We start from the raw sequence: 72,089 nt of genomic DNA, 5'->3' as shown, positions 1-72,089 counted from the left end.
ATAACTACTTATCTCTGCAACATTTCAATGCGATTTTCGTATTCAGCATAGTCGAAAACTTATAAATGTCGTCATTTTAAAGAAAATTGTGGAGGTGGACCTAAACGAAACATTTACCTATTTTTCTTATTGGAAAGCAACAAAATTAAACTTATTTTAGAATTAATTAAATTTATTTTTTTTTAGTGTAAAAAATCTTACCTGTCATTTCGGGGTGGGGTTGAATTCGCTTTTCTTTTCTTAAATAAAATAAAATAAAATAAACTTACCTTTCATTCCAGGAATTCAATTAAAAAAAAAATAACCGGATGAAATTCGTTTTTTTCCTTTGTGTTTAAAACAGAAAAATTATTTTGTTCGTTAGGATTTCTTTAGTAAATTGATACAACTTTTGTTTTGTGTGTTCAATTCATTAAGAAATAAAATATATGAACATATAAAAGAATCAAAATTAAAAGATTGAAAAACACGATTTAAAGGTTAAGTTATTTGAAGAGAAAATCAATTGCGACTATAATGACTAAAATCAACTGCGACTACAATGACTAAAAGTCATTCGGGAGAAGATCAAAGTGTAGTATCTGTTCTTCAGATGCTGCTGCACTTCTATTTCTTGTTCTCTTTCGGTGGGGGAGAAATCCTTCACGACTGAGACAATTTTTATTTTTGTACCTTTTCTCCGCGTTAAAAAACGACCCTGGTGTCTAACTCTGTCCCGTGGGGAGGCATAGTAAATAGGTACAATGACTAAAAGTCACCGTAACGCGGTGTAATCATTATTTCGTTCCTCTTGTAAAAATGTCCGTTCATGAGTTAAATGTGCCGAATTGTTTAGATTTGTATTGGTTAATTAAGTCTTTTTTTTTTTTTTTTTTCTGTTGTTTTTTTTTTAGTTTCTCGCTTTGTGTCCAATTCATTAAATAATGAAATACATGAAAATATAAAAGTGAGGCTTGTTTTTGTAAAACTGTAAAGATTCTTTTATTAATTGGATTAGTCGAACTACGGTTAAAATCATTAAAATAAAATATTAACAGGTTTCTTATCGGCTTCAGCGACGAAAAATAATTCGTCTTAAAGTTGTTTCAAGAAACTGAACTGGATGTAAGAATGAAAACATATAATCTTGTCCCAATTTTTCCGTTTTTTTATTTCTTAATTTAATTTTTTTTATTTTTTAATCAGTGCAATACATTTTTATTTTAGTTTTTAATCAGTGCAATACATTTTAAATTTAATTTTCTAATCAGTGCAATACTTTTTTAAATTTTATTTTTTGCAATAATTTTTTAAATTTTATTTTTTAATCAGTGCCATACTTTTTTAAATTTATTTTTTAATCAGTGCTATACTTTTTAAAAAATTTTTTTTCATCAGTGCAATACTTTTTTTTATTTTTTAATCAGTGCAATACTTTTTTTTTATTTTTTAATCAGTGCAACTGCAATACTTTTTTTATTTTTTAATCAGTGCAATACTTTTTATTTTATTTTTAAATCAGTGCAATACTTTTTTATTTTATTTTTTAATCAGTGCAATACTTTTTTATTTTATTTTTTAATCAGTGCAAAACTTTTTAAATTTTATATTTTAATCAGTGCAATACTTTTTTAAATATTATATTTTAATCAGTGCAAAACTTTTTAAATTTTATTTTTTAATCAGTGCAATACTTTATTTAAAAATTTTATTTTTTAATTAGTGCAGTACTTGTTTTTATGAAATTTTTAAATCAGTGCAATACTTTTTTTGATTTTATGTTTTAATCAGTGCAATACTTATTTTAATTTTATTTTTTAACCAGTGCAATACTTTTTTAAATTTTATTTTTTAATCAGTGCAATACTTTTTTATTTTATTTTTAAATCAGTGCAATATTCTTTTATTTTATTTTTTAATCATTGCACTGCTTTTTTTTTAATTTTATTTTTTAATCAGTGCAATACTTTTTTATTTTATTTTTAAATCAGTGCAATATTCTTTTATTTTAATTTTATATTTTAATCAGTGCAATACTTTTTTTTTATTTTTTAATCAGTGCAATACTTTTTTTATTTTATTTTTTAACAGTGCAATACTTTTTTATTTTATTTTTTAATCAGTGCAATACTTTTTTATTTTATTTTTTAATCAATGCAATACTTTTTTTAATTTTATTTTTTAATAAATGCAATATTCTTGTTTTTATTTTATTTTTTAATAAGTGCAATACTTTTTTATTTTATTTTTTAATCAGTGCAATATTCTTTCTTTTATTTTTTAATCAGTGCAATACGTTTTTTATTTTATTTTTTAATAAGTGCAGCACGTTTTTTAAATTTTTCTTTAATCAGTGCAATAATACTTTTTTTATTTTATTTTTTAATCAGTGCAATACTTTTTTATTTTATTTTTTAATCAGTGCAATACTTTTTTTATTTTATTTTTTAATCAGTGCAATACTTTTTTATTTTATTTTTAATCAATGCAATATTCTTGTTTTTATTTTATTTTTTAATCAGTGCAATACTTTTTTATTTTATTTTTTAATCAGTGCAATCCTTTTTTATTTTATTTTTTTCTCAGTGCAATACTTTTTTTATTTTATTTTTTAATCAGTGCAATATTTTTTTTTTAAATGTTATTTGTTAATCAATGCAATACTTGTTTATTTTCTTTTTTAATCAGTGCAATACTTTATTTTAAAATTTTATATTTTAATTAGTGCAGTACTTGTTTTATTTAATTTTTAAATCAGTGCAATACTTATTTGAATTTTATAATTTAATCAGTGCAATAGTTTTTTTTATTTTATTTTTTTATCAGTACAATACTTTTATTTAAATTTTATTTTTTAATCAGTGCAATACTTTTTTAAATTTTTGTTTTTAATCAGTGCAATACTTTTTTGTAATTTAATTTTTTAATCAGTGCAATATTTTTTATTTTATTTTTTAACCAGTGCAATATTTTTTATTTTATTTTTTAACCAGTGCAATACTTTTTTTATTTTTTAATACGTGCAATGCATTTTTCTTTTTTTTTAATTAGTGCAATACTTTTTTATCTTATTGTTTAATCAGTGCAATATTTTTTTTTTATCAGTGCAATACTATTTTTTTATTTTTTAATACGTGCAATATTTTTTTATTTTATTTTTTAATCAGTGCAATAGTTTTTTAATTTTATTATTTAATCAGTGCAATACTTTTTGTAATTTCATTTTTTAATCACTGCAATACTATTTTTTTATTTGTTAATCACTGCAATATTTTTCATTTAATTATTTAATCAGTGCAATAACTTTTTTATTTAATTTTTTAATCAGTGCAATACTTTTTTTTAATCAGTGCAATACTTTTTTTATTGTATTTAATACTTTTTTATTTTAGTTTTTAATCAGTGCAATACTTTTTTTTAATTTTATTTTTTAATCAGTGCAATACTTTCCTTAAATTTTATTTTGTAATCAGTGCAATACTTTCCTTAAATTTTATTTTTTAATCAGTGCAATACTTTTTTTAATTTTATTTTTTATCAGAACAATACTTTTATTTAAATTTTATTTTTTTATTCAGTGCAATACTTTGTTTTAAACTTAAGTTTTTAATCAGTGCAATACTTTATTTTAAAATTTTATTTTTTAATTAATGCAGTACTTGATTTTATTAAATTTTTAAATCAGTGAAATACTTATTTTAATTTAATTTTTTAATCAGTGCTATACTTTTTTTATTTTATTTTTAATCAGTGCAATACTTTTTTTATTGTATTTTTTAATCAGTGCAATACTTTTTTTATTTTTATTTTTTATCAGTACAATATTTTTTTAAATTTTATTTGCTTAATCAGTGCAATACTTTTTTAATTTTATTTTTAATCAGTGCAATACATTTTTTTAAATTTTATTTTTTAATCAGTGCAATACTTTTTATTAAATTTTAGTTTTTAATCAGTGCAATACTTTTTTGCTTTTATTTTTTAATCAGTGCAATACTTTGTTTTAAATTTTATTTTTTAATTAGTGCAATATATTTTTATTTTATTTTTTATCAGTGCAATGCTTTTTTAAAACTTTATTTTTTAATCAGTGCAATACTTGTTTTTTAATTTTTTTTTAGACAGTGCAATACTTTTTTATTTTATTTTTTTATCAGTACAATACATTTTTTTAATTTGTTTTTAATCAGTGCAATATTTTTTAAATTTTATTTTTTAATATTGCAATACTTTTTTAATTTTATTTTTTGATCGGTGCAATAGTTTTTTAATTTTATTTTTTAATCAGTGCAATACTTTTTTTTAATTTTATTTTTTAATCAGTGCGATACTTTTTCATTTTATTTTTTAATTAGTGCAATATTGTTTTAATTTTATTTTTTACTCAGTGCAATACTTTTTTTAAATTTTATTTTTTACTCAGTGCAATACTTTTTTTTAATTTTATTTTTTACTCAGTGCAATACTTTTTTTTAAATTTTATTTTTTACTCAGTGCAATACTTTTTTAAAATTTTATTTTTTAATCAGTGCGATACTTTTTCATTTTATTTTTTAATCAGTGCAATATTTTTTAGATTTTATTTTTTAATCAGTGCAATACTTTTTTAAAATTTTATTTTTTAATCAGTGCAATACTTATTTTTAATTTAATTTTTTCATCAGTGCAATACTTGTTTTTAATTTTGTTTTTACATCAATGCAATACTTTTTCTTTATTTTATTTATTAATCAGTTCAACATTTTTTTATTTTATTTTTTCATCATTGCAATACTTTTTTTTATTTTATTTTTTAATCAGTGCAATATTTTTTTATTTATTTTTTAATCAGTGCAATATTTTCTTTTAATTTTATTTTTTAATCAGTGCAATATTTTTTTTAATTTAATTTTTAAATCAGGGTAAGGGTTAGGGTTAGGGTTGCAGTTAGGGTAAGGTCAGGGTAAGGGTTAGGGTTAGCATTAGGGTAAGGGTAAGGGTTAGGGTAATATTAAGGGTTAGCATTAAGGTAAAGGTTAGGGTAAGGGTTAGGGTAAGGGTTGGGGTTAGGGTTAAGGTTAGTCTTAGGCTTGGGGTTAGGGTAAGGGATAGGGTTAAGGTAAGGGATAGTGTAAGGTTTAGGGTTAGGGTTAGGGTTAGGGTCAGGTAAGGGTTAGGGTTAGGTTAGGGTTAGGGTTTAGGTTAGACTTCGGGTCATGGTAAGAGTAAGGGTTAATGTAAGTGTAAGGTTAGGGTAAGTTTTCGGTTAAGTGTTAGGGCTAGGGTAAGGGTTAGAGTTATGGTTGGGGTTACGGTTACGGTGAAGTTAGGGTAAGGTTTAGCGTAAGGGTTAGCATTATGGTTAGGGTTAGGGTTAGGGTTAGGATCAAGGTTGGGTTTAGGGTTAGGGTAAGGGTTTGGGTATGGATTAGGGTTAGTGTTAGGGTAAGGGTTAGGATTAGGGTTAGGGTTAGGGTTAGGGTAAGGTAAGAGTAAGGTTTAGGGTAAGGGTCAGCATTAGGGTTACAGTTAGGTTAAGGGTTAGGATTAAGGTTGGGTTTAGGGTTAGGGCTAGGGTAAGGGTGGTGGTAATGATTAGGGTTAGGGTAAGGGTTAGGGTTAGGATTAGGGTTAGGGTTAGGTTGGGTTAGGGTTAGGTTAGTGTTGTGGTTAGGGTTATGCATAGGGTTAGGGCAATACTTAGGGTTAGGATTTGGGTTGGAGTTAGGGTAATATTAGGGTTAGGGTTAGTCTTAGTGTTAGGGTAATGGTTAGGTTTTTTGTTAGCGTTAGGGTAAGGGTTAGGGTTTGGGTTGGAGTTAGGGGTAGGGTTAATGTAAGTGTTAGGGTTAGGATAAGGGTAAGGGTAATGGTGAGGGTTAGGGTTATGGTTAGGGTTAGGGTTAGGTTTATGTTAATACTTAGGGTAAGGTTTAGGGTTGGGGTAAGCATTAGGGTTAGAGTAAGGGTTAGGGTTAGGATTAAGTTAGGGTCAGTTAGGGTAAGGGTTAGGGTGATACTTAGGGTTAGGTTTAAGGTAAGTGTTAGGGTGTGGATTAGGGTTAGGGTTGGGGTTAGGGTAAGAGTTAGGGTTAGGATTAGGTTTAGGGTTAGGATTAGGGTTAAGTGTAGGGTTAGGGTAAGGGTTAGGGTAAAGGTAAGGGTTAGGGTGAGCGTTAGTCTAAGGTTTGGGGTTAGGGTAAGGCTTAGGGCTAGGGTAAGGGGTAGGGTAAGGTTTGGGTTACTGTTAGTCTTAGGGTTGGGGTTAGGTAAGGGTTTGGATAAGGGTTAGGTTAGCATGAGCGTAAGGGTAAGGGTTAGTGTTAGGGTGAGGGTAAGGGTTACGGTTAGAGTAAAGGCAAGTGTTAGGGTTAGGGTTAGTGTAAGGGTTAGAGCCAGGGTTAGGTTAAGTGTTTGGATTAGGGTAAGTGTAAGGTTAACGTTTAGGTTAAGGTTGGGGTTAGTCTTAGGGTTGGGGTTTGAGTTAGTGTAAGTGTTAGGGTTAGGGTAAGGGTTAGGGTTAGGGGTAGGGTAAGGTTGGAGTTTTGGTTAGAGTAAGGGAAAGGGTCAAGGTTAGGGTAAGGGTAATGGTTAGGGTTAGGGTAGGGCTAAGGTTTAGGATAAGGGTTTGGGTTAGGGTAAGTGTTAGTGTTAAGGTAAGTGTTAGGATAAGGGTTAGGGTTACAGTTAGGGTAAGGGCACGGGTTGGGGTTAGGGTTAGGGTTAGAGTAAGGGAAAGGGTTAGGGTTAGGGTAAAGGCAAGGGTTTGGGTTAGGGTTAGGGGTAGGGCAAGTGTTAGGGTTAGCTTTTTTTTTAGAATTCATTATTATTGCTGATATTCATGAACAACACATGATAAAATTGTCTCTAAGATTGGTAAGGGGTACGGTTAGGGTAAGGGTTAGGGTATGGGTTAGGGTACGAGTAAAGGCTTGGGTTAGGGTTAGGGGTAGGGCAAGGGTTAGGGTTAGAGTAAGGGAAAGGGTTAGGGTTAGGGTAAAGGCAAAGGTTTGGGTTAGGGTTAGGGGTAGGGCAAGTGTTACACATGAATAAATTGTCCCTAGGATGGGTTAGGGTTAGAGTTAGGGTTAGGGTTAGGGTAAGGGTTAGGCTTAGGGTAAGGGTAAGGACAACTGTAAGGGTAAGGTCAAGGGTAAGGGTAAGGTCAAGTTAAATTCATTATTATTGCTGATATTCATGAACAACAACACATGAATAAATTGTCTCTAGGATTGGTTAGGGTTATGGTTAGTGTTAGGGTAAGGGTTAGGATTAGCTTTTTTTTTAAATTCATTATTTTTGCTGATATTCATGAACAACAACACATGAATAAATTCTCTCTAGGAGCAGTTAGGATAGGGGTTAGGGTCAGGGTATGGGTTAGCGTAAGGGCAAGTGTAAGGGTTAGCTTTTTTTTTAAATTCATTATTTGTGCTGATATTCATGAACAACAACACATGAATAAATTGTCTCTAGGATAGGGTTAGGGTAAGGGTAGGGGTTAGGGCAAGTGTTAAGGTTAGCTTTTTTTTTTAAATTCATTATTTTTGCTGATATTCATGAACAACAACACATGAATAAATTGTATCTCGGATGAGTTAGGGTTAGTGTAACGGTCAGGGTTAGGGTACGGGCAAGTGTTAGGGTTAACTTTTTTTTTTTAAATTCATTATTATTGCTGACATTCATGAACAACAACACATGAATAAATTGTCTCTAGGATGGGTTAGGGTTAGGGGTAGGGTAACGGTTAGGGTTATGGTAAGGGCCAGTCTTAGGGTTTCCTTTTTTTTTTTAAAGTAATTATTATGGCTGATATTCATGAACAACAACACATGAATAAATTGTCTCTAGGATGGGTTAGGGTTAGGATTAGGGTAAGGGTTAGGGTTAGGGTAAGTGTTAGGCTTAGGGTTAAGGTAAGGGCAAGTGTTAGGGTTAGCTTTTTTTTTTAAATTCATTATTATTGCTGATATTCATTAACAACAACACATGAATAAATTGTCCCTAGGATGGGTTAGGGTTAGAGTTAGGTTTAGGGTTAGGGTTAGGGTAAGGGTTAGGCTTAGGGTAAGGGTAAGGTCAAGTGTTAGGGTTAGCTTTTTTTTTAAATTCATTATTATTGCTGATATTCATGAACAACAACACATGAATAAATTCTCTCTAGGAGCGGTTAGGGTAAGGGTAAGGGTCAGGGTACGGGTTAGGGTAAGGGCAAGTGTACGGCTTAGCTTTTTTTTCAAATTCATTATTATTGCTGATATTCATGAACAACAACACATGAATAAATTGTCTCTAGGATAGGGTTAGGGTTAGGATTAGGGTAAGGGTTAGGGTTAGGGTAAGGGTTAGGGTTAGGGTAAGGGCAAGTCTTAGGGTTAGCTTCTTTTTTTAAATTCATTATTATTGCTGATATTCATGAACAACAACACATGAATAAATTGTCTCTAGGATGGGATAGGGTAAGGGTTAGGATAAGGGCAAGGGTCAGGGTGAGGGTTAGCGTAAAGGCAACGTTTAGGGTTAGATTTTTTTGCATTCATTATTATTGCATTCATTATTATTGCTGATATTCATGAATATACATGATAAAATTGCCTCTAGGATGGGATAGGGTTAGGATTAGGGTAAGGGTTAGGGTAAAGGCAAGGTTTAGGGTTAGGGTCAGGGTTAGCTTTTTTTTTTAATTAATTAATATTGCTGATATTCATGAACAACAACACATGATAAAATTGTCTCCAGGATGGGTTAGTGTTAGAGTGACGGTTAGGGTACAGGTAAGGGGAAATGTTAGGGTTAGGGTTAGGGTAAGGGCAAGGGTTAGGGTATTGGAAATTTCAAGGGTTGGGGTTAGCTTTTTTTTTTAAATTCATTATTATTGCTGATATTCATGAACAACACATGAATAAATTGTCTCTAGGATGGGTTAGAGTTAGGGTAAGGGCAAGGGTCAGGGTGAGGGCTAGCGTGAAGGCAACGGTTAGGGTTAGCTTTTTTTTTTGCATTCATTATTATTGCTGATATTCATGAACTACAACACCTACAAATTGTTTCTAGGATAGGATTGGGTTAGCTTTTTTTTTAAATTCATTATTATTGCTGATATTCATGAACAACAACACATGATAAAATTGTCTCCAGGATGGTTAGGGTTAGAGTTACGGTTAGGGTACAGGTAAGGGGAAGGGTTAGGGTTAGTGTAAGGGTAAGGGTTAGCGTATTGGTAATTGCAAGGGTTAGGGTTAGCTTTTTTTTTAAATTCATTATTATTGCTGATATTAATGAACAACAACACATGATGAAATTGTCTCTAGGATGAGTTAGGGTTAAGGGAAAGGGCAAGAGTTATGGTTAGGGTTAGGGTAAAGGCAAGTGTTAGGGTATTGGTAAGGGAGAGGGTTAGGGTAAGTTTTTTTTTTTAAAGTATATCATTATTGCTTATATTCATGAACAGCAACACATAATAAAATTGTCTCTAGGATGAGAGGGTTAGGGTTGGTGTTAGGGTAAGGGTTAGGGTCAGGGTTAGGGTAAAGGCAAGTTTAGCTTTTTTGTTTTAAATTCATTATTATTTCTGATATTCATGAACAACAACACATGATAAAATTGTCTCTAGGATTGGTTAGGATTAGGGTTAGGGCAAGAGTAAGGCTTAGGTGGTTATGTTTTTAATTCATTATTATTGCTGATATTCTTGAACAAAAACACATGATAAAATTTCTCTAGTATTGGTTAGGGTTAGGGTAAAGGTTAGGGTTAGGGGTAGGGACAAATGTTAGGGCAAGGGTTAGGGTATGCTTTTTTTAATTCATTATTATTGCTGATATGCATGAACAACAACGCATGAAAAAATGGTCTATAGGATGGGTTAGGGTAAGGGTAAAGGTTAGGGTTGGGGTTAGGGCAAGGGTTAAGGTTAGCTTTTTTTTAATTCATTATTATTGCTGATATTCATGAACAACAACACATGATAAAATGGTCTATAGGATGGGTTTGGGATAGGGTTAGGGTTAGGGCAAGGGTTAGCGTAAGGTTTTCTTTTTAAATTCATTATTATTGCTGATATTCATGAACAACAACACGTGAATAAATTGTCTCAAGGATGGGATAGGGTTAGGGTTAGGGTAAGGGCAAGGGTCAGGGTCAGGGTTAGCATAAAGGCAACGGTTAGGGTTAGCTTTTTTTTGCATTCACTATTATTGCTGATATTCATGAACTACAACACATGATAAAATTGCCTCTAGGATGGGATAGGGTTAGGGTTAGGGTAAGGGTTAGGGTAAAGACAAGGTTTAGGGTTAGGGTCAGGGTTAGCTTTTTTTTTAAATTCATTATTATTGCTGATATTCATGAACAACAACACATGATTAAATTGTCTCTAGGATGGGTTAGGGTTAGGGTTACGGTAAGGGTACAGGTAAGGGGAATGGTTAGGGTTTTGGTTTTAGGGTAAAGTAAGGGTTAGGGTAGTGGTAATTGCAAGGGGCAGGGTTAGCTTTTTTTAAATTCATTATTATTGCTGATATTCATGAACAACAACACATGATAAAATTGTCTCCAGGATGGGTTAGGGTTAGAGTTACGGTTAGGGTACATGTAAGGGGAAGGGCTAGGGTTAGTGTTAGGGTAAGGGTAAGGGTTAGGGTATTGGTAAATGCAAGGGTTAGGGTTAGCTTTTTTTTTAAATTCATTATTTTTTCTGATTTTCATGAACAACAACACATGATGAAATTGTCTCTAGGATGGGTTAGGGTAAGGGTTAGGGTAAGGGTTAGGGTTAGGGAAAGGGTAAGAGTTATGGTTAGGGTTAGGGTAAAGGCAAGTCTTAGGGTATTGGTAAGAGTAAGGGTTTGGGTTAGTTTTTTTTTTCAATTCATTGTTATTGCTGATATTCATGAACAACAACACATAATAAAATTGTCTCTAGGATGGGTTAGGGTAAGGGTTAGGGTTAGGGTTAAGGGTAAGTGCAAGGGTTAGGGTTAGTTTTTTTTTTTAAATTCATTATCATTTAATTTGATAAATTTACTCTTAGATGGGTTAGGGGTGGGGTAAGGGCTAGGGTTAGGGTAATATCAAGTGTTAGGGTGAGCTTGTTTTTAAACATTTATTATTATTGCTGATAATCATGAACAACAACACATGAATAAATTGTCTTTAGTATGGGTCAGGGTTAAGGTTAAGGTGAGGGTTAGGGCAAGTGTAAGGGTTAGGGTTAGGGTAAAGGCCAGGGTGAGGGTTAGGGTAAGGGAAAGGTTAAGATTTAGAGTTGTTTTTTTAAATTCATTATCATTGCTGATATTCATGAACAACAACACATGATAAAATTGTCTCTATGATCGGTTAGGCTTAGAGTTAGGTTTAGAGTTAGTGGTAGGGTTAGGGTTAGGGTAAGGGCAATGTTTAAGTTTAGGGCACGGGTAAAGGCCAGGGTTAGTGTTAGGGTTAGCTTTAGATTTGTAAATTCAATATTATTGCTGGTATTCATGAACAACAACACATGATAAAATTGTGTCTAGGATGGGTTAGGGTTAGGGTAAGGGCATGAGTGATGGTTAGGGTTAGGGTAAAGACAAGGGTTAGGTTTTTATTGTGTTACGTTGCGCAGGACCCCCGGTTGTAACAAAAACACAGTAGCCGTTAATTTCATTGATCGTCCGTTAGTTTTACTTGTTTACAACTCGAGCTAAACGGTTGTCATGGCAACTGCTTAGACAGCATGGTTATTTCCCTTTTACCGGGCATTTTTCACTCGCGCTGACTTATCAGTTGTCAAGCTGGTCACAACAACGACAGTATCGGAAACAAAGTTTTGACATGCACATAACGATCGGGCATAACTCAGAACATAAATCAAAGACGTAAGTCATGATTGCTTTTCGTATAAAAATTTATTTTTAACTAAAGCCGTACATGCAGTGTTATCAAATAATTCATCGCTGCGGCTTGGCTTCCCTTTCATTGAGCGATAGCAGGGTGGGGAGAACACGATTTCACTTCGACAATCAAACGTCCTTCGGCGGTCCTCAGACCTACTTCTTCTACTCTTGACTCCAAAAATCACGTCATTATATTGACAGGATTTTTTTTTGTTCCAGTATTTTTCCACTATTACGATCTCCGCTTGCTTGCCGCTGGTATATTAATTCATTTCTATTGTCGATAATTGATTCTTCAATTCCCAGGCAAGTTTTAGTTTTGTTTACAAATGCATTGCTTGCATTTGACCCAGATCTCCAGTAACCCATTTTTTCTTAGTCGGGCGACTATTGTTTTTGTTTATTGCACGTGTCTTTACAACACGTTTGCAGCCTTGACAATAATTGTTTTTATAGGTCATTCCAATCTTTCTTTGTTCTCGCAAAGGGATGACCCATTCAGCAAAATATGCGATCTCCCCCACAATCACTTCACTTTGTAAACAAAAAATCGTCGTCCGATTTTTCTATTTACGCCGTTATTATTTTTGTCACTTTGTACTGGTGGACAATCGATATTCGATGCCCTCCTTTCGAGTTTCTTAAAGGGGGTTTATTTTAACCGTTATGTATCGGATGGTCGCAGACATCCGCTACATAACAATATTTGCTGCAGTTATTTACACATTTATTTATTTTTTTTTTAGTTTATTTTAATGGCTCAAAGTCACCCCGGGTGGTCAGAGTCACACCATTTTAAGGTGTATCAAAATTTTTGCAGGAATTTTTGACACCCCTAACACGAAACTACGAATAAAATATAAAACAAACTCGCAATTTCTCTGTTAAAAGTGGGTTATTTATTTTCTTTATGGATTATACTTCCAAAATAAACTATTAAAGTTGTTTTAAAAGTAATAGAAATATTTTTTTAAACAGTAATGAAATTAATTGAATTTTACGAGCTCAGTATTTTTCAATTTTTAAACTTTACAAATCTATCAAAATTTTTGTATTGATTCTATTTTTACGATATTTTCAGGGGCAATGTGAAATTCTATGCTCTTTATAATAAACCAAATATAATATTTTTGACAAACGTTTTTTTTAATTTACGCCCCCCCTATTTTCCAGTGTCTATTAAAAAGTAAATAATTAATTTACTCACCAAAGTTTTATATATCACAAATTGAAGATAAAAGATCAATAAATAATATATTCAAATTTAAAACAAAAAAAAGTAGTGGTTTTTAGAAATTTACCTGTGAAGTCCGAAGTTTAAAACCTTTTTTTTTTAAACCACGTTGTTTGTTTTTTTCTTTTGTTTTTATTTTAAATGAAACCTTGGTCCTTGCTCCTTTAATCGAAAAAATATTAGGGCTTGAATTACATTTTTCGAGTAGTTATAAGCTTGGAAAGACAGGGAGTCGAATTAATTCAGGTCTCCCATTTTGAAATGTCTATTAAAAAGTAAATAATTAATTTACTCACCAAAGTTTTATATATCAGAAATTGAAGATAAAAGATCAATAAATAATATATTTAATTTTAAAACAAAAAAGTAGTGTTTTTTAGAAATTTACCTGTAAAGTCCGAAGTTTAAAATCTTTTTTTTTAAAAAACCCACGATGTTCGTTTTTGTTTTTTAATGAAACCTTGGCCCTTGCTCCTTTAATTAAAAAAAAATTAAGGCTTGAATTATATTTTTCGAGGAGTTATAAGCTTAGAAAGACGGGGTGGAATTATTCAATATTTTTCACGAAATTTCTGACACACCTACCCTATCTTACGGTAATTATTTTTTATGTTCCTGTTTTTAAATTACTTCTTCTTTTTTTTTAATTATTGTTCGAGATTATATAAAAATTAGGTTACGCCGAAAGTTTCACATTCTGGCGAGCAAGGAAATTATTAAAATCTTGCATATAAAAATTATGCGAACTCTGTAATTTAAAAGAAAAAGTGGAAATATTTTTGCTATTATAATTTTTCTAGTGTGAGAATATTAAATAAACAAGGCTTAATTCAATAGTAATATCGGTAGTTCGAGAAATTCATTTTTCTTCGATTTATATTGAATTCATTAATACGGACTCTAGGGCTGTTTTCGTAATGTTCCTGTAAAAGTTATTTTATTTTTTTATCGTTACAAATTACGATGCTTTATTTATATAAAAAACTTAAAAATAAATTCTTGCATTTTTTATTTACTACTGAAAACCATAACTTTAGTAAAGGTATTTTTTGTTTAAACAAAATAATACATTTCCACTAAGATTTAAATATAAAAATAATGAGTTCATTATATTCCGCGATCATTATTTGATAAATACTGAAAATTTCATTAAAATTGGTTAATTCCTTGATTTTTTATGAATTTTTAAGTAAAGGTCAAAATGTGTATACATGTTGAGCATTGGCATTCATTTTGCACGTAGCTAATAATTACATAGGTACCATTTCTTTTACTTCATTGGTTGGTTGGTTGTTTTTGTTTTACGGCATATCAACCCTTTTTAGGTTATTTAATGCCGAATCCAAAGATCTTGAAGAATTCTTTTTTAATAGAATATATTTGTTGTTTTCAAGTCGGTGTCTATTTAACCCATAGTTGTTACCCTGACAGGTACTACCACTCCGGGTCAGAGTGGACCTGGGAGCAATGGCAATTAAAGGGTGGCTCCACACTCCTCAAAGCCCGCAAGTAAGGGCTTGACCACTGGATATAGTTTAAGGTCATATCCAGGACCTCTTTTGCTTGAAGTTCAATATTTATTTTGTTTGTATGATATAGAAGCGCTAAAACTTTGATATGTTCCTGTTTTATTTCTTGATGATTGTTTTCTTTAAAGGTGGCCTTGTGGTCATTGTGATGCGTAAAAAACATCTTTCTTGCGTTGAGGATTACGAGAATTTGCTGCCAATGATGAAAAAAAATGGAAGAAGATAAAGAATGGCAGACGGTTTCTCAAAAAGCCGTCGTGGAGTATTCTTTTAACAACCAGGGAATGGTATTCATCTTTCGAGTGTTGCATTTGGCGTATCAGAATTTTTAGGGTATTTTTGACACCCCTCACACAAAACTGGGAATAAAATAATTAAAAAAAAAACTCGTAATTTCTCTTTGTAAAGTGGGTGGTTTATTTTCTTTATGGAATATACTTCCAAAATAAACTATTAAAGTTGTTTAAAAAATAATAGAGATATTATTTTTTATTAAAAAAACAAAACAAAAAAAACAGTGTATACAAAGTGCCGGCGCGTCTTCATGCAGCCATTTCTTTTTTACGTAATGAAATCAATTGAATTTTACGAGTTAAATATTTTTCAATTTTTAAAATTTAAAAATCTATGAAAAATTTTCTATTTGTTCAATTTTTACGATATTTTCAGGGTCAAAGCGAAATTTTATGCTCTTTCCAATAAACTAAATATAATATTTTGGACAAACGTTTTTTTTTAATTCCCCCCCCCCATTTTGAAATGTCTATTAAAATTTTAATAATTAATTTATATCCCAAAGTTTTATATATCACAAATTGAAGATAAAAAAATTAATAAATAATATATTGTAATTTAAAAGAATAGTTTTTTGGAAATTTACTTGTAAAGCCCAAAGTGTAAAACCATTATTTTTTAAAAACCACGTTGAACTTTTTTTGTTGTTTAAGTGGAAGCTTATGTTATGCTTAGAATGTCAAGAAAATATGTGATACTTACAACAATTTTTTTCTATTTCATATAATTTTTTTTTTATAGATATAAAAACAAAAAATTCAGTCGATAAAGAAGTATTAAAATACATCAATAAAAACGCATGTATTTCATTAAGAGAATAAAAAAAATTAAAAATCGGTTAATTGTTTTTCTTTTTTTTTTTTAAATAAAAACTTATAAGTGAATAATTTCCGTTTTTAAGTACGGGGGACCGAAATACTACATTTGGTTTAAAGCACGCATTAAAAAGACAGATGAATTGTGTCCCTTCAAAGTGCCGGAGTATAAAGGCGAAAAAATCACACTTGTCTCCCTTTATTTGAACAGTTAAAACAAAATGTGAGGTCGCGTTTGTTTTTAATCCTTGTTTAAAAAAGTATTTTATTTACAAAGGACATGTAATATAAGTATAAATATGGATACATTCTTAACAATGAACAATTGAACTACTCATCGAATACTAGTTTATATAGATAAGTACTTTTTTGGAATTTATACATATTTTTTTATAATCGAACAAAGTAAAATTTCGTTGTTTTTTTTAATCTTTTTTAAGGAAAACCGACTTTAAAAAAAACAACAAATATTTCATAATTTGCAATTAAACCTGTTATTCTTTTACATTTTGGTATTTGCTTCTTTAATTAAAAAATTAGGGTTTGAATTACATTTTTTTAAGAAGTTATAAGCATCGAAAGACAGGAAGTCTAAATATTGCAGTGTTTACCGCAAATTTTTACTGACGATTTCTGACCGGGAAATTGCAGCAGCAACATGATTCTCTATTCACAAGTGAACGGTATTTATTGGTGTGCTTTTGTGATTATTCTATTTTTGTTGTATCCCGCGTCATGTCCACAACGTTACAATCAGACAAGCCATGCCTATACCCCGCATCATCAAAACAACCTCTGTTGTATATTGGTTTATATTGGAGGAGATGTTATATTAACACGTGTCATGTGTTATCTAGTCGGTGCGAGATATTGTTCTTTTAACAGACAGATAATAAACGTATAAATCATATGTATGTTGTTTAGCCAGGGGACATGATATTGACGTGTAAACTGAATCATGTTGTATGAGACTTATCACATGGGATATTTTTACAGTTCATATGTAAGAATAATAATATATGCTTCATACCTTTTTTCTTGAAGAGTTCTTCTGTATTTTCCCGCTGCTCCATGACGAACATGAAACGATCAGCATCATCCGATTGAGAAATCTGTTCTTATTTGTGAAACCAATAAAACAACTCTTTATATTTTTATAATATAAATTTATTACAGTTGTCTCAAATGGTTTTCACAGGATCTGCAGTTTGTCTACATTTTCTATTCTCACAGCTCGCTCCCTAGCTGTCGGTCCACCCCAGTCTAGACGTCTGCCTGCTCTGGTGGTCAATCCTCAACTCTCTGAATCTCTCCAAAACTAACTACATCACGTGTTCTCTTACGTCACTTAATTACATGTCTCAGACCAACCTTATCCACAACTAGTTATTTGTTTATTCAAAACCCCAAAATAATGTTTACATATACTTTCTATTTTCACATTCCTTTTGCGATTCACACGTCAATCATTTCTTCCCCAATTTAATTGTTTATTCTTCTAATCATAATAACTGATCCAGCGACCATCCGTCGCTCAAATCAATTAATAAGAATACAATAACAATAATAATAATGTTTTGACCCTTGCCCCCGCTTGCCACAGTTAACAGATAATACGCTATGATCACAGCCTAAAGGGTTATAACATTACACCACGTCTAAACAGACGAGCCTTCTCTAAACCCTGCGCTCGCCTCTAGACGACCCTTACAACCCGACAAAACTTTATTGTGACTATTGCGGATGCCTGGAAATGATCCAACAATACCTCATCTGATTTGTGGTAAATAAATATATGTTCAACTTACTCCGTTTTCGTATTCTTGTTTTTGCAACAATACGCATTTTCTCGCCCACAATATATAGAATAGAACAACATCAATGATTGATTTTTTGACGAATGAACAACATATAAGTTTCTTTAGGAAGAAAAGCTAGAATGGGGAGGGTGTATCGGCGCTTTACATGGAGTTATCTCCCTGTGGCGTGTTCAGCAAATTCTATAATGGCTGACTTCATATATATATATGACTATATAAGAGCCAGGTACATCCAAGGATGGAATACTGTTGCCACATCTGGGCAGGAGCTGCTAGAAAGGACTTGTCCTGCCTTGATAGAGTTCAAAATAGACTTCGTAGCCTTGTAGGAGATGTCCTTTTCTCTTCCTTGCAACCTTTATCTCACAGAAGAGATGTTGCGAGTCTGTCTCTGATGTATCGTTATTTTCATGGAAAGTGTTCGACTGAGCTTCAATCTATGGTCCCCCCTCGCCAAACTTTCACAAGAAACACTCATCTAGCTGAAAACACTATCAATAATTCCCCCCACTCTTTATCTGTGCCTAAACCTAAACGTAGATTCCATGAACAAAGTTTTTTTCTTAGGTCTTACTAAAAATGTACGTCTACTTTATGTCCGTCTAATTGCTGCTGCTCCTGATGATTATGAAGCAACTTCTTTATGGCCACTTCCGGTTTTTGCCAGTGGAAATTATCGTGTGCTATTAAAAAACAATATATATATATATATATATATATATATATATATATATATATATATATATATATATATATATATATATATATATATATATATATCTTTGTTCGGACAAGTGATTTTTTCCTAAGAATTTGTAAAATACAATAAAAGATCTGCATAAAATAAAATTAGAATTATATTTAGTAATTTACACTAGTTTTGGGGATTCAAAAACAAGAAAAGAATCGAGTTTTCGACCATTCGCATGCTGTTTGTTTTGTTTTTGCGTTAAACATTTTTGTAAAAAAATTCTTTTTTTTTTTTCTTTTTTTTTTTTCAGAATTAGGGAAATATTTAAAATAATAATAATAATAATAAAATACGAGTCAAAAGTACACTCTGGCCTACAAAAATGCCCGGACGGTCCCATCGACATTTCCAAGTACGGGCGCCTCCTTGGGCGACTAGAGCACTAGCACTAGTTATCTAATGCCTTTCGAAGTATTCTAAAACGGTTTTTTAGTCATATGTCAAATACATAGGAAAAGAAAAAAAAGAAGCGTAACGGAAGATTAGGTGACTACTTGACTCGGTGTGAGCAAATAAAACGCTATTGTTTCAGTTTTTTTTTTTTTTTCACTGTTTTGTGTTCGTTTTTAGTATTATATTATAATACTTATAAAAATATATCACTTTATGAAATATTTATTTATATTTCGCAAGGTTGACTTGAAATGTCCACAAGATAGCGGCTGTGAACGAATGTAAAAAATGAAAATGGAACGGAACGCACATTTAAGCGAAACGAGCTTATTATCGCGTCAATAATAATAATAATAATAATAAGCGTGTATTAATTTTTAACTAATCAATACTTGTTATGAATATGTTAAAAAAAAAAAAGACACAGTAGTTGCTTACTTTTGTTTGTTTGTTTTTTTTTGTTTGTTTTTTTCGGTAAATAAAATTTGTTTTCTTAGGGGTTTTGGGGTCGCTGACAACGAGTCTGATATTCAACCCCGTTGTAAATTTACCGTTTGCATGGTATTAACCCCTGAACGCTTGGACTACGAACGAGCACGCGGTAGCATACACAAATTTACATTGGTCGTCGCTTGTCGACAAGTACTTTTCCTAATATTAATGCGTGCGTGTTGTTTACACTGGTCGCCATGTGTGCGCACGCAAAAACAACACATGGCGACCAGTGAAAACAACACGCAATACAGTACACTGGATAATAAACGCATTAATATCAGGAAAAATACTTGCACTCACTTTAAAGAAAAGTGTGGAGGTGGTTGACCTAATGTAAATTCGTTTATGCGCTCGCGCGTTGTCCCAGGGTTTAGGTGTTAATACATGCAAACAGTAATTTTGCGACGGGCTTGAATATCAGATTCGTTGTCAGCGACCCCAAAACCTCCTTAAAAAACAATTGTTTTTGGTTGGGGCTATTATGGTATTAAACGACATATTTACCTTTTCTTTTGGTTGTTGTTTATTTTTTTGACTAGTCTAAGTTTTACGTAACAATTTAATAAAGAAAACATACCGAAAAAATGAAATGAAATAACACTAAGAAATGTTTTTTTTTTCTTTTATTTTTGAAAATTCAACTAGACTAGTTTCGCATAACGATTTAATCAACAAAAAAATACCGTATAAAGTTAATTTCATGTTCCATCTCCTGCATCAAAACGAAAAACAAAGTAAAAAAGTAAAAATTTCTTTTCTTTTTTTTTTTTCGAAATAGAATTTAATCAACAGTCGAGTTTCTTTTTTATTTTATTTTTTTATTTAACAATTTTGTTTTTAAATACTGGAAATCTGCATGAAATAAAAATAGAATCAGTTTTTTTTTTAGTTTTTTTTTTTTTTTAATATTATGCCCAAAACAATAAGCAATTGTTGCCGCGTCGGCATTCACATGTAGGGACGCCCTAGGCGACTAACAGCTAGATAATCCCTTTTAATGTTTTTCTGAAACTTTTATCACAATATTATAATGTTGGATAATCGAAACTGTCCCCTTAAAATTGAAGAAAACTATGTTATTTTTACGCTAGATTAATTTTTAATAGTAGATCCCCCACCTAAAAAAAAACAAAAACAAAAAAAAAAAAAAAACAAACAAGCAGTGTTCATTAAGTTGCTTCATCCTACAAAATTCTCGAGCAGAAATATTGCGTTCAAATCTATGCGGACATAGCAAGCCATCTATACGTACATAGATTGCTAGCTATGTACGTATAGATTGCTAGCTATGTAGTATGTACGTATAGATTGCTTGCTATATCCGTATAGATTGCTTGCTATGTCCGTATAGATTTGAACACAATATTTCTGCCCGAGAATTTTGCAGAATGAAGCAACTTAATGAACACTGCCTGTTTGTTGTTGTTTTTTGAGAGGTTGAGGTCTACTATTAAAAATTAAACTAGCGTACAAATAAACAAATAGTTTTCTTCAATTTTAAGGTGACAGTTTCAGTTATCCAACGTTATAATATTGTGATAAAAGTTTCAGAAAAAACATTAAAAGGGATTATCTAGCTGTTAGTCACCTAGGGCGTCCCTACAGGTGAATGCCGACGTGGCAACAATTGCTTATTGTTTTGGGCATAAGAATTAAAAAAAAAAAAAAATAAAACGATTCTATTTTTTTTATTTTATGCAGATTTACAGTATTAAAAAAAAAAAAAATGTTTTCCAAAAAAAACAAAAACAAAACACTGCTGATAAAATTTCTATTTGAAAAAAAAAAAAACGAAAACAAAGGAGATTTTTTTTTGTTTTGTTTTTTTTTTTTTAATTTTTTTTTACATAGGCATTAACCACTTATCAAGGCCCAGAGACCACTCCGGGAATAAGGGTTAAGATTGAACAATTGGACAATATAGTAATCGTCAGTAATGGAAATTCGGTAAATTTGTTAACAAATGGAATGTCTCATCAAGAACTTGTTTACATTGGACTTGAAGACAACCATATTGTAGTCAGCTGGAAAGCAGGGAAACGGGAAGACGATTCACAGGCGTGCAGTTCTAAGAAAGAAGCTTGTTCATGGAATCTACGTTTAGGTTTAGGCACAAATAAAGAGTGGGGGGGAATTATTGATAGTGTTTTCAGCTAGACGAGTGTTTCTTGTGAAAGTTTGGCGAGGGGGGCCATAGATTGAAGCTCAGTCGAACACTTTCCATGAAAATAACGATACAGCAGAGACAAACTTGCAATATCTCTTCTGTGAGATAGAGGTTACAGTGAAGAGAAAAGGACATCTCCCACGAGGCCACGAAGTCTATTTTGAACTCTATCAAGGCAGGACAAGTCCTTTCTAGCTGCTCCTGTGGCAACAGTATTCCATCCTTGAACGTATCTGGCTCTTACATAGATAGAGAATTGCATCAGCAGTGAGATATCTACTGGATCGATAGAAGGATCCGACCATTTTTCCAGCAGCCTTGGCAACAGATTTGATGTACGAGTTCCATTTAAGATCAGGAGCAAAGGTCAAGTCCAGAAGCTTGTCAAAACTTGAGGCCTCCCCAAGACGAGAGCCATTTATTTCAATTGATGTCAGATGGGGATCAGAACGTTGATGATGTAAAGATAGAAGTTTGATTTTAGATGCATTAAAAGTAACCAGCCACTCCTTTCCCCATTGTTCAACGTGATCAAGATCAGAGGAGAGAGAATCGGAGAGAACTTAGTCGTTTACTGTCTTAGATGTGCTACCATAGATGGTAGTGTCATCAGCAAAAATGTCTACGAATGATGTAAGGATGTGATTTGGAAGATCATTATTAATGTAGATCAGGAAAAGAGTTGGGCCCAGGATGGATCCCTGAGGGTCTCCAGCATTAATACTGTGAGCTTCTGATTTTTGCCCATCAACTACTACTCTTATGAACCTGTCAGAGAGAAGTGATTTAATAATTGAGAAGACTATAAGAGAAGTTTTTACTTTTTTTATTTCATGGTTTTCTTTCGGTAATTATGCAGAGATTGAACATGAAATTTAATTTTTATTGTATTTTTTGTTTATTAAATCGTCATGCGAAAGTACAGCCTAGTTGAATTAAAAAAAAAATAAATGAAAAAGAAAAAAACAAATATTTCTATGTTATTTCATTTTTTCTGTATGTTTTCTGTATTAAATTGTTACATGAAACTTAAACTAGTGGAAAAAATAAACAACAACCAAAAGAAAAGGTAAATATGTCGTTTAATACCATAATAGCCCCAACCAAAAACAATTGTTTTTAAGGAGGTTTTGGGGTCGCTGACAACGAATCTGATATTCAAGCCTGTCGCAAAATTACTGTTTGCATAGTATTAACACCTAAACCCTGGGACAACGCGCGAGCGCATAAACGAATTTACATTAGGTCAACCTCTACACTTTTCTTTAAAGTTGTCGTGATAATACATACTTTGGAAGCATTGATAAACAGACTCGAAGGTGGTGTAAAATGCGTTCTTTATTGTCTAGTAGTAAACGTTGCACTGAGAAACAATGGCGGACGAGATTCATACGTCACGGGCCAAGGGGCATAACTCTAGTCGACTAATAGTCTCTTAGCCTATATTATGACATCCCTTCCCTTCCATATATATGTATATAGTCCAAGGGCGATATTTAGCCTTTATCTGATTAAGGGATAACATAGTCTCTAATATATTATTTAGCTTGTCTCCATTGTTCTAGGGTAATGGTATTGTCTCTTTTTTTTAGGATAGTGTAACCTATAAGTTCAGTTTCTGAGGAGCATTCACTCGTCTCTGAGATCTTCTTAATTCGGGGGTGAGTTTCTCAGTTCCGGTGTGAGGCGTGCCGCTGGAGTGTTGTTCGGTGGTCGGCTGTTCGATTTGTTTAGGGGGGGGACCTTCCTTCTGGGTGGGATCCGGTGGAGAGTCGCTGGGGCGAGGTTGGTCGGATCTATTTGCGGTTGTTGATCTCCTCCCAGCTGGTCTGAGGAACTGCCTGTTCCTTCTATAGGTGTTACCGTTCTCAGATTCAACTATGTAGGATCTGGGTGTCACGCTGGAGCGCTGAATTTTTCCAGGCTCCCATATCTTTGCTTTTTCCTGCTGGACATAGACATTCTGTCCTGCATGTAGGTGGGAGTGGTGTCTGTTATGTTTCCTGTCATAGCAGACCTTAGACTGATCTTTCTGTTTCTGTATGGCTGTCCTAGTCTGCTCATCGCCAAGTTGTTGCTTGGATACTAGGGGTGTCCGTATTTTTCGTCCGTTGAGTAACTCTGCCGGGGACTTAATGTCTGATGACAGTGGCGTGGCTCTGTAAGCCATCATTGCTAGGTAGCTGTCTTGACCAGTTTCCCCTGCCTTCGTCAAAATCTTCTTGCATGTTCCCACCATTCTTTCGGCGAATCCGTTAGACTTGGGGTAATGTGGGGACGATGTCCTGTGTTGGAAGCTGTACGTCCTGGCGAAATCCTTGAAATCTTCACTTGTAAATTGTGGACCATTGTCCGAGTACAAGATTTCCGGCACTCCTTGTTCCTCAAATATCGTCTTAATACTTCTAATAACGGATATTGATGAGGCGGACGGAAGGCGTCGTACAAAGGGGTTTCGGCTGTACTGATCTGCCACAAGCAGATATTCTTTCCCTGCCAATGTGAACAAGTCTGTGCTGACGTACTGCCAGGGGTACGTAGGGGTTTCGTGCTGGAGTATTGATTCGGGCGGGATACTGGCTTGGTATTTCTGGCATGTGTGGCACTCTCGGACTATATCTTCTATGTCCTTATTTAACCCTATCCAGTACACCGCTGAACGCGCTCGTAACCTCGTTCTCTCTACTCCTTGGTGTGAAGCATGCAGCTCTTCCAGTATGCCTCTTTGCAACGAGGCTGGGATAATGATTCTCTGGCTCTTGAGTAGAATTCCATCCTGGACCCCAATCTCATCTCTGAAATTCCAGAATGGCAGGAGAATTCCTGGGCAGTCAGCCTGGTTGGAAGGCCAGCCGGTCAATACCATGCTTACAAGTTGCTTTAGGAGTGGATCCTGGGATGTTTCCACTCTTATATCTTCAACTCTCGTCGGCGCAAAGTTGAGGTATGAGATCATGCTATGGACGTTGAGATCGATCCCTTCAATGTGCCCACTGGGTCGGGGTGCTACTCGTGACAAGCAGTCTGCAATTGGAACTGTTTTTCCTGGGGTATATTTTACAGTAAAATCATATCCCTCGACCTTCAATAACATTCTAGCCAGTCTTGGGGGTGCTTGTGCTAGATTTTTCAATGCTATCGACTCCAATGGCTTGTGATCCGTATGAATTGTCGTTTTGTGGCCCCAAACGTAACTGTGAAATTTCTCCAGGCCAAAGACGATAGCCAACATCTCCCTCTCTATGTTTGAGTAGCGTGTTTCTGGTCCGGAAAGTGATTTGCTCGCGAATGCTACTGGTCTGTCGTTTTGTAGCAGAGCCGCGCCTATACCCATTGAAGACGCATCTACCTGTAGCACTATTGGTTCTTTAGGGTCGAAGTATCGGAGTGTCGTATGATTTCCGATCTCTTTTTTGATTTCTTCGAATGCCTGTTGCTCCTGTGAAGACCATGTGAAGTCATTCTTCTTCGATGTTAACTCACGTAGGGGTTTTGTCAGTGTCGCGAGTCGTGGAGAGAATTTGTTCAAGTAGTTCACCAGGCCTAGGAAGCTGGTGAGCTGCTTTGCATCCTCGGGGGGTTGCATCTGTGTGATCGCCTCTATTTTCCGGGGATCTGGCTTGACACCGTCTCTTGAGATTATGTGGCCGTAGAAAGGGATTTCGGAGGTTTTCACCACAAATTTCTCTGAATTAAACCTGCAGTTTCTTTCCCTTGCTCTAAACATTAGCTGCCTCAGTGCCTTGTCATGGTCACTGCCGTCTTCCTCGAATCCGTACACTACTATGTCGTCGCATATGGATAGGACATTTTCGAGGTCTCCGAAGTTTTCCTGCATGGCTCTTTGGAACTCATCTTGGGCAGATTTGACTCCCATGGGGTACCTGTTGTACATGTATCTGCCATGTGGGGTAATGAATGTTGTGAGACGTCTCGACTTTTCGTCCAGTTTCAAATGCCAGTAGCCGGACTTGATATTGACTTTTGTGAACCATCTAGCGTTGTCTAGTTCCGCAGTGATGTCTTCGAATGTCGGAGTCGCATAGTGTGGTCTGTGCACTGCTTTATTTAAGTCTCGGGGGTCGAGGCATAGCCTGACCGATCCGTTCCTTTTAGTGGTACAGACGAATGAGTTTACCCAGGGCGTCGGGTCCTTTACAGAGGAAATTATTCCCTGGGCCTCTAAGGAGTCCAACTCAAATTTCAACTTTCCTTTTAGGGATATTGGGACTCGACGTGGTGGGTGGACAACTGGTGGTACTTCAGGGTTTAAATGGATGGTGTGTTCACCTGGCAGACAACCAATGGTGTCGAATACGTCTGGAAATTCCTCAATGATTTTCCTCCTTTCTCCAAGGTTTCCCATCGTACATGGTTCCTGCACGGGGACCGGTTTCATGTCGTGCGGGGGAGTAGGCCGGGATGCTTTGTCCGTCACATGAGTTGTGTCCGTTTTTATAGCCAAGTTAAGGGTGACTAGCCCTAATTCTCTTGATGTTTGGAGTCCTATTAGTATAGGGTCTCTTGATTTCACCACGTGAAAGGTCGCTTTAACGAACTTGTCGGGGGATCTGACCCCTAAACGACAGGTCCCTTCTTGGTCTATCGTTGAGCCTCCAAACGCAATTAGCCTTATAGCTGATTTTTCCAGTGGTACTCCTTTCAGTTCCTTGAATACCTGTTTAGGTAACAGGTTGCTCATTGCACCTGTGTCGATTTTCGCGTCAACCTCTATTTGGGCTTTGCTGTTGCCTATCTTCAGTTTTGTGAAAGCTTCTGTGGTCACTAACGGTAATTCCTTTACTGTGTGAAAGTACAGCTCCTCTGTGGAACTGTCGTCGTTGCTACCCATATGTGCTGCTGCCATGTGGATTTTATTCTTATTATATTTCCTCTGTAGCTGGAATGACTGTGTGTGCCCCTCGTCTCCCATTTCAGAGTGGCAAACTTTAGCAAAGTGTCCCTTTTTATTGCATTTTAGGCAGTATTTGCCTTTAGGTGGGCATTTATATTGATGGTGTTTTGTGCCACAATTACCACATGTGGTAGGTCCACTGGGCTGTCTGGCTCTAACTGCGAGTGTAGAGCTGTCTTCTACTGCTGTTGTACGTAATGCTTCCATTTGTTTACACGTGGCTTCTTCTGTCTCGACGATTCCGAGTGCTTTCTCGATCGTGAGATCGCTTCCTTCTCTTATTAGGGACTTTTGTGCAGACTGTAAATAAATACCGAATATGAATAGGTCCAACACAATGGTCTCTTCCACCGTCCGACCGTATTCACACTGTTTGGCTGTCTGACGCAGCCGACTTAGAAATGCGTGTGCCGATTCATCCGCGTTTTGTTTACATTTTAGTAGGTTGTGTCTAGCTACACGAAAGTTCGATCGCGGATTCGCATATTCCTTAAAAAATTGGATATATTTATCCAATGTCCTTTCTTCTCCCTGTCGAAAGGGAAAAGTGTCACTTATTTCCTGGCCCTCGATACCAGACCATATTAGCAAGTAATTTAACTTTGTGTCTGAATCTACGTCTTTCATTGGGCCGTCGAAATATAAATGAACTTGCCTGATAAATCGGTCCATTGATTTGGCCAAATTTGAAGTGTTCCAATCGATTGTTGGAGGTGGTAGTTGCGAATATGTATTCATCGTCGATTGCGAGAAAAATACCGACACCACGTGTGTTTTGTATTAATTTTTTTTTAGATCCCAAAAATGTTCGGTTTTTTTTTTTTTTTAATTTTTTTTTTAGGGTAATATTGTTACTATTCCTTTGATTCTTTAGAGGATCCCACTTCAGACACCATGTCGTGATAATACATACTTTGGAAGCATTGATAAACAGACTCGAAGGTGGTGTAAAATGCGTTCTTTATTTTCTAGTAGTAAACGTTGCACTGAGAAACAATGGCGGACGAGATTCATACGTCACGGGCCAAGGGGCATAACTCTAGGCGACTAATAGTCTCTTAGCCTATATTATGACAAAAGTGATGGCAAGTACTTTTCCTGATATTAATGCGTTTATTATCCAGTGTATTGCGTGTTGTTTTCACTGGTCGCCATGTGTTGTTTTTGCGTGCGCGAAAACAACACATGGCGACCAGTGAAAACAACACGCACGCATTAATATTAGGAAAAGTACTTGTCGACGAGCGACGACCAATGTAAATTTGTGTATGCTACCGCGCGCTCGTTCGTAGTCCAAGCGTTCAGGGGTTAATACCATGCAAACGGTAAATTTACACGGGGTTGAATATCAGACTCGTTGTCAGCGACCCCAAAACCCCTAAGAAAACAAATTTTATTTACTAAAAAAGACAAAAGTAAACACTACTGTGTCTTTTTTTTTTTTTTTTTACATATTCATAACAAGTATACATTAGTTAAAAAATTAATACACGCTTATTATTATTGACGAGATAATAAGCTCGTTTCGCTTAAATGTGCGTTCCGTTCCATTTTCATTTTTTACATTCGTTCACAGCCGCTATCTTGTGGACATCTCAAGTCAATCTTGCCAAATATAAATAAATATTTCATAAAGTGATATATTTTTATAAGACTTATAATATAATACTAAAAACAAACCAAAACAGTGAAAAAAATAAAAAAAACACAACTGAAGCATGAAACAATAGCGTTTTATTTGCTCACACCGAGTCAGTAGTCACCTAATCTTCCGTTACGCTTTTTTTTTCTTTTTTTCTTTTTAACACCGTCTTTCTTTTTTTTTTTTTTTAATAAAACTAATTTTAAAATTTCGATGCTTGAAAAACAGTCCATAATATGTCAATATAAAAATTCTATTTTTGTTTGATAAAAAGAATAAAACAGTTAATAAATACAAAAAAAAGTCCATAAAGCCTGTTTGAATAAAACTTATATAAAAAAAAAAGGTTCATTCTATACGGTTTTGATCATCCGTAGATAAAACGTCACTTCCGGCAAATGGCTTTGTAAACAACGGGTGACGAAAGTTAACCATAACCACATTGTTTTTAAATAGCACACGATAATTTCCACTGGCAAAAACCGGAAGTGGCTTAAAGAAGTTGCTTCATAATCATCAGGAGCAGCAGTAGACGAACATAAAGTAGACGTACATTTTTAGTACGACCCCTTTTTTCTTAGAACTGCACGTCTGTGCAATTGTCTTCCATTTTCCTGCTTTCCGGCTGGCTACAATATGGTTGTGCTCAAGTCTAACGTAAATAAGTTCTTGATGAGCCGTTCCATATAAGTTATCAAATTTAACAAATTTTCATTACTAATGATTATTATATTGTCCAATTTCTTCTGTACACTCTTTAACCCTTATCCTTGAGTGGCCTCTTGGCCTTGATAATGTGTTGATGCCTATGTATACCTATTAACCCTTATCCTCGAGTGGCCTCTGGGCCTTGATAAGCGGTGACACCCATGTAAAAAAAAAAAAAAAAAAAAAACTTCAACACGCTCTCATAAGAACGTGTTTTTCCGCTGTAAATTTTTTTCGGAGATCGTCAGTCCAAAACGGATACGTACAATATAACCTTTTTTTCGATATTTTAATTTTTGAATGTCTTGATTAAACTGTGCAAGTGACATTTTAAAAGAAAAAAAATAATCGGGTATATCCATTCATTAATAATCCACTGAAAAAAAACATTGGAACAAACCGAACAGAAACAAATTTATAGGGGGGGGGGCGCATAATGTTCCGCCGTCATTTTCTATTGTTTGTTATCCTCTAAAATATTAAAATATTACGATAAAAAAATTTAAAAAAATTTTACCCGTAATATTCACCATAAACATCGAATCCATCTAAAATTCAAATTTTCATTCTTTCTTTTTAATGTTTATTTTCTGTGAACTAGCTCTCTCGTCGCCATTTTGAAACCGTGAAATTAACTCGTCACTAACATCGTCAGATCAATTATTGATTTTTCGACGAACGTTTCTTTCTTCCCAGTAAGTATTTTACTATAATGTTTTGTTGGGTTTGTATTACTGTACACATAGATTCGAAAAAGTTGTCAAAAAACAAATATATAACAAATAAATGTTATCAAAGGCAAGATAAGTTACTTTTCTACCAAACTGGATATAATTTTCGTGATTTTATTCAATTTAACATGTTTATTCAGCTCGAAAAGCATACAGTGTTTACCGATGTATTGGAAAATTCAAGATGGCGGCCGATTCTCTCTTTAACACGGTAAGTTCAGGAAAAGGTGTTATAAATAATAAACTAGACAAAATACTATTAAAAACCATCGAATATATGTCAAGTTATGTCACGGTAACATATATTGAGCGAATTTCGAACAGTATTTTGTCTAGTTTATTATTTATTACACCTTTTTCCAAACTTACCGTGTTAAAGAGAGAATCGTTTTGTTTCTTTAAAAATATTCGATGATTGGTTAAATTATATTTTCATCGATTTTATTTTAATTGATTTCTTAAAGATTAATTTATGTTATTGAAGTTTGTTTTATGTTTTTAAAGATTAATGGCTGAAATAGTAAGAAAATGATGTAAAAATATAATGTGCTTATTTACACAAGGGTCAAATTAAGACGTACTTTTGATTTGGAACAAAAATAAAAAAAAATAATAATTTACAACTAGTTTTGTATTTTTCTTAAATGTGACACTCGTGCAATCGTCGTCATTTTACTAAGCGAAATAACTCTATATTACTAAAAGATGTGTTCATTTTTAAAATTATTTTTACGATTGCAGTAAGAATTATATCTTAATAAGAACTAGTTTATGGATCTAAAGAAAATTATGTAGTCCATCTTTTGTGTATTATTTTACATTTTACATATACTAATTGTATTTTAATTTATTGAATCAAGTTTTTGTTATTGTTTTATAATAAGTGGGTTAAATCATTTTTAGTCACCAAAATTAATAGCATTTTTTCTCAAACAAAATTGTATTAGTTATTAAACGAAAATCGATGAAATATAGGATTTATAACTTACGTTAATATTATATATATTATAAAACTTTAGTCAAATGTTTTAATAACTGACGGCCATTATTATTTTTTTTTTCATCTAAAGTATTTTGTGTTTTAAAATTGGATTAAATAGGCATAGCCATTAATATCGGAAAACTGAGGGGGGCATAATTTTGATAACCGGTTTATCATAATTTCTTGTAGGTTTCTGATTAATTTTTTTATTGTATTTGAAAGATTAAAGCCTAAAGTTCATTTTCAAAAGGGGTAAAAATACAGGTGTAAAAAGAAAGGGTGCTAGTGCAGAGAGTGATCCGCGCTATTTTTTAAATCGTATTTCCACATTTAATTAAAGTTTTATGATATTTTTTTTTATTCAATTGTAAGGTTGAAGTATAGAATAGGTACAAAAAACCCTCTCCATGTTAAGAATGGCTTTTTTAAATAATAACGTTATTATTTACGTCCAGATCACTCTACACTAGTACCAAAGAAAGTTATAATGAAAAAAATTTTCACAGTGACATTCGGAAATTGACAAGAGCAGGTAAAAGTTGGAGTTAAATAAATTAATTGTAAAAAACAATCCCTTCAAAAATAAATATTATTTATTATTATTAGTGAATATTAGTTTATTTCAAAGATAATTAGTAAAGTCCTAAGATGTTGAATTAAATTTTTAAAAATACCTTGTTTGCTAAGGGAGATAATTCTGTATTACTAAGATGTTGAATTAAATTTTTAAAAATACCTTGTTTGCTAAGGGAGATAATTGTGTATTACTAAGAGATGCATTCATTTTCTTTATACGAAAATTTGAGACCATATTTGACAAAAATGTAAAATACGACAGAACATTATTGGTGACCGAAATTCATTGTTCTTTAGCAGTTGATTTTTTTTATTATTAATTTCACGTTTGAATTGTGTTTTTCATCTTCTAATTTTGATTCTTTTATATTTTCATATAATTTTATTTCTTAATGAATTGGACACATGAAACAAGAGTTGTATCAATTTATTAAGAAATCCTTTCATATAATTTATTTCCTTTGAACACGAGACAATTGTATTAATTTACTAGTGAAAATCGTATTAATTTACTAGTGAAAACAAAACTGATTTTCTGTTCGGAACATTAAAAAAAATGTATCCGTTTTTTTTTTATTAAAAAAATAATCTGAAACATTCAAATAAGTTATTTTTATTGCAATTCAATAAACAAAATTGATTCCGCCATTTTTCATAGCAAACGCGAATAAAAATTTTGAACCTCAGATTTAAAAAAAAAAATAAATAAAAATATACAATCTGACATTTAGACTGTTGTCAAAAATGTGTTTATATGACTTTTTGAGAAAACAATGTTTACCATAAACACAATAATTTAATTCGAAGTTGGTTGAATTGTAAACAACTGACCATAAAAAATGCTTTTTTATGTTTAATTGTTTTAACATTTTTAAAAAAAACTTTTTTTGTCTATCTAATGTACCGCTAGAGAATTTCTTTTTATTTTTTATGTTTTATTCAATATTTTACATTTGTAAAATCCATTCAAAACGTATTGAGGTTATATGAAAAAATAAAGCTGTGTACACATTACAAGTGTTTCTTTTCCGTGTCTTATGTTATACATTAGTAGATTAGGGGTCATTTCGAGTTAAAAGTTTATTTACTGTATCCAGTAAAATCATGATTAAAATGTGTATGTCTCGTGGGAATAGCTAATGAAGAATATGAAATATGGCTGACGTTCAGTAGACTGACAAATGATCAAAAATTTGACAACTCAGAAATTTAAAATGAAAAAAAATTTAATGGTTAATCTTTTCAAAATTATTTTTACTCATATAGAATAAATAAAAAATAATAATTTAAAGTTAACTTTTGATGTAAAATTTATTTTTAATTTAAAATGAACAGTAATTTAGACAACTTTTATTGTTAATATAAGCAACAAAAACGGAAAACGAAAACATTTGAAAAAAACATTAATTCACTTGTTTAAATTATTTTAATGTTTTCTTTTTTGTTGTTGTTGATGCTGTTGCATTTATTCTACCTAAGTATATGAAAATGTTTATTCTACCTAAGTATATGAAAATGTTTATTCTACCTAAGTATATGAAAATGTTTATTCTACCTAAGTATATCAAAATGTTTATTCTACCTAAGTATATGAAAATGTTTATTCTACCTAAGTATATGAAAAAATAAAGCTGTGTACGCATTACAAATGTTTCTTTTCTGTTTCTTATGTTATACATTGATACATTAGGGGTCATTTCCAGTTAAAAGGTCAATGTCAAATTTCTTTCCAACTTCTCAAAAATCTTTAAAATGGCGACTTGTATGTTTTCAGTGGGGCTAAAAACGAATATCACATTTAAATTTGGGTCAGATAGGAAGTTTTTATCATATGAATAAATTATTTTTTTCAAAACGTGGGGGATCACTTTCCTATATAAATTTTATGTAAAGTGAGCACCCACTTTCTGGTCACCTAGTATTTTCTTCATATCATAAAGCAAATGTAACTGTGACCAGCCATTTGCTTGATAAATAAAACGCATTTTTGAATGTTGTCTAAGACGAGTATTCACCAGCCTTGTATAATAAGTTGAATATTTAATCTTGTACATTAGGGGGTCATTTCGAGTTAAAAGTTTATTTACTGTACCCATTTGAACTAGAGAAAATCCTGATTAAAATGTGTATGTCCCGTGTAAGTAGCTAATAAAGAATATGAAATATTGCTGACGTTCAATAGACCGACAGATGACCAAAAAGTCAGATGGAACGTACCAGAAAACGAAATGACACTAAATTGACAACTCGGACAAAATTGACAACTCGGAAATTTAAAATGAAAAAAATTTTAATGGTTAATCTTTTTAAACGGAAGAAGAAAACATTTGAAAAAAAAATAATTTAATTGTTTAAATTATTTTTCATGTTTTCTTTGTTGTTGCATTTATTCTACGAATAAAATAAAATTTGTTCAAATTGTTTCTTTTTAGAATTTCCGAGTTGTGTATCTCTGTGTCTGTTTTACAAATATTTAAATTTGTAGAGGAATGTAATCTGCAAAAATGAACCCTTTCACATGTGATAAAAATAATTTTCAAAAATGTGATTCCGTGGATGGTAATTGTAATTGGAATTGAAAAATAGTTCGCATAACATGATAAAAAAGTATTTAACAACACAAAAAGGGTTTTTATTTTAATCTGAGAAAATATATCTAAAAAAAACTTATCAGTTTTAAACGTTGTTTTCAACTTGTAAAAATGATTTGACTATTTTGTAAAGAATAACTCTTAAAAATCATTAAAATTGGTTTCATTCCACATATATTTTCACAGTTTAATTAGAATATATTTCCACAGATGCTCATGTGTTGCACAGACATTCTTTATTTGCATATCCTCAAATTTAATGACTAAGTAGATTGGATTGGTTGGTTTTATGGCATATCAACCCTTTTCAGGTTATTTAATGCCGAATCCAGCGATTTTGGAGAAACATTTTTTGATAGAATATATATTTTTTTTTAAGTCGGTTTCTATTTAACCCATAGTTGGAACCCTAACACGTACTACCACTCTGGGTCTGAGTGGACCTGGGAGTAATGGCAATTAATGGGTGGCTCCACACTCCCAAAAATCCCGCAAGCTGGGGCCTTACCATAGTTTAAGGTCATATCCAGGACCGATTAAGTAGAGTTTAGTATACAAAGAGAAAGAAGGATGAGTAATGACTAGACGAAGATTCACCAATATATTGTATAATAAGTTTAATATTTTATCTTTTTTTTTAGTTAAAATTTAGGAAAATGGTGATACTTTTTTCTAATTTTACATTAATTGTTTATCAACGATATGGAAATATGCTGGCAGATTTGTCATTTAGTTGAACCAGGTAATCACTAAAAGGGAATCTTAAAGGCCGACACCGGCATTGAGCAGAAGCTTGTGTACATGTTTTACAAACTCTAAATGGCAAAATATAATCACATAATTAATGAAAATGTGATCATGTTATTAAAATTTAATTTGAATTAACCATGTTGTTTAACAAATTAGAAACTATAATGCAAGATGAAGTTTTAAAATGATTAAATGTGTTTTATTCCATAATTTGAAATTAAAAAAACATTGAATAATAAAAATAAAATCTTTGGTACTTATGTATTTTTTGTGCTGAAATATTTATTATTTTATTAAAATTATTATTTTAAAAATCATTCTTAATGAGGAGGTGAGGGTGTTTTTTTAACTGTTCTCTGCTTACACCTTACAATTTAATTTTTAAAAAATATTGTGAAACTTGAATTTAAAATGAAAACAAGAAAACAACTATATAAAAATAGAGCGGTACCATCTGCCATCCGAGAACAATATGTAAAATTAAACCAAAATTTGGTGCCTATGCATTTTTGGTACCACGCTATTTTAAAATATTTTTTTTTCAGGTTAAATTAAAGTTTCACAATATCTTTTTTGTTTTTAATTGTAAAGAATGGCTTTCGAAATAATAACATATTTCAGAAATACATAAAGTAGCCAAAATTTTTTTTTTATTGTTCTATGTGTTTAATGTTAAATTATAAAATAAAATATATTTAATCATTTTAAAACTTCATCGTGCATTATTTGTTAAACAACGTGGTTAATTTAAATTAAATTTTAATAACATGATGATTACATTTTCAATAATTATGTGATTATATTTTACCCATTTAACGTTTATGGAACATGTAAACAAGCTTTCGCTCGATACAAGAGTCCCTTTTAGTGATTACCTGGATATTTGTACAACTAAACGGCAAATCTGCCAATGTGTGTTTGAGGAAAGCAGAAACAATTGTATGCAGTAAATGTTCTTTAGTTACAAATATTATATTCCCATGAATAGTGGGTTAACGTTATATATATATATATATATATATATATATATATATATATATATAACATCCACTAAATGCTACATGTACATTTCTTTGAAAATAAGAAAATCAAATTTTATGAGTATCCGAGAACTGCTGCATTTTTTTTCACCAGATACCACGTTTTTAATTATGTATTAACACGTAATCGCTTAAAAAGTAAAATCCCAGCTTACCAAGTTATTTAAACGTTGGACATTATAATCTTTTACATTTCTATGCCATATTTATCTATGCTATTTTCCCCCCTAAATTTATATTTGATGTTATTAAAATGTATAAGAAAACTAACTTTTGTTTAACATTATATTCCCATGAATAGTGGGTTAACGTTATATATATATATATATATATATATATATATATATATATATATATATTATATATATTATATATATATATCTTCAAACAAACCGCAAATTTGAAAAATAGGATGTACAAATAGATGAATTTATGAAAAAGAAACAAAAATGTATATGTGTGTATAAAAAAGTAAAAAGTACAGAACGTTAGAATGTTTGTGCAACCAAATTAATGATATTTTAAACATTAAATTTACTGCTTTTAAGAAATGTACATTCTTAAGGAAGGAAGAAACAATTGTGTGCATTAAAAACTTTTTTGATGAACCCATGGAAATTTCTATTATTATAACAATGGTTTATATTAAGACTTATATTTATATGTTTGCATATATAAGTGAGAAACGTTTTTACTGCATACAATTATTCCCTTGGCTATATCTTGAGGAAGACCTGTATCAACTGGTTCTGTGTCAAGTTAAAGAAATATTTGCTTATTTTTCTAGTGTGCTTCATATGACGTTTCATTATAAATTATCAAGAGGTTATGAGTTCAATCTTATAATATTGACTACAAGTAGTTGTGAAAACAATGCCGATAGCCATTAGTTGTGTGCTCTCGTGTAATGAATGAATGCGTGAATGTAGGATTGACATGAAATTCTTAAAGATAAACTAAAATGACTGAAAATGGGCTGAAATGACTTAAATAAAAAGTTAATGACTTAGAATGACTTTAATGAACTTAAGGATGAATTGAATGACCTTAAGAATTACTTGAATGCTTAAAAAATAAATGAAATCCTTCAAAAACAACTTGAATGATCTGGAGAATGACTTGAATGGTTTTAAGAGAGTGACTGGTTGTAAAGTGGGTGATCATTTTATATTGAATTAATACAGAAAAGTGATCGCCCACTTTATATTACAAAGTTACAAACATAAGTAAAGAATGTAGTAAGAACAGGTACTACACTTTTAAAAAGCTACGAATAGCATCTATTAACAACAGACCTTTGATCTTTACAAAAAAAACAAGCACAAAAGCGTTATGGACACACCTACCGACGGAGTGATTTCTAGAGTCGCTTGCACGCGACTAAAATCATAATGGCTATAATTGACAATATGTAAATGTGTGTTTGAGGAAAGCAGAAAAAATTGTATGCAGTAAAAACTTTTTGGGGAACCAATGGAAATTTTCTTTAGTTACAAATATTGTATTCACATGAATAGTGGGTTAGCGTTTTATATATATATATATATATATATATATATATATATATATATATATATATATAAACTGTAGATTTGAGAAATAGGTAGGATGTACAAATTAGATAAATTTATGACAAAAAATGCATATGTGTGTATAAAAAGTTAAAAGTGTAGAACGTTAGAGTGTTTGTCCAACCAAATTAATGGCATTTTAAACATTGAATTTACTGCTTTTAAGAAAATGTCTATATAATTTAATTTTACATATTCCTCTATCAACAATATGTAAATGTACATTCTTAAAGAAGGCAGAAACAATTGTATGCAGTAAAAGCTTTTTTGATAAACTCATGAAAATTTCCTTTTATTATAACAATGTTTATATTAAGACTCATATCGATATGTTTGCAGATATAATTGAAATTTTGTTTCATAACAATGGTTATAGATGTATAACTGCATACAATTGTTATCTAGACAATGTATTGATGACCACCTCTGTTGACTGGTTGTGTATAAAGTTAGAAAGTATTTGAGTTTTTTCTGAGTTTCATAAAACTTTTATTATTATATATAATTATATATTAAGACTCATATATAAGTGACAAAAGTTTTTACTACATACAATTATTTTTTAGGAAGACCTGTATCGAAAATTATAAATTATCAAGAGTGTATGAGTTCAATTTAATAATATTGACAATAAAATACATTTTAATATGCCTATTTCATTCTTACAGATGTTTTTGCTTGCATCCATTAACTTTTCCTTTAAAAATTATTTTTCTAATGTGTCTTATATAACTTTTTATTATAGATTTTTAAATATCAGTTATCTAGAATTTATTAATTTAATCCAATAATATTGGCAACAATTAACAAACATTTATAATTATAATTCATTTTTTACAGATGTTCCTGCTTTAATGAATGTTAATGGATCATCTTTTTTTTTAATTATTAGACGGGAAAATCATCAAAATCTGTGAAGATTGATTATTTTGTGGAGAAACCATGTGTTTAATTAAATAAATTAAAAGGTGTTAAAAAATTGAAACCACAACATTAAGGAATATCTCTTGGAGAATGAAGACCAGATAAATGTTTTACACTTTTTTATGAAGTAGATGACGTTTGCTTTTGGAATAAAATTCGGTTCAAACTCTAAAAATTAAGATGAAAATGAAAGATAAGTCTTTAAAAACATAAAAACATATTTTAAAACATGTTTTAATGTAACATAAATAAAAACGTATTTAAAAATTGAATTACAAATTGCAAAAGGGTGACTTTTGAAAAGACAATATTTTTTACGATCCAAGAAAGCATAACACTAAGAAATATCACTTACAGAAGGACGCTTTGTAAAATATAACACTAAGAATATCACTTACAGAAGGACGCTTTGTAAAATATAACACTAAGAAATATCACTTACAGAAGGACGCTTTGTAAAATATAACACAAAGAAATATCACTTACAGAAGGACGCTTTGTAAAATATAACACAAAGAAATATCACTTACAGAAGGACGCTTTGTATAGTTGCTGTTGTTTTCTTTTTTCAACTTAAATTTGGTTAAACATCTGAAAACAAAGACTAAAATCTGATTTTTTATTTTAATTTTGATAATCTTGTTCCAAGAACCGAGGATAAAATAACATATTTTTATAACAAGTTCCAAGCTTAATTGTAGTAAGAAAATGCAGGACGGGAGTGTGAAAACCTCACATGCTTGTAAAGTGTGTGGATATTCTTTTTCTGAAAAATTAGAGTTAGTGAAACATATGAGAACTCACACTGGCGAAAAGCCACATTCTTGTGAAGTTTGTGGATATTCTTGTCTGCAAAAATCACGTTTAGTGAGACATATGAGAACTCACACTGGGGAAAAGCCATATTCGTGTGAAGTGTGTGGATATTCTTGTTCTCAAAAATCAGGGTTATTGAGACATATGAGAACTCACACTGGAGAAAAGCCACATGCTTGTGAAGTGTGTGGATATTCTTGTTCTGAAAAATCGGCGTTAGTGATACATATGATGAATCACACTGGGAAAAAGCCACATTCTTGTGAAGTATGTAAATATTCTTGTTCTCAAAAATCAATGTTAGTGAGACATATGGGAACTCATACTGGAGAAAAACCACATTCGTGTGATGTTTGTGGATATTCTTTTTTGCAAAAGTCAACATTAGTGACACATATGATAACCCATACTGGAGAAACGCCTCATTCTTGTGAAGTGTGTGGATATTCTTTTTCTCGAAAATCCTCATTAGTGAGACATATGAGAACTCACACTGGAGAAAAGCCTCATTCTTGTGAAGTTTGTGAATATTCCTGTTCTGAAAAATCAACGTTAGTGATACATATGAGAACTCATACTGGCGAGATGCCACATTCTTGTGACGTGTGTGGATATTCCTGTTCTCAAAAATCAAATTTACTTCTACATATGAGAACTCACAATCGCTAGAGTGGAAGTGTAACAAAATACAGAAAGCATCCGTAGAGGGAACAACGACTATGTATTAAATTGTAATGAAATCAAGTGTTAGCTACAAGGACGGAATGAGATAAAAATAATCCTATACATAAACAACAGAATGAGATAAAAATAATCCTATACATAAACAACAGAATGTGATAAAATAATTCTATGCATAAACAACGAAAAGAATGTAGCGTAGGCATCATTGAAATAAATGATGCATATTGCGACACCATAGTGAAGCACGGAGCAGTACATAACATGTTCAACAGATATGACAATGGTGAGAGATCACTATGAACACCTGCCCCAACAAATCAAAAATATCAGCAACACAAATTGAAAGAAAGAAATGCACAAAAGTCAAGAAGAAACGAAAAAAAAAACAAGGATAAAAACAATACACATTTTGTGGAAGAGCTTAACCAGGAATGTATTGATACTTCACTCTTATGGCCCAAAAATGGCAACCTTTCATGTAACGAGGATAGAATTTTGTAAAATGGCTAGCCTACGTGGAAATTGCCAGTGCAGGTTTTGCCAATCAGCAATTGAGAGCCACCTCATGTCGGGATGACCCAAATATTTCCATTGGAAAATCTGTGGAAAGATACAGCTTGACAATTATAGAACATCTGTGAAGATGAAGCATCACTGATAACATCAAACAGAAACGTGACAATATTCTATGACAAAAACGTACAGGCGGACATATACATCAAAGACAAAGCCATCAGGACAGACATATTGAACATTATTGTAATAGGGAACTATCCTCAATAAACTGTGCTCATTATTATATCACAGTCCCAAATGGACTTGATAGAGCTGAACTGGAAAGATAACAAAAATCAGAATCTAAAGAATGATTAAGAAGCGACCCTTAACACAAATCAACATTATACGAGTTGTGATAAAAGCAACTGGGTTATTGAAAAAATCTGATTAATTACTGGAAGACCAAGCTGGAACAAAATACAGCAATCATAAAGAGAACAATGTCTATTTAAAAAAGAGCTAACGGATATACATGCAAATCGTAACTAAATTACGTGTTAGCTCCATGATATTGTTGTTGTGATAAATCACACTTAGACATATGAGAAGTCACACAGCAGAGAAAAATTATTCTGCTCTGCTTTGTTTACTCAACCTATGCGAAATGCGGAAGAAAGAAAAATAACGTATTCGAGGCTCAAATAAGATCTTTTTATTAAAGGAAAAAGTGTCAATAGATAAAAACCTAAAACTTTCGATTGATTGTCATCGATTGATTAATAGAAGTAAAAGATGCGAAAATAAAATAATCGAAACTTAAGATGTCAAGAATGACAAACAAATACTCAAAGCTCACTGTCCAAATAAGAAAGGCATTGAAAGAGAAAAAAACTCAAATGCCAGAAGTTTAACTTGATGAAGAACAACGCTTGTTTTAAGGAGCAGATTTCTAACATGATCAGAAATATTCGTTTGAAGATAAGTTCTGTCAAACAAGCAACCCCATGCCTTTACCCAGAGATATTACACTCGAACTAACCTCAACTACCTGACATAGTACCACCAAACTCAACATCGACAGAGGAGACGTATTCTCAAGGGAAACACCAAATGAATGACAATAATTATCTCTGGTGTTCACCTCTGAGTAATCCCAATTAAACAAGTATGAATTTAAGGCACATGATAGTTGGCATTGAATTAATTCAGTTGTCTTGAATTATACTTGAAGGTCTTGAAATATCCATCCGATAAATAGAAATCCTTTTTCTATAAAAATGTGGCAAAACATTGTCATTAGACAACACTAATTAAACAATAACAATCCGTGATTTTAAAATCATAAAATATTATTTTCTGTATTTTTTTCTGTCGATAAATATGAGAGTGCTAATAACTTGTTTTTTTACATAGGCATAACCACTTATCAAATCCCAGAGACCATTCGAGGATAAAGGTTAAGAGTGGGCAGTAGTCAATTGGATAATATAGTATTCGTTAGTAATGGAAATTCGGTAAATTTGTTAACTTAGTGGAACGGCTCATCAAGAACTTGTTTACGTCGGACTTGAAGACAACCATATTGTAGTCAGCTGGAAAGCAGGAAAACGGGAGACAATTCCACAGGCGTGCAGTTCTGAGAAGGAAGCTTTGTTCATGGAATCTACGTTTAGGTTTAGGGACAGATAAAGAGTAGGGAAAATTATTGATAGTGTTTTCAGCTAGACGAGTGTTTCTTGTGAATGTTTGGCGAGGGGGGGCATAGATTGAAGCTCAGCCAAACACTTTCCATGAAAATAACGATAAAGCAGAGATAAACTTATAACATCTTTAATTATCCTTGCAATTCTTGAAATGTCCATCCGATAATCAGAAATCCTGTTTATATTAAAATGTAACAAAACATTATGTCATTAAACAATGACAATACGTGATATAAAAATTATAAAAGTAAATTATTTTCTGTACTTTTTATTCTGTCGATTAATCTGAGAGTGCTAACACATCGCTTTGACACAAAAATCATAAAAATGCTTGTCCTATATAAAATCATTGATTGATATTTTGTAATGACAATCTGTATTTTACATGAGGAATCTAAAAGAGACGTCGGATATAAATTCATTTTATTGCAAATAAAATGAAATAGATGTATTTTTAAATAAAGTCTTTGAATTGTAAAAATAATACCGAGTTATGTACCCTTGGCCCGAGCTCTCCAGAATAAAGTGAAACAGATATACTTTTAAATAAAGTCTTTGAATGACTTGGAAATGAATTAAACTTGTATGAAAGTGATATATAATTGCTGTGGACCTAACTAACTGTTCTAATGTAAACTATTTAGAATTACAATCTTTACAATACGAAGCTTTAACAAAACGTCACAGTAAATAAATATTATTCACATGATAACAAATTGGATAGAAATATTTCTTATGTAATCTGTGGTATTTTTATATTTTTACTTGTTTGATTTTCTATTTTTTACTTTTTTGATTTTTCTGTGTTTGACTGTTAGACTGGACAGATTAATTCTTAATATTTTCAAACTAAACTAAAATGATAAAAATATCAGGACATGAAATAATTTAAAAAACAAAGTAAACTTTCAATAAAATGATATAATTATTGTGGTGGGATCAGCTGACCCAATAAAAATATGTAAAAACAAAGAAAATCTCTGCCAGACCAAACTGTAATTAAACGATTTGAAGGAGTCTAAAAACGCGTTCGGGGATAAATTTATCTCATCCCTATATATATATATATATATATATATATATATATATATATATATATATATATATATATATATAATAAACTCATTTTCCCCCTTTGATTTTGACCTTAATAGGATTAAAAATCAAGACATTTTATGCAAATGTAATATACACTGCAGCACAATAGTTGAGGTGTGTTATAGGCCTATTACCTCTCCACTTCCTCGATGATCGTAGGTTCCTATATTTTTCTGCTGAGAGTTCACTGACAAAATTGGTTAAAATCAATAGAGGTAGTAAAATCTTTTCTTTCTAATAAATTCCTCCTTTTCCGCCACCGCTATACACCGTTGCTGGATTGTTCACAAGGGACAGTTACGAAAGAACACTGGTTTGGGTTTTCTTTACTTTGTAGTTGCTTAAAAAAAAACGGGAATGGCCTTAACCGAACGGAAGAGTCATTTATACGATTTTTTTTTTGCTTTTCGTTGTTTTTAATTGTTTTAGTTTTTCCGAACACGTTCGTCATTTTTTTTCCTGATTGTTCTTATTTTTTTAAAAGTTTTTTTGTTCGCTGTTTTGTTTTGTTTTTTTTGGTATTGGTTTTGGTTTCACCATCGTTTTTTTTTAAATTTTTTTTTGTTTTTGTTTTTGGTTTTTTACAGAGGTTTTTTTAAAATTAAACAGGGTTATTACTTCGCTTATTCTTTACTACCCCCACCCCCTTACACAAACACCTCTTAACAACCGGGCACCGCCGGGTATCCCTCTAAGTTTAAAATAAAATGGAAGAGATAAACTGTTCAGTCTCCTGTAATGACTTGAAAACGAATTAAAAAAATTGTAAGAAAATGTTTGGTATGGTGTAACCAAGTGCATAAATGAGTCGGCCATTTTCACAGAAAACAACACGGGTGAAATGATTTGAAGACTGGACAGAGGGACTCTTCATATTTGCAAACTAAATTAAATGAGAAAAATATCGGGACATGAAATGATTTGCAGCAAAACTTTCAGTAAAATGATATAATTGTTGTGGTAGGATCAACTGATCCAAGAAAATTATGTAAAATCAGACAAAATCTCTTCAAAACCAAACTGTAATAAAACGATTTGAAAATAAATTATATAATTAATGCAGTTTATAAATTTTAGTTATCAACATGGTAACACATTGGATAAAAACTTTCATGAAATCTGTTTTTTTTTTTAACTTTTACTCATTCTTTGATGTGTTGAGAAAAGCATGTTAAAGAGAATTGTTTTCGATTTATTAATTTTTTAAAATATTGGGTGGATAGTATTTTTTTAATAAAAATATTGGGTGGATAGTATTTTTTTAATGAAAATATTGGGTGGATAGTATTTTTTTAATGAAAATATTGGGTGGATAGTATTTTTTTAATGAAAATATTGGGTGGATAGTATATGAACCATGCTAAAATGTTTTTACATGTTGTCTTACTCACAAAACATTTTATGAGATAAGTCTTAATGAATTTCTATTCCTTTGCAACTAAATAAGATAAGAAAATTTTTAAATAAAAGTTTAATCAATACGTTTAATCAATAAGTTTAATCAATAATCAACTATTAAAAGTCTAATGTACTCCATTTTCTTAAACAACATTGGCATAACAATACGCCAAAACTGCAAACATCTACTGCTACTACCTCGGTAAAAGATACCAGCAACACTACCTTATCCTGACACAATATTCAATTCACCCGAGCAGGATCATCGACCAAGAACAGAAGCAGCAAACCCAGCAACCCCAGAAGCAGGTCGTCGATCAAGATCAGGACGACTAATACACCAACCCAGATGGATGCAGAACTACACAAGTTAGAACCCAGCTTTCATCATCAAAAAACTGGGAAAGGAGGGGATGTTATATATATATATATATATATATATATATATATATATATATATATATATATAACAAGGACATTTACTGCATGATTGTTTGAAGGACTTCCGTTTACTGCGGACCGGAAGAGGCACTTCCTGTAATGGCGTCCTGATGAAATAAACATGCTTGCTTTCTCAGATTTCTATCTCTTCGTGTCATCTCTTTCTCCGGTCATCCTGGTTTCTACTTATGTACCTCTATCAACTAAGCACCTCTTCTTATGGTAAGGCGCTTCATTTTATCTTCATCTAGCTTGTAACTTTGATATTAAAACACATTTACAACCACGTGTTCGAACAACATAACAAACATCATTCACAAAAACAATTGTTTTTTATGAGATAAATTTAATCGCAATGAATGTTTTATTTCTTTTAAACTAAATAAGCTAAGAACATTCTGAATAAAATTTTATTTAATTTTTTTATAGAACACATGCCTACCAGCAATTAAAATATTGAATTGCAGTTACATTTTAAAGACGTTAAAAATAAATTTATAATGTACTAGCGGAGCTGGGGCTTCCCCTTTGGCCGGGTATAAAATACGCTTAAATATTATATTTTAATTTGTTCAGATTATATACATATTATTATGGAGTCGTGATTTAAAAAGTAAAAAAAATATTTGAATGCCATCAGCGAGAATCGAAACCGAAACTATGGTGATTGTACCAATGTGACACGCATATAAACTGATTAAAAATTAAAGTAAAAAAAGTAATATGGCTAAATACCCATGAAAATTATTTTAACTGGCTAAATACCCATACAAATTATTTTAACTGGCTAAATAGACTTAAAAACTATTTTAACTGGCTAAATAGACTTAAAAACTATTTTAACTGGCTAAATACACTTAAAAACTATTTTAACTGGCTAAATACCCATAAAAATTATTTTAACTGGCTAAATACCCTTAAAAATTATTTTAACTGGCTAAATACCCTTAAACATTATTTTAACTGGCTAAATACCCTTAAAAATTATTTTAACTGTCTAAATATCCATAAAAAATTTTTTAACTGGCTAAATACCCTTAAAAAATTTTTTAACTGGCTAAATACCCATAAAAATTATTTTAACTGACTAAATACCCATAAAAATTATTTTAACTGGCTAAATACCCATAAAAATTATTTTAACTGGCTAAAGACCCTTAAAAATTATTTTAACTGGAGAAATTATAATACAATTTTTTTTCTTTATATATGTGCATATACCACACAATGTACTGTCAGAAGCTCTCCAGGAAACACATATAAGAACAAAAAAGCAGAAAAATCCAAATAAGATTATTCTATCACATTAAACCTTCATGTTTTAGGTTTGAACAGTGGAGTACCTTACCAGATTCATAAATTAAAAAACTAATGATCAGATGCAAGGTCACAGCAGAAGTTTGGACGGAGAATATTCCACCAGATAATTAACTATTTATATATAAAAGAGTATAAAGGCTTGGGAAGTTACCCTATCATCCAACCTCATTGTCCTTATAGAATCTCTGGCGAACACCAAAATATCTCAGCTCCCTCGTAACCACAAGAGCCCAGTGAGATCAACACCTATGCTACAAGAGGGATGAATCCAATCCACCCTATCTTTTGACAAGTTCTTTAACTTGGTGGAATGAAATAAAACTGAAACCCAAATCCTGCACAAATTATGCAAGGCAATCACAGTTTCAAACGTCTGTATATATATATATATATATATATATATATATATATATATATATATATTTAAATAAGGGAGTAGTCACCAACAATGTGTATTTTTTAACATTATTTTATTATTCCGTGTCTTGGTTTTTCATTGACAATTATGTTTGGATCATTGTAATAATGTTTTTAAGTCATTGGAATTTTTTCAGCCAGTTCAATACCTTTCTGTATTAGTGGTAGTGGGTATCCTCTTTTCCGCAGTGTTATTTGTAGTTCATTCAGTCTAGTTGAACGGAGGTGTCTGTCTGTTACTATGGTGCAGACTCTACGTGCTAGGGAGTAGGGTATTGATTTGAGACAGTTTTTTAGGATGGTGGCTTATATATATATAAAGCAAAACAAACAACGTTGAGTATAGGTGTCAGAAACACCCAGGTAACTGGAGATATAATACTTATGGAAGACCCTTATCAAGGAGGGATCCAATCTTCTTGTGTTCAGCATTTACACAAACATCTCAGCATCAGAAAACTCACTCCTAACTAAGTATACGATGGTCCTGAACGCCTCAGGAACACTCTAGGACAAATCCATCTAGACTCTGATAGCTCTTGCAATACTGCAGGAGGCTACTTTAAGGCAGATCTTCACAATACATTTAAACACGATAACACCTGCATGTGACTCCAAAACAGGAAACGTTCTACTTAAAGGAGCAACTTCATAGAATGAAGGTTCTGCAAGTGATCTCTGCACAACATATCCCACATTCTCGTAGGAACTCGGAGAAGCTGAACTATACACCATGTAGTCAGAAAATTCGATAAGATCCAACATGGGATTCTTTATCGAGTTACACTCAACATGAATCAGGACGCCTCAGTCCAACTTGAGTTCACGTACCTCTTCCAAAACCATTCTCCTCTTGGATTTTACATGTTGCCAGGTGGATATAGTACTTTCTGTCCTTTACCCTTGATGGAGAATTTTTCTTCCAGTGCTAACATTAGCACTTAAAGAAGTGCACAAACCTTGCACTTTCACACAGGATTGACTCCTGTCCTTCAACCACTAAGAACTACATGACCTGAATAATATCTCACCGTCATGACTAAGTTCCTCATTATTCTGACAAAGTTGCAGGAAATAACTACATATGTGAGTTTTGGAAATCACATTGATAGAGGGTAAAACAATCCCAACATTCCATGGAAATTGTTCCATGAATTTCTCAATAACAACGCTTAACAAGTTGTGGACACGCGTGGTATCATTCATGATACCTGGGAAGCTCACTCCCAATACATTTCTCTTTAAAATATCATTGGCAAACTCCCCGCCAGAAAAATCAAACTTCAGCCCCTGACTACCCAGGTCCTCTGAAGTGGGATTTGCAATACTCGATTTTTCCGTCTCCCCTTTAGTTACCGCTTTTCGGTGTTCTTCCACCCTTACTTTAAGGGGGCGGCATGTTTCACCCTTGTAACCCTTTCTGCAACTGCATGGGATGGAGTATATGCAGTTCTTGGTCATGTTCTCCTCCATGCGGGGCTTCACTCGTACCAGGTGTCTTCTGAGTGTTGACTCGCTCTTGAATACCGTCCTGATGTTGTAGGGGGCACATATTCTCTGAATCTTTTCGGAGATGCCTCGTATGTATGGTAGGCAGACCGTTGGAGGTTTTTGGGTCTTATTCTCCTCTCTTATACTATTAACACGTCTGGTGGATAGTATGCTAACGGGGTAGTTGTTACGACGGAGGGTATTCTTCAACCTTATCATTTCTTGGTGGTGTGTAATGGTGTCGCTACTTATTGTCTGTGCTCGATGTTGTAAGCAGCGTGCGATTCCATGTTTGATACTGTATGGGTGATGGGAATTGAAGTTAAGGTATTGTCCGGTGAAGGTAGGCTTGCGATATACGGATGTCTTGAACCCATGCTCTGTGCGTGATATGAGTATATCAAGGAAGGCCAGTTGGTTATCTTCTTTCTTTCTCCATTGTGAACTGTATCGATGGTCTTATTGAGTTCACATGGTCTAGGAGAGCCTGGATGTCTTCCTGATGGGGCCAGAGTATGAAGGTGTCATCAACGTATCTTAGCCACATGGTTGGCTTTAAGTGACAATTACTAACAAAATATCATACAAAAAACGCTGGTTCTTATATTGAAAATGTCGTATCAACGAACGAATACAATATTAACATTCAAATAAGAGCACTTCCTAATAATAACTCAAATACAATAATTTTCAGGAACTTACTCACAAATTGATGGCAAACAGCACATATGCCCTTTTTCTCAATTTAAAGTCTGTTAAAATAACTCTCCTTCAAAATACGTGCAAACTGGAACCACTTAAATAAAGTTTTCAGAAGTTCCCCTCGGTATTCGACTGTGTATTCTTTGCCAGGTTATACTTATTTGAAGGAAAGGATCGGAATATTCCACATCTGCACCAGGAAATGAATTCACGTCCAATCTCCTAGCCGCTGGAATCAAAAAGAGGCTGATTTTTTGCGCTGAGACTAGTGACATCTTCATCATCATCATCATCATTAGGGAGCTAGCATTGCCCTTTTATTTAAATTAACGGAGTTTTGTACGAACCCAAAATATACGAAACTAAGATCCATAAAAGATATAAAATACATTGTCCTTTTATTTAAATTAAAGGAGTTTCATATTAACCCAAAATATACGAAACTAATATCCATAAAAGATACGAAATACAGAAAACCAAATCTAAGAACCAGAATAAAAATATAATACATCTATACAAGGGGATGCATAATAATTAGTACAAAAATTTCCAACACTTTTTATTAATTCTGTTATTGTAATATATCTTATTCATAATATGACGTATTTAGTAATTGAGCACATCTTCAAAATCGTAATAGCGGTTGTTGAAGAGACATTACATGTAACACAACAGTAGAAGGGCACGAAGGGAAATTGCAATATTTATTTTATCTTAATATTGGGATTGATCGCAAAACTTAACATGTAATTTATCATTTTTAATCGATAAACCACATAATATATAATTTATATGAATCATAAAACTTATTTAGAAGATAAATATTGGGATTGATTGTAAAACTTATTTTTTAATCGATAAACCAAATAATATATAATTTATATGAATCATAAAACTTATTTAGAAGATAAATATTGGGATTGATTGTAAAACTTATTTTTTAATCGATAAACCAAATAATATATAATTTATATGAATCATAAAACTTATTTAGAAGATAAATATTGGGATTGATTGTAAAACTTATTTTTTAATCGATAAACCACATAATATATAATTTATATGAATCATAAAATATATTTAGAAGATAAATATTGGGATTGATTGTAAAACTTATTTTTTAATCGATAAACCAAATAATATATAATTTATATGAATCATAAAACTTATTTAGAAGATAAATATTGGGATTGATTGTAAAACTTATTTTTTAATCGATAAACCACATAATATATAATTTATATGAATAATAAAACCTATTTAGAAGATAAATATTGGGATTGATTGTAAAACTTATTTTTTAATCGATAAACCACATAATATATAATTTATATGAATCATAAAACTTATTTAGAAGATAAATATTGGGATTGATTGTAAAACTTATTTTTTAATCGATAAACCAAATAATATATAATTTATATGAATCATAAAACATATTTAGAAGATAAATATTGGGATTGATTGTAAAACTTATTTTTTAATCGATAAACCAAATAATATATAATTTATATGAATAATAAAACTTATTTAGAAGATAGTTAACTTAACACGTAATTTTTTATGTTTTTATTCATTGAAAATATATCGTATTTAGTAATTGAGCATATCTGGAAAATCGTAATAGCGATTTATTTATGAAGAGACATTACTTGTAACACAACTCTAGAAGTGTAAACCATGTATAATTTAAGAACAGTTTCCGATGGTTCGTTGTTCTACACAAGCCCTGAGAGGTGACTGGTTTGCAGTAGACAGTTTTCGAGTTGGAATCCACAGAGCAAGAGATTCTTCCCGTGTTGAGACGAAGAAAACATATGCAAAGTTGCTACAAAAAGGTTTAATATTTATGGAGCAATTCTGGTTTCTGATTGGTTGGTAGCAGAATGTGAATTAATTCGATTCGTCAGTTCCTAGCAGCATCATTTATAAATAGAATATCCCAATTACACGGGATCATACCCCAATTATATTCCAATAATATTGTGTAACAACAAAATAAGAAGGGCATGAAGGGAAATTGCAATATTTATTTTATCTTCATATTGGGATTGATTGTAAAACGGAAAGCCATGGTCATATATTACCGCCGCAAGCGCCGCATCCACTTTTTTCACAAATGAGTGACTCCAATGTAATGTTACAATAATTTGGTAGATAGCTTTACATGCAACTTCCACAACTAGAGATATATTCTGGACCTCACTCTGGAGCATTCGTTGAGTACAACAACTAAAAACCTGATAAAGCAAATAATTACCAAAAACACCATAGAAAAAGTATTGCTCACTTTAAAAATGGCAGACATAACACTAATTACTTGATTACTTTATATTCGTTGATTAGCTTGTAGTGCTATTACCATCATGACAAGTTTCAATAAAAAATACACGATTAAACCCGGATCTGAAACTTCCAACGTAGACACCCACTACCATGTCTCCTTCTCCAACATCAGGGGTCTACGTTCTAACCTTCCAGAGGTTGAAGCCCAATTACAGGAGACTAAACCAGACCTTTTATTTTTAAGCGAAACCGGAATTGGACAGACTATTTCCCTAAATGAGTTTGTAATTAAAGGATACTCTAACCTAACTTCCAAATCTGACCCCCAAGATCGCCATGGGCATGGAATATGTGCCCATAGAAAAGATGGCTTTCCATGTGGTAGGGACATCTCCAGAGAAGATCCTAACTTACCCTATATGTGCTTCCGAGTAGCACTAGCTCACACTACGGCATTTATATTTACTCTCTATCGCCCTCATAACAGCGGAGTTACTATCTTTAAAAGCATATCTGAGAAAATTGACCAAGTTCTATCAGCATATCCTTCAGCTAACATTCACGTATGTGGAGACTTCAATGTTCACAATGTGGAATGGTTGACCCACTCAAACAAGACCGATGATGAGGGAAGATTCCGTCATGATTTCTCCATTGCTTATGACCTCACTCAGATTGTTCACGAACCCACCCGTGTGCCCGACAATGACGGCCAGTATGCAAGTCTCCTAGACCTTTTTCTCACAACTTGCCCTGAACTATGTTCCGTTTCCGTTCTGTCTCCTCTTGGATCTTCCGACCACTCAGTTGTATCAATTATTATAAAAATGAAATGTAATAAGTCCTCAGACGTACCTCTCCATCGTACAGTATATCGATACACTATGGCTGACTGGAATAGTGTCCGTACATTTATATCGGATCTTCCTCTGCGTTCCATGTTTAATAAGGATGTTTCGTCTATAGTATCACACCTGACAGAATGGTTAATTGTAGGTATAGACAATTTCATACCCTCAAAAAACTTCCAGAAAAAACCTAACAGCCAGCCATGGTTTTCTCCAGAATATGCTGCTGCTATTGCACACAGAAATCACTTTTTCCACTGCTTCCAACGTAATAGATGTATGGAAACTAAAGCCGCTATCAGGACTGCCAGCAACCATTGTAAGAAAGTAATAGAGAACGCAAGAGAGTTGTATGCTCAGTCCGTCAAGTTCAAAGTAGCTGAGCAGCGGCTTGGTTCCCACCAGTTTTGGCAAATAGCAAAAAGAATCCTGAACAGAAGCGTGTGCTCCATCCCAACTATTATCAATGGACCTGAGGTAATCTCGTCAGCATCAGAGAAAGCCAAACTCTTTGCCAAGAACTTTGCAGCTAATTCTACCCTTTGCGACCAAGGCCGTCAACCCCCAATATTTCCTCCTCTATCAGAAAACACGCTATGTGATATACAAATATCTGTACGTGATGTTGCCAAGCTAATCAAAAACCTTGATTCCAGTAAAGCAACCGGCCCTGACGGTATTCCAATTATAGTACTCAAAAAACTTCAACCAGAACTAGCGCCCATACTTACAAAACTCTTTAAACGTTGTCTTAAGGAAAATTGCTTCCCATCACCCTGGAAAATCTCATCAGTATGCCCTGTATTTAAGAATTCAGGTGATCGCTCATCCCCCTCTCAGTAAAAGCCAATAAGTCTCCTGTGCGTCATGAGTAAGTTGCTTGAATCTGTGTTAAATAGAGAAGTAATCAACAATCTCAGCAAAAATAACCTTCTTATGACACACAATATGGGTTTCGTTCTGCTAGATCTACAGCAGATGTGCTTACAGTTATATCTCATAGGATTAGCGAATCTCTCGACAGAGGCAATCTTTCTAGGGCAATTGCTCTTGACATATCTAAAGCCTTTGATAGGGTATGGCATAAAGGTTTACTTCATAAGATCGCTAGCTATGGTATAGCTGGAAATGTCTTCTCAATTATTAAATCATTTCTCTCTGATAGGTTCATAAGAGTAGTAATTGATGGGCAAAAATCAGAAGCTCACAGTATAAATGCTGGAGTCACTCAGGGGTCCATCCTGGGCCCAACTCTTTTCCTGATCTTCCAAATCACATCCTTACATCATTCGTAGACATTTTTGCTGACGACACTACCATCTATGGTAGCACATCTAAGACAGTAAACGACCAAGTTTTCTCCGATTCTCTCTCCTCTGATCTTGATCACGTTGTACAATGGGGAAAGGAGTGGCTGGTTACTTTTAATGCATCTAAAACCAAGCTTCTATCTTTACATCATCAACGTTCTGATCCCCATCTGGCATCAATTAAAATGAATGGCTCTCGTCTTGGGGAGGCCTCAAGTTTTGAAAGGCTTCTGCGCTTGACCTTTACTCCTCATCTTAAATGGAATACGTACATCAAATCTGTTGCCAAGGCCACTGGGAAAATGGTCGGATCCTTCTATCGATCCAGTAGATATCTCACTGCTGATGCAATTCTCTCTATATATAAGAGCCAGATACGTCCAAAGATGGAATACTGTTACCACATATGGGCAGGAGCTGCTAGAAAAGACTTGTCCTGCCTTGATAGGGTTCAACATAGACTTCGTGGCCTGGTGGGAGATATCCTTTTCTCTTCGCTACAACCTCTATCTCACAGAAGAAATGTTGCGAGTTTGTCTCTACTTTATCGTTATTTTCATGGAAAGTGTTCGACTGAGCTTCAATCTATGGTACCCCCTCGCCAAACTTTCACAAGAAACACTCGACTAGCTGAAAACACTATCAATAATTCTCCCCACTCTTTATCTGTGCCTAAACCTAAACATAGATTCCATGATCAAAGCTTCTTTCTTAGAACTGCACGCCTGTGGAACTGTCTTCCTTTTTCCTGCTTTCCAGCTGTCTATAATATGGTTGTCTTAAAGTCCAACATGAACAAGTTTCTGATGAGCCGTTCCACTTAAGTTAACAAATTTACCGAACTTCCATTACTATCGATTACTATATTGTCCTTTTGACTACTGTGCACTCTTTAACCCTTATCCTTGATTAGCCTATCGGCCTTGATAAGTGGTGACCCCTATGTAAAAAAGACATATTATATTTTATTGAATATCATCGTTTAATCAGTAAATGATAAGTTACAGAAATTTATGTGGATTATGAAAATTTATATTTAAAGTATTACATCCAAGAAAATATAAATTCCATTTTAAGTCTAATCTGGGCGATAAAATCGTTATTATAAGTCCAACATATTTGTCTTCCACACGTGAAACACGTTTATTTTTCGTATGTATACAAATATGATTAATTAAAGTTAACTTTTGTATGAATGTCATTTGTCTTACTTATGTGTTTGCATATATTTCAACATATTTGTCTTCCGTGAAAATAAAGAATCACATTCTACACAAGAATATGGTTTCTCTCTTTCATTTTTCTTATCATTTTGTTTAAGCCAGGGATGGGGCATCCTACCAGATGCCAAACATACACCTGCTATTTTAGACACTCCAACCGAGAGATCTTTTTAAGATTCTAACCGTCCCTTTAAGTGCAATTGTTTGAATCTCCTTTGCACTTGGTTTACCTGGTATATTTGTAAGATAGTTTGTAAAATTCTTTTTCATAAGTCCGGTTGCTCCTATAATTACTGGAATGATAGAGATCTTCTTAAGGTTCCAGTTTCTTTTCATGTCATACATAAGACCCTGGTATTTGGTAATCTTTTCCCTCTCAGCTCTGTTTAACCCAGCATCATTTGGGACACTAACTTCCACCAAGGTTGCTTCCTTCTCCTTCTTGTCCCATATTACAATGTCGGGTTTTATAGCTCCGTTTTCTAGGTACGTGGCTGTAGGGATTGCATAGTCATAGTGGATGGTATATGACTTGTTTCCGACTGTTCTTTCGGGTATATGTTCCCATGACTTCTTGCTGCATTCGATATTTAACTTATTGCAGATCGTCCAGTGGAGATATTTGCATACTTCATTGTGTCGCATTGTATAGTAGCCGTCCCCTAGCAGAACCTTACAGCTAGAAATCAGGTGGCTCACACTCTCTACTTCTGTGTGGCTGAACCTGCATTTGTTGTCTTTGCTGAGACCACTCATCTTTTTAAACGCATTGGTCATCAAGCCTTGATCTTGGGCAGCTATTATAAACTTCTCCTGGTCATAGTGGAGCGATCCATCCTTTAGCCAGCTTATAGACCATTCCTTATCAATATAGTTATATGGTTATATTCGTCCAGAAAAATACTTGGCCCGTTGTTGGTTGGCCCATTCTTCAACTTTCTTGTCATGGAAAGCTTTAGTGTATTTCTGGCGACTTTTTCCGGCTATTTCTTTCTATTTTACTTAACCGTTGGTCTTTGATACACCAGATTTTACTGAAATATTTTTCTTGTTTCCCCTTGGACTTCAAGTTTTCTTTTATTATAAACATATTTTTTACAAAATTATTTTTCATGCATTTTTTTGATTTATAGTTTATTTTGCAAACAGACTCTTAAACACCTGTGTTTGTAAAATATGTTTTCATTTTATCAACTCTTACTTGTACTGATTTTTGTTTGATTATTAAGATAATAAGTTAATATGTTAAGATACTAAATAAAATTTGTACTTTTCTTCAACATTATAGATGTAGGATTTTTTTCATTTTTTATAATTTTCCATGCATTTTTAATGCTATATGTGAAAGACTTTGCTTATAGTAAAACAAAATTTCTATGAGAAAACACACAATTTACTGAAAGTATGTGTTTCAATGTTCCACAATATAAAGGATTTTCACTAATAAAAAGAACCTACCTTTATTAAACAATTTTAGTTTTTTCTTTGTTTCTATTTTACTTAACCGTTGGTCTTTGATACACCAGATTTTTACAGAAATCCTTTTCTTCTTCCGCCTTAGACTTCAAGTTTTCTTTTATTATAAACCTATGATTTTCTGCATAATTATTTTTCATGCATTTTTAGATTTTTAGTTTATTTTGAAAAAAAAAAAACTTTAAAACATTAATATTTTTTCACTTTTGTTTGTAAAATATGTTTTAATTTATCAACTCTAATTTTTACTGATTTCAATTTAGCAGGTTGTTTCTTCTGTCTGAAATTTGTATTTTTTTAAACATCATAGATGTAGGATTTTTTGCATTTTTTAATTTTCCATGTATTTTTTACATTGATGGTAATGCAATGTAAAAGAAATAATCCACGTAACAAGAACAATGTTTTGAACTTCTTTGCATCAAATTTAATGTCACGTGTTTCACAAGTCTATGATTCCTTTGCTTTCTGATATTTTCACAAAATTTATACATGGACATTTCCAAATATGTTATGAGTTTCTGGTATCATCAACGGAAAATGAAGATCCATTCTAATCAAATAATTGATTTCTGTCGAGTGCTGAAAACTCTGAAAATATGAAATAGATTCCACGTGAAAATATTTCATTTATGAACATATTTTTTAAAAAGGTCAACAAATTCGTTATTGTTTAAAAACAAAATATAATTAGTATTTCTTGTAATACGTATTAACAAGTCAACAAATTCGTTATTATAATATAATTAGTATTTCTCCATGTAATACTTGTTGTAAATAAAATATAATTTTTCTAAGCATTATATATTAAAATGAAGAAATAATAAGCAATTTTACTCCTTTTCTAAGCTTTATATATTGTAATGAACAAATTCTCAGCATTTTTACTCCTTTTCAAAGCATTATATATATTGTAATTAACAAATCCTCTAACAATTTTACCCCTTTTCTAAGCAATGTATATATTGTAATGAACAAATCCCCATAATTTTACTCCTTTTCTAAGCTTTATATATTGTAATGAACAAATCTTCAGCAATTTTACTCCTTTTCTAAGCATTATATATTGTAATGAAAAAATCATCAGCAATTTTACTCCTTTTTTAAGCTTTATATATTGTACTGAACAAAACCTTAACTATTTCACTCCTTTTCTAAGCTTTATATATTGTAATGAACAAATCCTCAACAATTTTACTCCTTTTCTAAGCATTATATATTGTAATGAACAAATCCTTCACAATTTTACTCTTTTCTATGCATTAAATATATTGTAATGAACAAATTCCCAACAATTTTACTCCTTTTCTAAGCATTATATATATAGTAATGAACAAATCCTCAACAATTTTACTCCTTTTCTAAGCTTTATATATTGTAATGAACAAATCTTCAGCAATTTTACTCCTTTGCTTAGCATTATATATTGTAATGAACAAATCCCCAAAAGTTTTACTCATTTTCTAAGCATTATATGTATTGTAATGAACAAATCCCCAACAATTTTACTCCTTTTCTTAGCATTATATGTATTGTAATGAACAAATCCTCAACAATTTTACTCCTTTTCTAAGCATTATATATTGTAATGAACAACTCCCCAACAATTTTACTCCTTTTCTAAGCATTATATGTATTGTAATGAACAAATCCCCAACAATTTTACTCCTTTTCTTAGCATTATATGTATTGTAATGAACAAATCCCCAACAATTTTACTCCTTTTCTAAGCATTATATATTGTAATGAACCAATCCCCAACAATTTTACTCCTTTTCTTAGCATTATATATTGTAATGAACAAATCCTCAGCAATTTTACTCCTTTTCAAAGAATTATATATTGTAATGAACAAATCCTCAACAATTTTACTCCTTTTCTAAGCATTATATATTGTAATGAACAAATCCCCATTATTTTACTCCTTTTCTAAGCATTATATGTATTGTAATGAAAAAATCCCCAACAATTTTACTCCTTTTCTTAGCATTATATATTGTAATGAAAAAATCCCAAACAATTTTATTCCTTTTCTTAGCATTATATATTGTAATGAACAAATTCTCAGCAATTTTACTCCTTTTCAAAGAATTATATATTGTAATGAACAAATCCCCATTATTTTACTCCTTTTCTAAGCCTTATATGTATTGTAATGAACAAATCCCCATTATTTTACTCCTTTTCTAAGCATTATATGTTGTAATGAACAAATCCCCAACAATTTTACTCCTTTTCTTAGCATTATATATTGTAATGAACAAATCACCAACAATTTTACTCCTTTTCTAAGCATTATATATTGTAATGAACAAATCCTCAACAATTTTACTCCTTTTCTAAGCATTATATATTGTAATGAACAAATCCCCAACAATTTTACTCCTTTTCTAAGCATTTTATATATTGTAATGAACAAATCCCACATTATTTTACTCCTTTTCTAAGCATTATATATATTGTAATGAACAAATCCTCAGCAATTTTTATCCTTTTTTAAGCATTATATATTGTAATGAACAAATCCCCAACAATTTTACTCCTTTTCTTAGCATTATATATTGTAATGAACAAATCCCCAACAATTTTACTCCTTTTCTAAGCATTATATACATTATAATGAACAACTCCCCAAAAATGTAAGTCCTTTTCAAAGCATTATATATATTGTAATGAACAAATCCCCAACAATTTAAGTCCTTTTCCAAGCATTATATATATTGTAATGAACAAATCCCCAACAATTTTACTCCTTTTCTAAGCATTATATATTGTAATGAACAAATCCCACATTATTTTACTCCTTTTCTAAGCATTATATATATTGTAATGAACAAATCCTCAGCAATTTTTATCCTTTTTTAAGCATTATATATTGTAATGAACAAATCCTCAGCAATTTTACTCCTTTTCTAAGCATTATATATTGTAATGAACAAATCCTCAGCAATTTTACTCCTTTTCAAAGCATTATATATTGTAATGAACAAATCCCCAACAATTTTACTCCTTTTCTAAGCATTATATATTGTAATGAACAAATCCCCAACAATTTTACTCCTTTTCAAAGCATTATATATTGTAATGAACAAATCCCCAACAATTTTACTCCTTTTTTAAGCATTATATACATTGTAATGAAACAATCCCCAACAATTTAAGTCCTTTTCTAAGCATTATATATATTGTAATGAACAAATCCCCAACAATTTAAGTCCTTTTCTAAGCATTATATATTGTAATGAACAAATCCCCAACAATTTTACTCCTTTTCAAAGCATTATATATTGTAATGAACAAATCCCCAACAATTTTACTCCTTTTCTAAGCATTATATATTGTAATGAACAAATCCCCAACAATTTTACTCCTTTTCAAAGCATTATATATTGTAATGAACAAATCCCCAACAATTTTACTCCTTTTCTAAGCATTATATATTGTAATGAACAAATCCCCAACAATTTTACTCCTTTTCTAAGCATTATATATTGTAATGAACAAATTCCCAACAATTTTACTTCTTTTTCTAAGCATTATATACATTGTAATGAAGCAATCCCCAACAATTTAAGTCCTTTTCTAAGCATTATATATTGTAATGAACAAATCCCCAACAATTTTACTCCTTTTTTAAGCATTATATATTGTAATGAACAAATCCCCAACAATTTTACTCCTTTTCTAAGCATTATATACATTATAATGAACAACTCCCCAAAAATGTAAGTCCTTTTCAAAGCATTATATATATTGTAATGAACAAATCCCCAACAATTTAAGTCCTTTTCTAAGCATTATATATATTGTAATGAACAAATCCCCAACAATTTTACTCCTTTTCTAAGCATTATATATTGTAATGAACAAATCCCACATTATTTTACTCCTTTTCTAAGCATTATATATATTGTAATGAACAAATCCTCAGCAATTTTTATCCTTTTTTAAGCATTATATATTGTAATGAACAAATCCCCAACAATTTTACTCCTTTTCTTAGCATTATATATTGTAATGAACAAATCCCCAACAATTTTACTCCTTTTCTAAGCATTATATACATTGTAATGAAACAATCCCCAACAATTTAAGTCCTTTTCTAAGCATTATATATTGTAATGATCAAATCCCCAACAATTTTACTCCTTTTCTAAGCATTATATATTGTAATGAACAAATCCCACATTATTTTACTCCTTTTCTAAGCATTATATATATTGTAATGAACAAATCCTCAGCAATTTTTATCCTTTTTTAAGCATTATATATTGTAATGAACAAATCCTCAGCAATTTTACTCCTTTTCTAAGCATTATATATTGTAATGAACAAATCCTCAGCAATTTTACTCCTTTTCAAAGCATTATATATTGTAATGAACAAATCCCCAACAATTTTACTCCTTTTCTAAGCATTATATATTGTAATGAACAAATCCCCAACAATTTTACTCCTTTTCAAAGCATTATATATTGTAATGAACAAATCCCCAACAATTTTACTCCTTTTTTAAGCATTATATACATTGTAATGAAACAATCCCCAACAATTTAAGTCCTTTTCTAAGCATTATATATATTGTAATGAACAAATCCCCAACAATTTAAGTCCTTTTCTAAGCATTATATATTGTAATGAACAAATCCCCAACAATTTTACTCCTTTTCAAAGCATTATATATTGTAATGAACAAATCCCCAACAATTTTACTCCTTTTCTAAGCATTATATATTGTAATGAACAAATCCCCAACAATTTTACTCCTTTTCAAAGCATTATATATTGTAATGAACAAATCCCCAACAATTTTACTCCTTTTCTAAGCATTATATATTGTAATGAACAAATCCCCAACAATTTTACTCCTTTTCTAAGCATTATATATTGTAATGAACAAATTCCCAACAATTTTACTTCTTTTTCTAAGCATTATATACATTGTAATGAAGCAATCCCCAACAATTTAAGTCCTTTTCTAAGCATTATATATTGTAATGAACAAATCCCCAACAATTTTACTCCTTTTTTAAGCATTATATATTGTAATGAACAAATCCCCAACAATTTTACTCCTTTTCTAAGCATTATATACATTATAATGAACAACTCCCCAAAAATGTAAGTCCTTTTCAAAGCATTATATATATTGTAATGAACAAATCCCCAACAATTTAAGTCCTTTTCTAAGCATTATATATATTGTAATGAACAAATCCCCAACAATTTTACTCCTTTTCTAAGCATTATATATTGTAATGAACAAATCCCACATTATTTTACTCCTTTTCTAAGCATTATATATATTGTAATGAACAAATCCTCAGCAATTTTTATCCTTTTTTAAGCATTATATATTGTAATGAACAAATCCTCAGCAATTTTACTCCTTTTCAAAGCATTATATATTGTAATGAACAAATCCCCAACAATTTTACTCCTTTTCTAAGCATTATATATTGTAATGAACAAATCCCCAACAATTTTACTCCTTTTCAAAGCATTATATATTGTAATGAACAAATCCCCAACAATTTTACTCCTTTTTTAAGCATTATATACATTGTAATGAAACAATCCCCAACAATTTAAGTCCTTTTCTAAGCATTATATATATTGTAATGAACAAATCCCCAACAATTTAAGTCCTTTTCTAAGCATAATATATATTGTAATGAACAAATCCCCAACAATTTTACTCCTTTTCAAAGCATTATATATTGTAATGAACAAAGCCCCAACAATTTTACTCCTTTTCTAAGCATTATATACATTGTAATGAAACAATCCCCAACAATTTAAGTCCTTTTCTAAGCATTATATATTGTAATGAACAAATCCCCAACAATTTTACTCCTTTTCTAAGCATTATATATTGTAATGAACAAATCCCCAACAATTTTACTCCTTTTCAAAGCATTATATATTGTAATGAAAAAATCCCAAACAATTTTATTCCTTTTCTTAGCATTATATATTGTAATGAACAAATTCTCAGCAATTTTACTCCTTTTCAAAGAATTATATATTGTAATGAACAAATCCCCATTATTTTACTCCTTTTCTAAGCCTTATATGTATTGTAATGAACAAATCCCCATTATTTTACTCCTTTTCTAAGCATTATATGTTGTAATGAACAAATCCCCAACAATTTTACTCCTTTTCTTAGCATTATATATTGTAATGAACAAATCACCAACAATTTTACTCCTTTTCTAAGCATTATATATTGTAATGCACAAATCCTCAACAATTTTACTCCTTTTCTAAGCATTATATATTGTAATGAACAAATCCCCAACAATTTTACTCCTTTTCTAAGCATTTTATATATTGTAATGAACAAATCCCACATTATTTTACTCCTTTTCTAAGCATTATATATATTGTAATGAACAAATCCTCAGCAATTTTTATCCTTTTTTAAGCATTATATATTGTAATGAACAAATCCCCAACAATTTTACTCCTTTTCTTAGCATTATATATTGTAATGAACAAATCCCCAACAATTTTACTCCTTTTCTAAGCATTATATATTGTAATGAACAAATACCCAACAATTTTACTCCTTTTCTAAGCATTATATATTGTAATGAACAAATCCCCAACAATTTTACTCCTTTTCTAAGCATTATATACATTGTAATGAAACAATCCCCAACAATTTAAGTCCTTTTCTAAGCATTATATATTGTAATGATCAAATCCCCAACAATTTTACTCCTTTTCAAAGCATTATATATTGTAATGAACAAATTCCCAACAATTTTACTCCTTTTCTAAGCATTATATACATTGTAATGAAACAATCCCCAACAATTTAAGTCCTTTTCTAAGCATTATATATTGTAATGAACAAATCCCCAACAATTTTACTCCTTTTCAAAGCATTATATATTGTAATGAACAAATCCCCAACAATTTTACTCCTTTTCAAAGCATTATATATTGTAATGAACAAATCCCCAACAATTTTACTCCTTTTCTAAGCATTATATATTGTAATGAACAAATCCCCAACAATTTTACTCCTTTTCAAAGCATTATATATTGTAATGAAAAAATCCCAAACAATTTTATTCCTTTCCTTAGCATTATATATTGTAATGAACAAATTCTCAGCAATTTTACTCCTTTTCAAAGAATTATATATTGTAATGAACAAATCCCCATTATTTTACTCCTTTTCTAAGCCTTATATGTATTGTAATGAACAAATCCCCATTATTTTACTCCTTTTCTAAGCATTATATGTTGTAATGAACAAATCCCCAACAATTTTACTCCTTTTCTTAGCATTATATATTGTAATGAACAAATCACCAACAATTTTACTCCTTTTCTAAGCATTATATATTGTAATGAACAAATCCTCAACAATTTTACTCCTTTTTTAAGCATTATATATTGTAATGAACAAATCCCCAACAATTTTACTCCTTTTCTAAGCATTTTATATATTGTAATGAACAAATCCCACATTATTTTACTCCTTTTCTAAGCATTATATATATTGTAATGAACAAATCCTCAGCAATTTTTATCCTTTTTTAAGCATTATATATTGTAATGAACAAATCCCCAACAATTTTACTCCTTTTCTTAGCATTATATATTGTAATGAACAAATCCCCAACAATTTTACTCCTTTTCTAAGCATTATATACATTGTAATGAAACAATCCCCAACAATTTAAGTCCTTTTCTAAGCATTATATATTGTAATGATCAAATCCCCAACAATTTTACTCCTTTTCAAAGCATTATATATTGTAATGAACAAATTCCCAACAATTTTACTCCTTTTCTAAGCATTATATACATTGTAATGAAACAATCCCCAACAATTTAAGTCCTTTTCTAAGCATTATATATTGTAATGAACAAATCCCCAACAATTTTACTCCTTTTCAAAGCATTATATATTGTAATGAACAAATCCCCAACAATTTTACTCCTTTTCAAAGCATTATATATTGTAATGAACAAATCCCCAACAATTTTACTCCTTTTCTAAGCATTATATATTGTAATGAACAAATCCCCAACAATTTTACTACTTTTCAAAGCATTATATATTGTAATGAACAAATCCCCAACAATTTTACTCCTTTTTTAAGCATTATATACATTGTAATGAAACAATCCCCAACAATTTAAGTCCTTTTCTAAGCATTATATATATTGTAATGAACAAATCCCCAACAATTTAAGTCCTTTTCTAAGCATTATATATTGTAATGAACAAATCCCCAACAATTTTACTCCTTTTCAAAGCATTATATATTGTAATGAACAAATCCCCAACAATTTTACTCCTTTTTTAAGCATTATATACATTGTAATGAAACAATCCCCAACAATTTAAGTCCTTTTCTAAGCATTATATATTGTAATGAACAAATCCCCAACAATTTTACTCCTTTTCTAAGCATTATATATTGTAATGAACAAATCCCCAACAATTTTACTCCTTTTCAAAGCATTATATATTGTAATGAACAAATCCCCAACAATTTTACTGTTTTTCTAAGCATTATATATTGTAATGAACAAATCCCCAACAATTTTACTCCTTTTAAAAGCATTATATATTGTAATGAACAAATCCCCAACAATTTTACTCCTTTTCTAAGCATTATATACATTGTAATGAAACAATCCCCAACAATTTAAGTCCTTTTCTAAGCATTATATATATTGTAATGAACAAATCCCCAACAATTTTACTCCTTTTCTAAGCATTATATATTTTAATGAACAAATCCCCAACAATTTTACTCCTTTTCTAAGCATTATATATTGTAATGAACAAATCCCCAACAATTTTACTCCTTTTCTAAGCATTATATACATTGTAATGAAACAATCCCCAACAATTTAAGTCCTTTTCTAAGCATTATATATTGTAATGAACAAATCCCCAACAATTTTACTCCTTTTCAAAGCATTATATATTGTAATGAACAAATCCCCAACAATTTTACTCATTTTCTAAGCATTATATACATTGTAATGAAACAATCCCCAACAATTTAAGTCCTTTTCTAAGTATTATATATTGTAATGAACAAATCCCCAACAATTTTACTCCTTTTCAAAGCATTATATATTGTAATGAACAAATCCCCAACAATTTTACTCCTTTTCTAAGCATTATATATTGTAATGAACAAATCCCCAACAATTTTACTCCTTTTCAAAGCATTATATATTGTAATGAACAAATCCCCAACAATTTTACTCCTTTTCTAAGCATTATATATTGTAATAAACAAATCCCCAACAATTTTACTCCTTTTCTAAGCATTATATATTGTAATGAACAAATCCCCAACAATTTTACTCCTTTTCAAAGCATTATATATTGTAATGAACAAATCCCCAACAATTTTACTCCTTTTCTAAGCATTATATATTGTAATGAACAAATCCCCAACAATTTTACTCCTTTTCTAAGCATTATATATTGTAATGAACAAATCCCCAACAATTTTACTCCTTTTCTAAGCATTATATATTGTAATGAACAAATCCCCAACAATTTTACTCCTTTTCTAAGCATTATATACATTGTAATGAAACAATCCCCAACAATTTAAGTCCTTTTCTAAGCATTATATATTGTAATGAACAAATCCCCAACAATGTTACTCCTTTTCAAAGCATTATATATTGTAATGAACAAATCCCCAACAATTTTACTCCTTTTCTAAGCATTATATACATTGTAATGAAACAATCCCCAACAATTTAAGTCCTTTTCTAAGCATTATATATTGTAATGAACAAATCCCCAACAATTTTACTCCTTTTCAAAGCATTATATATTGTAATGAACAAATCCCCAACAATTTTACTCCTTTTCTAAGCATTATATATTGTAATGAACCAATCCCCAACAATTTTACTCCTTTTCAAAGCATTATATGTTGTAATGAACAAATCCCCAACAATTTTACTCCTTTTCTAAGCATTATATATTGTAATGAACAAATCCCCAACAATTTTACTCCTTTTCTAAGCATTATATATTGTAATGAACAAATTCCCAACAATTTTACTCCTTTTCTAAGCATTATATACATTGTAATGAAGCAATCCCCAACAATTTAAGTCCTTTTCTAAGCATTATATATTGTAATGAACAAATCCCCAACAATTTTACTCCTTTTCAAAGCATTATATATTGTAATGAACAAATCCCCAACAATTTTACTCCTTTTCTAAGCATTATATATTGTAATGAACAAATACCCAACAATTTTACTCCTTTTCTAAGCATTATATATTGTAATGAACAAATCCCCAACAATTTTACTCCTTTTCAAAGCATTATATATTGTAATGAACAAATTCCCAACAATTTTACTCCTTTTCTAAGCATTATATACATTGTAATGAAACAATCCCCAACAATTTAAGTCCTTTTCTAAGCATTATATATTGTAATGAACAAATCCCCAACAATTTTACTCCTTTTCAAAGCATTATATATTGTAATGAACAAATCCCCAACAATTTTACTCCTTTTCTAAGCATTATATATTGTAATGAACAAATCCCCAACAATTTTACTCCTTTTCTAAGCATTATATATTGTAATGAACAAATCCCCAACAATTTTACTCCTTTTCTAAGCATTATATATTGTAATGAACAAATCCCCAATAATTTTACTTCTTTTATAAGCATTATATATTGTAATGAACAGATCCCCAACAATTTTACTCCTTTTCTAAGCATTATATATTGTAATGAACAAATTCCCAACAATTTTACTCCTTTTCTAAGCATTATATACATTGTAATGAAACAATCCCCAACAATTTAAGTCCTTTTCTAAGCATTATATATTGTAATGAACAAATCCCCAACAATTTTACTCCTTTTCAAAGCATTATATATTGTAATGACCAAATCCCCAACAATTTTACTCCTTTTCTAAGCATTATATATTGTAATGAACTAATCCCCAACAATTTTACTCCTTTTCAAAGCATTATATATTGTAATGAACAAATCCCCAACAATTTTACTCCTTTTCTAAGCATTATATATTGTAATGAACAAATCCCCAACAATTTTACTCCTTTTCAAAGCATTATATATTGTAATGAACAAATCCCCAACAATTTAAGTCCTTTTCTAAGCATTATATATTGTAATGAACAAATCCCCAACAATTTTACTCCTTTTCTTAGCATTATATATTGTAATGAACAAATCCCCAACAATTTTACTCCTTTTCTAAGCATTATATATTGTAATGAACAAATCCCCAACAATTTTACTCCTTTTCAAAGCATTATATATTGTAATGAACAAATCCCCAACAATTTTACTCCTTTTCTAAGCATTATATATTGTAATGAACAAATCCCCAACAATTTTACTCCTTTTCAAAGCATTATATATTGTAATGAACAAATCCCCAACAATTTTACTCCTTTTCTAAGCATTATATACATTGTAATGAAACAATCCCCAAATATTTAAGTCCTTTTCTAAGCATTATATATATTGTAATGAACAAATGCCCAACAATTTTACTCCTTTTCTCAGCAATATATTTTGTAATGAACAAATCCCCAACAATTTTACTCCTTTTCAAAGCATTATATATTGTAATGAACAAATCCCCAACAATTTTACTCCTTTTCTAAGCATTATATACATTGTAATGAAACAATCCCCAACAATTTAAGTCCTTTTCTAAGCATTATATATATTGAAATGAACAAATCCCCAACAATTTTACTCCTTTTCTAAGCATTATATACATTGTAATGAAACAATCCCCAACAATTTTACTCCTTTTCTAAGCATTATATATATTGTAATGAACAAATCCCCAACAATTTTACTCCTTTTCTAAGCATTATATATTGTAATGAACAAATCCCCAACAATTTTACTCCTTTTCTAACCATTATATATTGTAATGAACAAATCCCACATTATTTTACTCCTTTTCTAAGCATTATATATATTGTAATGAACAAATCCTCAGCAATGTTTATCCTTTTTTAAGCAATGTATATTGTAATGAACAAATCCTCAGCAATTTTACTCCTTTTCAAAGCATTATATATTGTAATGAACAAATCCCCAACAATTTTACTCCTTTTCTAAGCATTATATATTGTAATGAACAAATCCCCAACAATTTTACTCCTTTTCAAAGCATTATATATTGTAATGAACAAATCCCCAACAATTTTACTCCTTTTTTAAGCATTATATACATTGTAATGAAACAATCCCCAACAATTTTACTCCTTTTTTAAGCATTATATACATTGTAATGAACAAATCCCCTACAATTTAAGTCCTTTTCTAAGCATTACATATTGTAATGAACAAATCCCCAACAATTTTACTCCTTTTCAAAGCATTATATACATTGTAATGAAACAATCCCCACCAATTTTACTCCTTTTTTAAGCATTATATACATTGTAATGAAACAATCCCCAACAATTTAAGTCCTTTTCTAAGCATTATATATTGTAATGAACAAATCCCCAACAATTTTACTCCTTTTCAAAGCATTATATATTGTAATGAACAAATCCCCAACAATTTTACTCCTTTTCAAAGCATTATATATTGTAATGAACAAATCCCCAACAATTTTACTCCTTTTCTAAGCATTATATACATTGTAATGAAACAATCCCCAACAATTTAAGTCCTTTTCTAAGCATTATATATTGTAATGAACAAATCCCCAACAATTTTACTCCTTTTCAAAGCATTATATATTGTAATGAACAAATCCCCAACAATTTTACTCCTTTTCTAAGCATTATATATTGTAATGAACAAATCCCCAACAATTTTACTCCTTTTCAAAGCATTATATATTGTAATGAACAAATCCCCAACAATTTTACTCCTTTTCTAAGCATTATATATTGTAATGAACAAATCCCCAACAATTTTACTCCTTTTCTAAGCATTATATGTATTGTAATGAACAAATCCCCAACAATTTTACTCCTTTTCTAAGCATTATATATTGTAATGAACAAATCCCCAACAATTTTACTCCTTTTCTAAGCATTATATGTATTGTAATGAACAAATCCCCAACAATTTTACTCCGTTTTCAAAGCATTATATATTGTAATGAACAAATCCCCAACAATTTTACTCCTTTTCAAAGCATTATATATTGTAATGAACAAATCCCCAACAATTTTACTCCTTTTCTAAGCATTATATATTGTAATGAACAAATCCCCAACAATTTTACTCCTGTTCTAAGCATTATATGTATTGCAATGAACAAATCCTCAGCAATTTTACTCCTTTTCAAAGCATTATATATTGTAATGAACAAATCCCCAACAATTTTACTCCTTTTCTAAGCATTATATATTGTAATGAACAAATCCCCAACAATTTTACTCCTTTTCAAAGCATTATATATTGTAATGAACAAATCCCCAACAATTTTACTCCTTTTTTAAGCATTATATACATTGTAATGAAACAATCCCCAACAATTTTACTCCTTTTTTAAGCATTATATACATTGTAATGAACAAATCCCCTACAATTTAAGTCCTTTTCTAAGCATTACATATTGTAATGAACAAATCCCCAACAATTTTACTCCTTTTCAAAGCATTATATACATTGTAATGAAACAATCCCCACCAATTTTACTCCTTTTTTAAGCATTATATACATTGTAATGAAACAATCCCCAACAATTTAAGTCCTTTTCTAAGCATTATATATTGTAATGAACAAATCCCCAACAATTTTACTCCTTTTCAAAGCATTATATATTGTAATGAACAAATCCCCAACAATTTTACTCCTTTTCAAAGCATTATATATTGTAATGAACAAATCCCCAACAATTTTACTCCTTTTCTAAGCATTATATACATTGTAATGAAACAATCCCCAACAATTTAAGTCCTTTTCTAAGCATTATATATTGTAATGAACAAATCCCCAACAATTTTACTCCTTTTCAAAGCATTATATATTGTAATGAACAAATCCCCAACAATTTTACTCCTTTTCTAAGCATTATATATTGTAATGAACAAATCCCCAACAATTTTACTCCTTTTCAAAGCATTATATATTGTAATGAACAAATCCCCAACAATTTTACTCCTTTTCTAAGCATTATATATTGTAATGAACAAATCCCCAACAATTTTACTCCTTTTCTAAGCATTATATGTATTGTAATGAACAAATCCCCAACAATTTTACTCCTTTTCTAAGCATTATATATTGTAATGAACAAATCCCCAACAATTTTACTCCTTTTCTAAGCATTATATGTATTGTAATGAACAAATCCCCAACAATTTTACTCCGTTTTCAAAGCATTATATATTGTAATGAACAAATCCCCAACAATTTTACTCCTTTTCAAAGCATTATATATTGTAATGAACAAATCCCCAACAATTTTACTCCTTTTCTAAGCATTATATATTGTAATGAACAAATCCCCAACAATTTTACTCCTGTTCTAAGCATTATATGTATTGCAATGAACAAATCCCCAACAATTTTACTCCTTTTCTAAGCATTATATATTGTAATGAACATATCCCCAACAATTTTACTCCTTTTCTAAGCATTATATGTATTGTAATGAACAAATCCCCAACAATTTTACTCCGTTTCAAAGCATTATATATTGTAATGAACAAATCCCCAACAATTTTACTCCTTTTCTTAGCATTATATATTGTAATGAACAAATCCCCAACAATTTTACTCCTTTTCAAAGCATTATATATTGTAATGAACAAATCCCCAACAATTTTACTCCTTTTCAAAGCATTATATATTGTAATGAACAAATCCCCAACAATTTTACTCCTTTTCTAAGCATTATATATTGTAATGAACAAATCCCCAACAATTTTACTCCTTTTCAAAGCATTATATATTGTAATGAACAAATCCCCAACAATTTTACTCCTTTTCTAAGCATTATATATTGTAATGAACAAATCCCCAACAATTTTACTCCTTTTAAAAGCATTATATATTGTAATGAACAAATCCCCAACAATTTTACTCCTTTTCTAAGCATTATATACATTGTAATGAAACAATCCCCAACAATTTAAGTCATTTTCTAAGCATTATATATATTGTAATGAACAAATCCCCAACAATTTTACTCCTTTTCTAAGCATTATATATTGTAATGAACAAATCCCCAACAATTTTACTCCTTTTCTAAGCATTATATATTGTAATGAACAAATCCCCAACAATTTTACTCCTTTTCTAAGCATTATATACATTGTAATGAAACAATCCCCAACAATTTAACTCCTTTTTTAAGCATTATATATATTGTAATGAACAAATCCCCAACAATTTTACTCCTTTTCTAAGCATTATATATTGTAATGAACAAATCCCCAACAATTTTACTCCTTTTCAAAGCATTATATATTGTAATGAACAAATCCCCAACAATTTTACTCCTTTTCTAAGCATTATATACATTGTAATGAAACAATCCCCAACAATTTAAGTCCTTTTCTAAACATTATATATATTGTAATGAACAAATCCCCAACAATTTTACGCCTTTTCTAAGCATTATATATTGTAATGAACAAATCCCCAACAATTTTACTCCTTTTCAAAGCATTATATATTGTAATGAACAAATCCTCAACAATTTAAGTCCTTTTCTAAGCATTATATACATTGTAATGAACAATTCCCCAACAATTTAAGTCCTTTTCTAAGCATTATATATTGTAATGAACAAATCCCCAACAATTTTACTCCTTTTCAAAGCATTATATATTGTAATGAACAAATCCTCAACAATTTAAGTCCTTTTCTAAGCATTATATACATTGTAATGAACAAATCCCCAACAATTTAAGTCCTTTTCTTAGCATTATATGTATTGTAATGAACAACTCCCCAACAATTTTACTCCTTTTCTAAGCTTTATTTATTGTAATGAACAAATCCTCAGCAATTTTACTCCTTTTTTAAGCATTATATATTGTAATGAACAAATCCCCAACAATTTTACTCCTTTTGGAGTTGGAAAAAGTTCAGGAGTCGGATAGTTCACTGTCGTCTGGGGTTGCAAAGAATGCTCTCTGCGCCCCTAACCAATGGGGACAAGTAACTCTAGCCTCGCTCGTGAAAACTTACTCAGCGAAGTAACAAGAGAATAATAATAATAATAATAATAATAATAATAATAATAATAATTAATGGGAATGGTTGTAGGTTGCCTTTTATAACCAATAGGAACAAGCCTCCCACTACTCTCTTATTCTATTTAGGCGGTGAGACAGATCCGCTCATGCTGGTTGATTCCCCCCGATGGACAGCGACACCCATCCGTAAGTAGCCTCCATTTTTTTTCTACACACTCCCAACAAAAGGAAAAAAAAGAAAAAGAAAAAAGGGGGAAAAATGGGGTCCAAGGCACGATTCATTATGCAGGAAGCAGACTCGGCTTGCCTCTACGCCTTCTCTGGGGCTCACACTCAGGGCAGTACCACTTTTGTCTTTCTGGAGGTTCTTGGTCGATTCCAACACATCTGAAGTGGTACCACCTGTCGCACGCGTCACAG

General features: G+C 31.4%; 1 protein-coding gene and 1 long non-coding RNA gene across 2 annotated transcripts in view; one reads left to right on the top strand and one right to left on the bottom strand.

Moving 5' to 3' along the window:
* Nucleotides 1–28,319: 28,319 nt before the first annotated feature.
* LOC145249044 (uncharacterized) lies at nucleotides 28,320–39,426 on the top strand. The gene is made up of 2 exons (XR_013863454.1): nucleotides 28,320–29,295; nucleotides 37,682–39,426. It is a non-coding gene; the product is annotated as an uncharacterized LOC145249044 (long non-coding RNA).
* Nucleotides 39,427–71,950: 32,524 nt separating this feature from the next.
* LOC145248760 (uncharacterized) overlaps nucleotides 71,951–72,089 on the bottom strand; it is a 2,156-nt gene continuing 2,017 nt past the window's right edge. The window contains exon 2 of the mRNA XM_080110401.1: nucleotides 71,951–72,089. This exon is cut by the window's right edge and continues 122 nt beyond it. Coding sequence (XP_079966527.1) covers nucleotides 71,951–72,089 — 139 coding nt within the window.

This window comes from Euprymna scolopes, chromosome 27, assembly GCF_053919585.1.
Source record: "Euprymna scolopes isolate OS-2025 chromosome 27, ASM5391958v1, whole genome shotgun sequence".
In the NCBI taxonomy this organism is placed as follows: Eukaryota; Metazoa; Mollusca; class Cephalopoda; order Sepiida; family Sepiolidae; genus Euprymna; species Euprymna scolopes.
The sequence above is the reverse complement of the archived record's forward strand: the minus strand, read 5'-3'. Positions and strand labels throughout refer to the sequence as shown.